The sequence below is a fragment of the Pseudophryne corroboree genome, chromosome 8 (assembly GCF_028390025.1).
Source record: "Pseudophryne corroboree isolate aPseCor3 chromosome 8, aPseCor3.hap2, whole genome shotgun sequence".
Lineage (NCBI taxonomy): Eukaryota > Metazoa > Chordata > Amphibia > Anura > Myobatrachidae > Pseudophryne > Pseudophryne corroboree.
Genome location: NC_086451.1, coordinates 44,278,054 through 44,349,905, shown reverse-complemented (window position 1 = coordinate 44,349,905; position 71,852 = coordinate 44,278,054). Strand labels below are relative to the sequence as shown.

The 71,852-nt window shown below is 52.3% G+C and overlaps 1 protein-coding gene across 1 annotated transcript; it reads left to right on the top strand.

Moving 5' to 3' along the window:
- The first annotated feature begins 29,139 nt into the window (after positions 1–29,139).
- Positions 29,140–60,768, top strand: LOC134948370 (U8 snoRNA-decapping enzyme-like). The gene is made up of 3 exons (XM_063936303.1): positions 29,140–29,424; positions 59,081–59,353; positions 59,713–60,768. Exons 1-3 carry the CDS (start codon positions 29,248–29,250, stop codon positions 59,899–59,901), a joined length of 639 nt encoding a protein of 212 aa, XP_063792373.1. The 5' UTR covers positions 29,140–29,247; the 3' UTR covers positions 59,902–60,768.
- The last annotated feature ends 11,084 nt before the right edge of the window (positions 60,769–71,852 follow it).

Here is a 71,852-nt window from a genome sequence, read left to right as displayed (position 1 = left end):
TGGCGCCGTGTGCTGAGGAGATAGGCCCCGCCCCTTTTCTGGCGGGCTCGTCTCCCGCTATTTAGAAAAATCAGGCAGGGGTTAAATATCTCCATATAGCCTCTAGGGGCTATATGTGAGGTATTTTTAGCCTTTATAGGTATTCATTTGCCTCCCAGGGCGCCCCCCTCCCAGCGCCCTGCACCCTCAGTGACTGCCGTGTGAAGTGTGCTGAGAGGAAAATGGCGCACAGCTGCAGTGCTGTGCGCTACCTTTAGAAGACTGCAGGAGTCTTCAGCCGCCGATTCTGGACCTCTTCTGACTTCAGCATCTGCAAGGGGGCCGGCGGCGCGGCTCCGGTGACCATCCAGGCTGTACCTGTGATCGTCCCTCTGGAGCTTGATGTCCAGTAGCCAAGAAGCCAATCCATCCTGCACGCAGGTGAGTTGACTCCTTCTCCCCTCAGTCCCTCGCTGCAGTGATCCTGTTGCCAGCAGGAATCACTAAAATAAAAAACCTAGCTAAACTTTTTCTAAGCAGCTCTTTAGGAGAGCCACCTAGATTGCACCCTTCTCGGCCGGGCACAAAAATCTAACTGGAGTCTGGAGGAGGGTCATAGGGGGAGGAGCCAGTGCACACCACCTGATCTGAAAAAGCTTTACTTTTTGTGCCCTGTCTCCTGCGGAGCCGCTATTCCCCATGGTCCTTTCAGGAACCCCAGCATCCACTAGGACGATAGAGAAATAGAATTATCGGTAAGTAAATTCTTATTTTCTCTATCGTCCTAGTGGATGCTGGGGTTCCTGAAAGGACCATGGGGATTATACCAAAGCTCCCAAACGGGCGGGAGAGTGCGGATGACTCTGCAGCACCGAATGAGAGAACTCCAGGTCCTCCTTAGCCAGGGTATCAAATTTGTAGGATTTTACAAACGTGTTTGCCCCTGACTAAATAGCCGCTCGGCAAAGTTGTAAAGCCGAGACCCCTCGGGCAGCCGCCCAAGATGAGGCCACCTTCCTTGTGGAATGGGCATTTACATATTTTGGCTGTGGCAGGCCTGCCACAGAATGTGCAAGCTGAATTGTATTACACATCCAACTAGCAAAAGTCTGCTTAAAAGCAAGAGCACCCAGTTTGTTGGGTGTATACAGGATAACAGCAAGTCAGTTTTCCTGACTCCAGCCGTCCTGGAACCTATATTTTCAGGGCCCTGACCACATCTAGCAACTTGGAGTCCTCCAAGTCCCTAGTAGGCGCAAGACACCACAATAAGCTGGTTCAGGTGAAACACTGACACCACCTTAGGGAGAGAACTGGGGACGAGTCCGCAGCTCTGCCCTGTCCGAATGGACAAACAGATATGGGCTTTTTTGAGAAAAAAACCACCAATTTGACACTCGCCTGGTCCAGGCCAGGTCCAAGAGCATGTTCACTTTTCATGTGAGATGCTTCAAATCCACAGATTTGACTGGTTTTAAACCAATGTGTTTTGAGGAATCCCAGAACTACGTTGAGATCCCACAGTGCCACTGGAGGCACAAAAGGGGGTTGTATATGCAATACTCCCTTGACAAACTTCTGGACTTCAGGAACTGAAGCCAATTCTTTCTGGAAGAAAAATCGACAGGGCCGAAATTTGAACCTTAATGGACCCCAATTTGAGGCCCATAGACACTCCTGTTTGCAAGAAATGCAGGAATCGACCGAGTTGAAATTTCTTCGTGGGGCCTTCCTGGCCTCACACCACGCAACATATTTTCGCCACATGTGGTGATAATGTTGTGCGGTCACCTCCTTTCTGGCTTTGACCAGGGTAGGAATGACCTCTTCCTGAATGCCTTTTCCCTTAGGATCCGGCGTTCCACCGCCATGCCGTCAAACGCAGCTGCGGTAAGTCTTGGAACAGACATGGTACTTGCTGAAACAAGTCCCTTCTTAGCTGCAGAGGCCATAAGTCCTCTGTGAGCATCTCTTGAAGTTCCGGGTACCAAGTCCTTCTTGGCCAATCCGGAGCCATGAGTATAGTTCTTACTCCTCTACGTCTTATAATTCTCAGTACCTTAGGTATGAAAAGCAGAGGATGGAACACATACACCGACTGGTACACCCACGGTGTTAACAGAACGTCCACAGCTATTGCCTGAGGGTCTCTTAACCTGGCGCAATACCTGTCCCGTTTTTTGTTCAGACGGGACGCCATCATGTCCACCTTTGGTAATTCCCAACGGTTTACAATTATGTGGAAAACTTCCCCATGAAGTTCCCACTCTGCCGGGTGGAGGTCGTGCCTACTGAGGAAGTCTGCTTCCCAGTTTCCATTCCCGGAATGAAACACTGCTGACAGTGCTATCACATGATTTTCCGCCCAGCGAAAAGTCCTTGCAGTTTTTGCCACTGCCCTCCTGCTTCTTGTGCCGCCCTGTCTATTTACGTGGGCGACTGCCGTGATGTTTTATCCCACTGGATCAATACCGGCTGACCTTGAAGCAGAGGTCTTGCTAAGCTTAGAGCATTATAAATTTACCCTTAGCTATATTTATGTGGAGAAAAATCTCCAGACTTGATCACACTCCCTGGAAATTTTTTCCTTGTGTGACTGCTCCCCAGCCTCTCGGGCTGGCCTCCGTGGTCACCAACATCCAAAACTGAATGCCGAATCTGCGGCCCTCTAGAAGATGAGCACTCTGTAACCACCACAGGAGAGACACCCTTGTCCTTGGATATAGGGTTATCCGCTGATGCATCTGAAGATGCGATCCGGACCATTTGTCCAGCAGATCCCACTGAAAAGTTCTTGCATGAAATCTGCCGACTGGAATTGCTTCGAAGGAAGTCACCATTTTTTTTACCATGGCCCTTTTGCAATGATGCACTGATTTTAGGAGGTTCCTGACTAGCTCGGATAACTCCCTGGCTTTCTCTTCCGGGAGAAACACCTTTTTCTGGACTGTGTCCAGAATCATCCCTAAGCACAGGAGACTTGTTGTCGGGATCAGCTGCGATTTTGGAATATTTAGAATCCACCCCTGCTGTTGTAACAGTATCCGAGATAGTGCTACTCCGACCTCCAACTGTTCCCTGGACTTTGCCCTTATCAGGAGATCGTCCAAGTAAGGGATAATTAAGACGCCTTTTCTTCGAAGAAGAACCATCATTTCGGCCATTACCTTGGTAAAGACCCGGGGTGCCGTAGACAATCCAAACGGCAGCGTCTGAAACTGATAGTGACAGTTCTGTACCACGAACCTGAGGTACCCTTAGTGATAAGGGCAAATTTGGGACATGGAGGTAAGCATCCCTGATGTCTCGGGACACCAGATAGTCCCCTTCTTCCCGGTTCGTTATCACTGCTCTGAGTGACTCCATCTTGATTTGAACCTTTGTAAGTGTTCAAGTTTTTTTAGATTTAGAATAGGTCTCACCTAGCCTTCTGGCTTCAGTACCACAATATAGTGTGGAATAATACCCCCTTTTCTTGTTGTAGGAGGGGTAATTTAATTATCACCTGCTGGGAATACAGCTCGTGAATTTTTTCCCATACTGCCTCCTTGTCGGAGGGAGACCTTGGTAAAGCAGACTTCAGGAGCCTGCGCAGGGGAAACGTCTCGACATTCCAAACTGTACCCCTGGGATACTACTTGTAGGATCCAGGGGTCCTGTACGGTCTCAGCGTCATGCTGAGAGCTTGTCAGAAGCGGTGGAACGCTTCTGTTCCTGGGAATGGGCTGCCTGCTGCAGTCTTCTTCCCTTTCCTCTATCCCTGGGCAGATATGACTCTTATAGGGACGAAAGGACTGAAGCTGAAAAGACGGTGTCTTTTTCTGCAGAGATGTGACTTAGGGTAAAAACGGTGGATTTTCCAGCAGTTGCCGTGGCCACCAGGTCCGATGGACCGACCCCAAATAACTCCTCTTCCTTTATACGGCAATACACCTTTGTGCCGTTTGGAATCTGCATCACCTGACCACTGTCGTGTCCATAAACATCTTCTGGCAGATATGGACATCGCACTTACTCTTGATGCCAGAGTGCAAATATCCCTCTGTGCATCTCGCATATATAGAAATACATCCTTTAAATGCTCTATAGTCAATAAAATACTGTCCCTGTCAAGGGTATCAATATTTTTAGTCAGGGAATCCGACCAAGCCACCCCAGCTCTGCACATCCAGGCTGAGGCGATCGCTGGTCGCAGTATAACACCAGTATGTGTGTATATACTTTTTATGATATTTTTCCAGCCTCCTGTCAGCTGGCTCCTTGAGGACGGCCCTATCTATAGACGGTACCGCCACTTGTTCTGATAAGCGTGTGAGCGCCTTATCCACCCTAAGGGGTGTTTCCCAACGCGCCCTAACTTCTGGCGGGAAAGGGTATACCGCCCATATTTTCTATCGGGGGGAACCCACGCATCATCACACACTTCATTTAATTTATCTGATTCAGGAAAAACTACGGTAGTTTTTTCACATCCCACATAATACCCTCTTTTGTGGTACTTGTAGTATCAGAAATATGTAACACCTCCTTCATTGCCCTTAACGTGTGGCCCTAATAAGGAATACGTTTGTTTATTCACCGTCGACACTGGATTCAGTGTCCCTGTCTGTGTCGACCGACTAAAGTAAACGGGCGTTTTAAAACCCCTGACGGTGTTTTTGAGATGTCTGGACCGGTACTAATTGTTTGTCGGCCGTCTCATGTCGTCAACCGACCTTGGCGCGTGTTGACATTATCACGTAATTCCCTAAATAAGCCATCCATTCCGGTGTCGACTCCCTAGAGAGTGACATCACCATTACAGGCAATTGCTCCGCCTCCTCACCAACATCGTCCTCATACATGTCGACACACACGTACCGACACACAGCACACACACAGGGAATGCTCTGATAGAGGACAGGACCCACTAGCCCTTTGGAGAGACAGAGGGAGAGTTTGCCAGTACACACCAAAAACGCTATAATTATATAGGGACAACCTTATATAAGTGTTTTCCCTTATAGCATCTTTTTTATATATTTCTAACGCCAAATTAGTGCCCCCCCTCTCTGTTTTAACCCTGTTTCTGTAGTGCAGTGCAGGGGAGAGCCTGGGAGCCTTCCCTCCAGCCTTTCTGTGAGGGAAAATGGCGCTGTGTGCTGAGGAGATAGGCCCCGCCCCTTTTTCGGCGGCCTCGTCTCCCGCTCTTAACGGATTCTGGCAGGGGTTAAATATCTCCATATAGCCCCCGGAGGCTATATGTGAGGTATTTTTAGCCAAAAAAGGTTTTCATTTGCCTCCCAGGGCGCCCCCCTCCCAGCGCCCTGCACCCTCAGTGACTGCCGTGTGAAGTGTGCTGAGAGGAAAATGGCGCACAGCTGCAGTGCTGTGCGCTACCTTAAGAAGACTGAGGAGTCTTCTGCCGCCGATTCTGGACCTCTTCTCGTTTCAGCATCTGCAAGGGGGCCGGCGGCGAGGCTCCGGTGACCATCCAGGCTGTACCTGTGATCGTCCCTCTGGAGCTAATGTCCAGTAGCCAAGAAGCCAATCCATCCTGCACGCAGGTGAGTTCACTTCTTCTCCCCTAAGTCCCTCGTTGCAGTGATCCTGTTGCCAGCAGGACTCACTGTAAAATAAAAAACCTAAGCTAAACTTTTCTAAGCAGCTCTTTAGGAGAGCCACCTAGATTGCACCCTTCTCGGCCGGGCACAAAAATCTAACTGAGGCTTGGAGGAGGGTCATAGGGGGAGGAGCCAGTGCACACCACCTGATCCTAAAGCTTTACTTTTTGTGCCCTGTCTCCTGCGGAGCCGCTATTCCCCATGGTCCTTTCAGGAACCCCAGCATCCACTAGGACGATAGAGAAATGTGGATTTTCCAGCAGTTGCCGTGGCTACCAGGTCTGATAGACCTACCCCAAATAACTCCTCCCCCTTATAAGGCAATACTTCCATGTGCCTTTTAGAATCCGCATCACCTGACCACTGCCGCGTCCATAAACCTCTTCTTGCAGAAATGGACAGCGCGCTAACTCTTGATGCCAGTCGGCAAATATCCCTCTGTGCATCACGCATATATAGAAATGCATCCTTCAAATGCTCTATAGTCAGTAATATACGGTCCCTATCTAGGGTATCAATATTTTCAGTCACGGAATCCGACCACGCCAGGCCCGCACTGCACATCCAGGCTGAGGCGATTGCTGGTCGCAGTATAACACCCGTGTGAGAGTATATACATTTTAGGATATTCTCCAGCTTTCTATCGGCAGGTTCCTTTAGGGCGGCCGTATCAGGAGAGGGTAGTGCTACCTGTTTAGACAAGCGTGTGAGCGCTTTATCCACCCTAGGGGGTGTTTCCCAACGTGCCCTATCCTCTGGCGGGAAAGGGTACGATGCCAATAACCTTTTAGGAATTATCAGTTTTTTATCGGGGGAAACCCACGCCTCATCACACACTTCATTTAATTCCTCGGATACAGGAAAAACTACAGGCAGTTTTTTCTCACCAAACATAATACCCTTTTTAGTGGTACTTGTATTATCAGATATATGCAATACATTTTTTATTGCTTCAATCATGTAACGTGTGGCCCTAGTGGAAGTCACGTTTGTCTCCTCATCATCGACACTGGAGTCAGTATCCGTGTCTGTGTCTGCCATTTGAGGTAACGGGCGTTTTAAAGCCCCTGATTGCGTTTGAGACCCCTGGACAGGCACAAGCTGAGTAGCCGGCTGTCTCATGTCGTCAACTGTCTGTCGTAAGGAGCTGACACTGTCACGCAATTCCTTCCACAAGCTCATCCACTCAGGTGTCGACTCCCTAGGGGGTGACAACTGTATAATAGGCAATTGCTCCGCCTCCATCTCATTTTCCTCCTCAAACATGTCGACACAATCGTACCGACACACCGCACACACACAGGGAATGCTCCGATAGAGGACAGGACCCCACTAGCCTTTTGGGGAGACAGAGGGAGAGTATGCCAGCACACACCAGAGCGCTATATATATATATACATACATACATATATATACACATATACACATATATATATACATACATACATACATACATACATATACACACACACACACACAGGAATACCACTATAAAATGTGCTTTTCCCTTTATAGCTGCTGTTCGTATAAAACTGCGCCAAATTAGTGCCCCCCTCTTTTTTTATCCTTTTCTGTAGTGCAGGACTGCAGGGGAGAGTCAGGGAGACATCCTTCCAGCGGAGCTGTGATGGAAAATGGCGCCCGTGTGCTGAGGAGATAGGCTCCACCCCCTTCTCGGCGGCCTTTTCTCCCGCTTTTTAGGTGAGTTTGGCAGGGGTTAAAATTCACCCATATAGCCCTGGGGGTTATATGTGGTGTATTTATGCCAGCCAAGGTGTTTTACATTGCTGCTCAGGGCGCCCCCCCCTAGAGCCCTGCACCCTCAGTGACCGGAGTGTGAAGTGTGCCTGAGTAACAATGGCGCACAGCTGCAGTGCTGTGCGCTACCTTGTTGAAGACGGAGGTCTTCTGCCGCCGATTTTTCCGGACCTTTTCTTGCTTCTGGCTCTGTAAGGGGGCCGGCGGCGCGGCTCCGGCTCCGAGGCTGGGCCTGTGTTCGGTCCCTCTGGAGTTAATGGTGTCCAGTAGCCTAAGAAGCCCAATCCACTCTGCACGCAGGTGAGTTCGCTTCTTCTCCCCTTAGTCCCTCGATGCAGTGAGCCTGTTGCCAGCAGGTCTCACTGAAAATAAAAAACCTAAAACTAAACTTTCACTAAGAAGCTCAGGAGAGCCCCTAGTGTGCACCCTTCTCGGCCGGGCACAAAAATCTAACTGAGGCTTGGGGGAGGGTCATAGGGGGAGGAGCCAGTGCACACCAGGTAGTCCTAAAGCTTTTACTTTTGTGCCCAGTCTCCTGCGGAGCCGCTATTCCCCATGGTCCTTACGGAGTTCCCAGCATCCACTAGGACGTCAGAGAAATAATAATAATAATAATAATAATAATAATAATAATAATAATAATAAATAATTATTACTACATCATGTCTTTCCAGGGTATACCTAGATGAAGCATAAGGGGCACATTAGTTATTAAATATTACTGGCTTTATACAAAAAAATAAAAATAAGATTTTACTCACCGGTAAATCTATTTCTCGTAGTGGATGCTGGGGACTCCGTAAGGACCATGGGGAATAGACGGCTCCGCAGGAGACTGGGCACATCTAAAGAAAGCTTTAGGACTATCTGGTGTGCACTGGCTCCTCCCCCTATGACCCTCCTCCAAGCCTCAGTTAGGACACTGTGCCCGGAAGAGCGGACACAATAAGGAAGGATTTTGAATCCCGGGTAAGACTCATACCAGCCACACCATATAACTCGTGATAGGAACCCCGGTTAACAGTATGATAACAATGGAACCTCTGAATAGATGGTTCGCAATAACAACCCGATTTTTGTAACAATAACTATTTACAAGTATTGCAGACAATCCGCACTTGGGATGGGCGCCCAGCATCCACTACGGACTACGAGAAATAGATTTACCGGTGAGTAAAATCTTATTTTCTCTGACGTCCTAGTGGATGCTGGGGACTCTGTAAGGACCATGGGGATTATACCAAAGCTCCCAAACGGGCGGGAGAGTGCGGATGACTCTGCAGCACCGAATGAGAGAACTCCAGGTCCTCCTCAGCCAGGGTATCAAATTTATAAAATTTTGCAAACGTGTTTGCCCCTGACCAAGTAGCAGCTCGGCCAAGTCGTAAAGCCGAGACCCCTCGGGCAGCCGCCCAAGATGAGCCTACCTTCCTCGTGGAATGGGCTTTTAGAGATTTAGGCTGCGGTAGTCCCACCACAGAATGCGCAAGCTGAATAGTGCTACAAATCCAGCACGCTATAGTCTGCTTAGAAGCAGGAGCACCCAGCTTGTTGGGTGCATCTAGAATAAACAGCGAGTCAGTTTTTCTGACTCCAGCCGTCCTGGAAATATAATTTTTCAGGGCCCCGACTACGTCCAGATAACTTGGAATCCTCCAGGTCCCTAGTAGCCGCAGGCACCAATAGGTTGGTACAAGTGAAAACCTGATACCACCTTTGGGAGAAAGTGAGGACGAGTCCTCAACTCTGTCCTATCCATATGGAAAGTCAGGTAAGGGCTTTTTTATGACAAAGCCGGCAATTCTGACACATGCCTGGCCGAAGCCAGAGCCAACACATGACCACTTTTTAGGTGAGATATTTCAATCCACGGTTTTAAGTGGCTCAAACCAATGTGATTCCAGGAACTCCAAAACCACATTGAGATCCCAAGGTGCCACTGGGGCACAAAGAAAGGGGCTGAATATGCAGCACTCCCTTACAACGTCTGAACTTCAGGCTGACATCCTTCCTGGCTTTGATCAGGATAAGAATGACTACCTCCGGAATGCCTTTTTCACTCAGGATCCGGTGTTCAACCGCCATGCCGTCAACGCAGCAGCGGTAAGTCTTTGAACAGACAGGGCCCCTGCTGCAGCAGATCCTGTCTGAGGGGCAGAGGCCATGGGTCCTCTGAGATCATCTCTTGAAGTTCCAGGTACAAAGCCCTTCTTGGCCAATCCGAAACAATGAGTATAGTTCTTACTCCTCTTTTTCTTATTATCCTCAGTACCTTGGGTATGAGAGGGAGAGGAGGGAACACATAAACCGACTGGTACACCCGCGGTGTCACTAGAGCGTCCACAGCGATCGCCTGAGGTTCCCTTGACCTGGCGCAATATCTTTTTTATTGAGGCGGGACGCCATCATGTCCACCTGTGGTCTTTCCCAACGGTTTACTAGCATTTGGAAGACTTCTGGATGAAGTCCCTATTCTCCCGGGTGGAGTCTGCTGCGGAAGTCTGCTTCCCAGTTGTTCACTCCCGTTTGAACACTGCTGCCAGTGCTATCACATGATTTTCCGCCCAACGGGGAATCCTTGTGGCTTCTGCCATTGCCCTCCTGCTTCTTGTGCCGCCCTGCCTGTTTACATGGGCGAGCGCCGTGATGTCTGATTGGAACAGTACGGCTGGTGAAGCAGGGGCCTTGTTTTGCTTAGGGCCTTGTAAATGGCTCTTATCTCCAGAAATTTTATGTTAAGTGAAAACTCCTGTTTTGGATCATAGTCCTTGGAATTTTATTCCCTGTGTGACTGCACCCCAGCCCCGAAGGCTGGCATCCGTGGTCACCAGGACCCAGTCCTGTATTCCGAATCTGCGGCCCTCTAGTAGATGAGCCCTCTGCAGCCACCACCGCAGCGACACCCTGGTTCTTGCCGACCGGGTTATCCGCTGCTGTATCTGGAGATGGTACCCGGACCATTTGTCCAACAGGTCCCACTGGAAAATCCTTGCGTGGAACTTTCCGAATGGAATTGCTTCGTACGAAGCTACCATTTTTTCCCAGGACTCGTGTGCATTGATGTACCGACACCTGTCCCGGTCTTAGGAGGTTTCTGACTAGAGATGACAACTCCTCGGCTTTTTCCATTGGAAGAAACACTTTTTTCTGGTCCGTTTCCAGAATCATTCCCAGGAACAGAAGACGTGTCGTCGGGACCAGCTGTGACTTTGGAATTGAGAATCCAGTCCTGCTGTTGCAGCACTTCCCGAGAAAGTGCTACCCCCTTACCAACTGTTCCTTGGACCTCGCCTTTATCAGGAGAACGTCCAAGTACGGGATAATTAAAACTCCCTTCTTGCGAAGGAGTATCATCATTTCGGTCATTACCCTGGTAAAGACCCTCGGTGCCGTGGATAATCCAAACGGCAGCGTCTGGAACTGATAGAGACAGTCCTGTACCACAACCTTGAGGTACTCCTGGTGAGGAGGGTAAATGGGGACATGCAGGTAAGTATCCTTGATGTCCAGAGAGACCCTGTAATCCCCCTCGTCCAGGTTCGCAATAATCGCCCTGAGCGATTCCATCTTGCACTTGAATCTTTTGTTATATGTGTTCAAGGATTTTTTATATTTAAGATGGGTCTCACCGAACCGTCCGGTTTCGGTACCACAAACATTGTGGAAAAGTAACCCTTTTCCTGTTGGAGGGGTACCTTGATAATCACTTGCTGTGAATACAGTTTTTTGGATTGCCACCAACACTGCCTCCCTGGCAGAGGGAGTTGCCGGTAAAGCAGATTTTAGTAAACGGCGGGGGGGGGGGGGACGTCTCGAATTCCAGCCTGTACCTCTGAGATACTGTTTGAAGAAATCAGGGATCCACCTGTGAGAGAGCCCACTGTGCGCTGAAATTTCTGAGACGAGCCCCCACCCTACCCGGGTCCGCCTGAGCAGCCCCAGCGTCATGCTGTGGACTTACCGGACGCAGGGGAGGACTTCTGCTCCCGGGAACTAGCTGTGTGCTGCAGCTTTTTCCCTCTACCTTTTCCTCTTGGCAGAAAAGATGAGCCTCTAGCTCTCTACTTTTCTGGGGCCGAAGGGACTGTACCTGATAATACAGTGCTTACTTTTGCTGTGGGGTAGCTTGTGGCAAAAGTTTTAATTTCCCAGCCGTAGCTGTGGAAACGAGGTCTGAAAGACCATCCCCAAACAGTTCCACCCCCTTCTAGGGCAAACTTCCATGTGCCGTTTTAAATCGGCATCGCCCGACCATTGCAGAGTCCATAACCCCCGTCTGGCGGCAATGGTTTTACATAGCGCTTATTAGTGATGCCAGTCGGCAAATATCCCTCTGTGCATCACGCATGTATAAGACAGCGTCTTTTATATGCTCTATTTTCAGCAAAATATTGTCCCTATCTATAGTATAAATATTATCCGACAGGGAATCTGACCACGCAGCTGCCGCACTGCACATCCATGCCGAGGCAATAGCAGGTCTCAATATAATGCCCGTGTGTGTGTGTATATAGCTTTTAGGGTAGTTCTCTGCTTTCTATCAGCAGGTCCTTCAGGGCGGCCGTATCCGTGATGGTAGTGCCACCTTTTTTAATAAGCGTGTAACCGCTTTATCTACCCTAGGGGTTATTTCCCAACGTGACCTATCCTCTGGCGGAAAAGGGTACGCTGCTTTAGAAATTATCAATTTCTTATCGGGGGAAGTCCACGCTTCCTCACACACCTCATATCAATTTCTCAGATGCAGGAAAACTACTGGTAGTTTTCTGTCACCAACATAATACCCTTTTTTGTGGTATCTGGGGTATTATCAGAAAATAAGATTTTACTCACCGGTAAATCTATTTCTCGTAGTCCGGAGTGGATGCTGGTAACTCCGAAAGGACCATGGGGAATAGCGGCTCCGCAGGAGACTGGGCACAACTAAAGAAAGCTTTTGGGTCACCTGATGTGCACTGGCTCCTCCCACTATGACCCTCCTCCAAGCCTCAGTTAGGACACTGTGTCCGGACGAGCTGACATAATAAGGAAGGATTTTGAATCCCGGGTAAGACTCATACCAGCCACACCAAATACACCGTATAACTCGTGATACTATACCCAGTTTAACAGTATGAAAAAACAACTGAGCCTCTCAACAGATGGCTCAACAATAACCCTTTAGTTAACAATAACTATGTACAAGTATTGCAGACAATACGCACTTGGGACGGGCGCCCAGCATCCACTACGAGAAATAGATTTACCGGTGAGTAAAATCTTATTTTCTCTGATGTCCTAGTGGATGCTGGGAACTCCGAAAGGACCATGGGGATTATACCAAAGCTCCCAAACGGGCGGGAGAGTGCGGATGACTCTGCAGCACCGAATGAGAGAACTCAAGGTCCTCCTCAGCCAGGGTATCAAATTTGTAGAATTTTGCAAACGTGTTTGCCCCTGACCAAGTAGCAGCTCGGCAAAGTTGTAAAGCCGAGACCCCTCGGGCAGCCGCCCAAGATGAGCCCACCTTCCTTGTGGAATGGGCTTTTACTGATTTAGGATGCGGCAGTCCAGCCGCAGAATGCGCCAGCTGAATTGTGCTACAAATCCAGCGAGCAATAGTCTGCTTAGAAGCAGGAGCACCCAGCTTGTTGGGTGCATACAGGATAAATAGCGAGTCAGTTTTCCTGACTCCAGCCGTCCTGGAAACATACATTTTCAAGGCCCTGACTACGTCCAGCAACTTGGAATCCTCCAAGTCCCTAGTAGCCGCAGGCACCACAATAGGTTGGTTCAAGTGAAAAGCTGATACCACCTTAGGGAGAAACTGGGGACGAGTCCTCAATTCCGCCCTATCCATATGGAAAATCAGTTAGGGCTTTTACATGACAAAGCTGCCAATTCTGACACGCCTGGCTGAAGCCAAGGCCAATAACATGACCACTTTCCACGTGAGATATTTTAGATCCACGGTTTTAAGTGGCTCAAACCAATGTAATTTTAAGAAACTCAACACCACGTTGAGATCCCAAGGTGCCACTGGAGGCACAAACGGGGGCTGAATATGCAGCACTCCTTTCACAAACGTCTGAACTTCAGGTAATGAAGCTAGTTCTTTCTGGAAGAAAATCGACAGAGCCGAGATCTGTACCTTAATGGAGCCTAATTTCAGGCCCATAGTCACTCCTGCTTGTAGGAAATGCAGAAATCGACCTAGTTGAAATTCCTCTGTTGGGGCCTTTTTGGCCTCACACCAAGCAACATATTTCCGCCATATGCGGTGATAATGCTTTGCAGTTACATCTTTCCTGGCTTTAATCAGCGTAGGAATGACCTCCTCCGGAATGCCCTTTTCCTTCAGGATCCGGCGTTCAACCGCCATGCCGTCAAACGCAGCCGCGGTAAGTCTTGGAACAGACAGGGCCCCTGCTGCAGCAGGTCCTGTCTGAGCGGCAGAGGCCATGGGTCCTCTGAGATCATCTCTTGAAGTTCCGGGTACCACGCTCGTCTTGGCCAATCCGGAACCACGAGTATTGTTCTTACTCCTCGTTTTCTTATTATTCTCAGTACCTTTGGTATGAGAGGCAGAGGAGGGAACACAAACTGACTGGTACACCCACGGTGTCACTAGAGCGTCCACAGCTATCGCCTGAGGGTCCCTTGACCTGGCGCAATATCTCTCTAGTTTTTTGTTTAGGCGGGACGCCATCATGTCCACCTGTGGACGTTCCCATCGATTTACAATCAGCGTGAAGACTTCTGGATGAAGTCCCCACTCTCCCGGGTGGAGGTCGTGCCTGCTGAGAAAGTCTGCTTCCCAGTTGTCCACTCCCGGAATGAACACTGCTGACAGTGCTAGTACGTGATTTTCCGCCCATCGGAGAATCCTTGTGGCTTCTGCCATTGCCATCCTGCTTCTTGTGCCGCCCTGTCGATTTACATGGGCGACTGCCGTGATGTTGTCGGACTGGATCAGTACCGGCTGGTGTAGAAGCAGGGATTTTGCCTGACTTAGGGCATTGTAAATGGCCCTTAGTTCCAGAATATTTATGTGTAGGGAAGTCTCCTGACTCGACCATAGTCCTTGGAAGTTTCTTCCCTGTGTGACTGCCCCCCAGCCTCGAAGGCTGGCATCCGTGGTCACCAGGACCCAGTCCTGTATGCAGAACCTGCGTCCCTCTAGAAGATGAGCACTCTGCAGCCACCACAGCAGAGACACCCTGGTTCTTGGAGACAGGGTTATTAGTCGATGCATCTGAAGATGCGATCCGGACCATTGGTCCAACAGGTCCCACTGAAAGATTCTGGCATGGAACCTGCCGAAAGGAATTGCTTCGTAAGAAGCCACCATCTTTCCCAGGACCCGAGTGCAGTGATGCACCGATACCTGTTTCGGTTTCAGGAGGTCTCTGACTAGAGATGACAGCTCCTTGGCTTTCTCCTCCGGGAGAAACTTTTTTCTGGACTGTATCCAGAATCATACCCAGGAACAGTAGACGTGTCGTCGGAACCAGCTGTGATTTTGGAATATTCAGAATCCAACCGTGCTGGTGTAGCACCTCCTGAGATAGTGCTACTCCCACCAACAACTGCTCCTTGGACCTCGCCTTTATTAGGAGATCGTCCAAGTACAGGATAATTAAAACTCCCTTTCTTCGAAGGAGTATCATCATTTCCACCATTACTTTTGTAAACACCCTCGGTGCCGTGGAGAATCCAAACGGCAGCGTCTGGAATTGGTAATGGCAATCCTGTACCACAAATCTGAGGTACTCCTGGTGATGATAGTAAATGGGGACATGCAGGTAAGCATCCTTGATGTCCAGGGATACCATGTAATCCCCCTCGTCCAGGCTTGCAATAACCGCCCTGAGCGATTCCATCTTGAACTTGAATTTTTTTATGTATGTGTTCAAGGATTTCAAATTTAAAATGGGTCTCACCAAACCGTCTGGTTTCGGTACCACAAAGTGTGGAATAGTAACCCCGTCCTTGTTGAAGTAGGGGCACCTTGACTATCACCTGCTGGGAATACAGCTTGTGAATTGCCTCTAGCACAGCCTCCCTGCCTGAGGGAGTTGTCGGCAAAGCAGATTTGAGGAAACGACGGGGGGGGGGGGGGGGGGGGAAGAGACGCCTCGAATTCCAGCTTGTACCCCTGAGATACTGCTTGAAGGATCCAGGGATCCACCTGTGAGCGAGCCCACTGATCGCTGACATTTTTGAGGCGGCCCCCCACCGTACCTGGCTACGCCTGTGGAGCCCCCGCGTCATGCGGTGGACTCAGAGGAAGCGGGGGAAGAATTTTGATTCTGGAAACTGGCTGACTGGTGCAGCTTTTTCCCCCTTCCCTCGTCTCTGTGTAGAAAGGAAGCGCCTTTGACCCGCTTGCTTTTCTGAAGCCGAAAGGACTGTACCTGATAATACAGTGCTTTTCTTAGGCTGTGAGGAAACATGAGGTAAAAAGTTTTCTTCCCAGCTGTTGCTGTGGATACGCGGTCCCAGAGACCATCCCCAAACAATTCCTCACCCTTATAAGGCTCTGTGTGCCTTTTAAAGTCAGCATCACCTGTCCAGTGTCGGGTCTCTCATACCCTCCTGACAGAATGGACATTGCATTAATTCTGGATGCCAGCCGGCAAAATATCCCTCTGTGCATCCCTCATATATAAGACAACGTCTTATGTTCGCAAAATAGTATCCCTGTTTGACAGGGTTACAGACCACGCTGCAGCAGCACTATCAGCAGGTCTCAGTCTAGTACCTGAGTGTGTAAATACAGACTTCAGGATAGCCTCCTGCTATTTATCAGCAGGTACCTTCAAAGTGGCCGTATCCTAAGACGGCAGTGCCACCTTTTTTGACAAACGTGTGAGCGCCTTATCCACCCTAGGTGATATCTCCCAGCGTAACTTATCCTCTGGCGGGAAAGGGTACGCCATCAGTAACTTTTTAGAAATTACCAGTTTCTTATCGGGGGAACCCACGCTTTTTCACACTTCATTCACTCATTTGATGGGGGAACAAAACACTGCCTGCTTTTTCTCCCCACACATAAAACCCTTTTATAGTGGTACTTGGGTTAATGTCAGAAATGTGTAACACATTTTTTATTGCCGGGATCATGTAACGGATGTTCCTAGTGGATTGTGTATATGTCTCAACCTCGTTGACACTGGAGTCAGACTCCGTGTCGACATCTGTGTCTGCCATCTGAGGGAGCGGGCGTTTGAGCCCCTGATGGCCTTTGAGACGCCTGGGCAGGCGCGGGCTGAGAAGCCGGCTGTCCTATAGCTGTTACGTCATCCAGCCTTTTATGTAAGGAGTTGACACTGTCGGTTAATACCTTCCACCTATCCATCCACTCTGGTGTCGGCCCACAGGGGGCGACATCCCATTTATCGGCATCTGCTCCGCCTCCACATAAGCCTCCTCATCAAACATGTCGACACAGCCGTACCGACACACCGCACACACACAGGGAATGCTCTGACTGAGGACAGGACCCCACAAAGCCCTTTGGGGAGACAGAGAGAGAGTATGCCAGCACACACCAGAGCGCTATATAATGTAGGGATTAACACTATAACTGAGTGAATTTTCCCCAATAGCTGCTTGCATAAACAATATTGCGCCTAAATTTAGTGCCCCCCCCCTCTCTTTTTAACCCTTTGAGCCTGAAAACTACAGGGGAGAGCCTGGGGAGCTGTCTTCCAGCTGCACTGTGAAGAGAAAATGGCACCAGTGTGCTGAGGGAGATAGCTCCGCCCCTCTGGGGCTATATATTGTGATTATTTTGCCAGCCAAGGTGTTTTTATTGCTGCTCAGGGCGCCCCCCCCCCCCAGCGCCCTGCACCCTCAGTGACCGGAGTGTGAAGTGTGCATGAGGAGCAATGGCGCACAGCTGCAGTGCTGTGCGCTACCTTGGTGAAGACGGATGTCTTCTGCCGACGATTTTCCGGACCATCTTCATGCTTCTGGCTCTGTAAGGGGGACGGCGGCGCAGCTCCGGGAACGAACACCAAGGACGGGTCCTGCGGTCGATCCCTCTGGAGCTAATGGTGTCCAGTAGCCTAAGAAGCCCAAGCTAGCTGCAAGCAGGTAGGTTCGCTTCTTCTCCCCTTAGTCCCTCGTTGCAGTGAGCCTGTTGCCAGCAGGTCTCACTGTAAAATAAAAAACCTAACATATACTTTCTTTCTAGGAGCTCAGGAGAGCCCCTAGTGTGCAACCAGCTCGGGCCGGGCACAGAAATCTAACTGAGGTCTGGAGGAGGGGCATAGAGGGAGGAGCCAGTGCACACCAGATAGTACCTAATCTTTCTTTTAGAGTGCCCAGTCTCCTGCGGAGCCCGTCTATTCCCCATGGTCCTTACGGAGTTCCCAGCATCCACTAGGACGTCAGAGAAACTACGGGTAGTTTTTTCTCCCCAAACATAATACCCTTTTTAGTGGTACCTGGGTTTATATCAGAAATTTGTAACACCTCTTTCATTGCTTCAATCATGCAACAAATGGCCTTAGTGGACATTAGACTAGACTCATCGTCGTCGACACTGGTGTCTGTATCCGTGTCGACATCCGCGTCTGCCATCTGAGGTAGCGGGCATTTTAGAGCCCCCGATGGCCTTTGAGACGCCTGGACAGGCACGAGCTGAGAAGCCGGCTGTCCCGCATTTGGCATGTCGTCAAATTTTTTGTGTAAGGAGTCGACAGGTGCACGCAATTCCTTCCATAAGTCCATCCACTCAAGTGTCTGCCCCGCAGGGGGTGACATCCCTTCTATAGGCATCTGCTCCGCTTCCACATCATTATCCTCAAACATGTCGACACAGCTGTACCGACACACCGCACACACACAGGGAATGCTCTAACAGAGGACAGGACCCACAAAAGCCCTTTGGGGAGACAGAGTGAGAGTATGCCAGCACACACCAGAGCGCTATATAATGCAGGGACTAACTGAATTATGTCCCCTATAGCTGCTGTTATATATACACTGCGCCTAAATTTAGTGCCCCCCCTCTCTTTTTTACCCTTTTCTGTAGTGTAGACTGCAGGGGAGAGCCAGGGAGCTTCCTTCCAGCGGAGCTGTGAGGGAGAAATGGCGCCAGTGTGCTGAAGGAGATAGCTCCGCCCCATTTTCGGACTATTCTCCCGCTTTTTTATGGATTCTGGCAGGGGTAATTATCACATATATAGCCTCTGGGGCTATATATTGTGGTATTTTTGCCAGCCAAGGTCTTTTTATTGCTGCTCAGGGCGCCCCCCCCTAGCGCCCTGCACCCTCAGTGACCGGAGTGTGAAGTGTGTATGAGGAGCAATGGCACACAGCTGCAGTGCTGTGCGCTACCTTGGTGAAGACTGAGGTCTTCTGCCGCCGATTTTCCGGACCTCTTCTTGCTTCTGGCTCTGTAAGGGGGACGGCGGCGCGGCTCCGGGACCGAACACCAAGGCCAGTTCCATGCGGTCGATCCCTCTGGAGCTAATGGTGTCCAGTAGCCTAAGAAGCCCAAGCTAGCTGCAAGCAGGTAGGTTCACTTCTTCTCCCCTTAGTCCCTCGCTGCAGTGAGCCTGTTGCCAGCAGGTCTCACTGTAAAATAAAAAACCTAATTATATACTTTCTTTCTAGAAGCTCAGGAGAGCCCCTAGTGTGCATCCAACCTCAGCCGGGCACAAAATTAACTGAGGCTTGGAGGAGGGTCATAGTGGGAGGAGCCAGTGCACATCAGGTGACCTAAAAGCTCTCTTTAGTTGTGGAGCCGCTATTCCCCATGGTCCTTTTGGAGTTCCCAGCATCCACTAGGACGTCAGAGAAATGTGTAATACATTTTTCATTGCCTCAATCATGTAACGGGTGGCCCTATTGGAAGGTACACTAGTCTCATCGTCGTCGACACTGGAGTCGGTATCCGTGTCAACATCTGTGTCTGCCATCTGAGGTAGCGGGCGTTTTAGAGCCCCTGACGACATGTGAGACGCTTGGACAGGCACAAGCAGAGCAGCCGGCTGTCCTATGTCGTCAAACCTTTTATGTAAGGAGTTGACACTGTCACGTAATTCCTTCCATAAGTCCATCCACACCGGTGTCGACCCCGCAGGGGGGTGACATCCCATTCACAGGCATTTGCTCCGCCTCCACATCATTATCCTCATCATACATGTCGACACAGCAGTACAGACACAGCACACACACAGGGAATGCTCTGACAGAGGACAGGAACCCCACAAAGCCCTTTGGGGAGACAGAGGGAGAGTATGCCAGCACACACCAGAGCGCTATATATCACAGGGATATCACCTATAGAGAGTGTTTTCCCTTATAGCTGCATGTATGTATATATATATATATATATATATATATATATATATATATATATATATATATATATATATATATACTGCGCCTAATTTGTGCCCCCCCTCTCTTTTTAACCCTTTTCTGTAGTGCAGGACTGCAGGGGAGAGCCATGGAGCGATCCCTCCAGCAGAGCTGTGAGGGAAAATGGCGCCAGTGTGCTGAGGGAGATGGCTCCGCCCCTTTTTCGGCGGGCTTTCTCCCGCTATTTTATCGTTTCTGGCAGGGGTTAATATACACCTATATAGCCGCTGGGGCTATATATGGTGTTAGTTTTGCCAGCCAAGGTGTTATTGCTGCTCAGGGCGCCCCCCCCCCCCCCCCAGCGCCCTGCACCCATCAGTGACCGCAGTGTGTGGTGTGCATGAGGAGCAATGGCGCACAGCTGCAGTGCTGTGCGCTACCTTGGAGAAGACAGAAGTCTTCAGCCGCCGATTTTCCGGACCACCTTCTTGTTTCTGGCTCTGTAAGGGGGACGGCGGCACGGCTCCGGGAACGGACGACGAGGTCGGGTCCTGTGTTCGATCCCTCTGGAGCTAATGGTGTCCAGTAGCCTAAGAAGCCCAAGCTACCACCACTTAGGTAGGTTCGCTTCTTCTCCCCTTAGTCCCTCGTTGCAGTGAGCCTGTTGCCAGCAGGTCTCACTGAAAATAAAAAACCTAAACTATACTTTCTTCTAGGAGCTCAGGAGAGCCCCTAGTGTGCATCCAGCTCAGCCGGGCACAGAAATCTAACTGAGGCTTGGAGGAGGGTCATAGGGGGAGGAGCCAGTGCACACCAGATAGTCCTAAAGCTTTCTTTAGATGTGCCCAGTCTCCTGCGGAGCCGTCTATTCCCCATGGTCCTTACGGAGTCCCCAGCATCCACTAGGACGTCAGAGAAATAAAATAAAAAAATAGGATTTTAGTACCTACCGGTAAATCCTTTTATCCTAGTCCGTAGAGGATGCTGGGGACTCCCAAAGGACCATGGGGTATAGACAGGATCCGCAGGAACTTGGGCACACTGAAAAGACTGACTGGGTGTGAACTGGCTCCTCCCTCTATGCCCTTCCTCCAGACCTCAGTTATAGGAACTGTGTCCAGGGGAGACGGACATTTTGAGAAAAGGATTTTTGTTTAAACCAAGGGCGAGAAAACCTACCAGCCCACACCACAAACATACCATACAACCGGAGTATCGGGAAACCAGATAACAGTATGAATTAACAAGCTGAATACAACTAATAAACAACCCGCGTGTAAACAAATTTAACCAGCAATAATACCACTGCAAGTAACAGTCCGCACTGGGACGGGCGCCCAGCATCCTCTACGGACTAGGAGAAAAGGATTTACCGGTAGGTACTAAAATACTATTTTCTTACGTCCTAGAGGATGCTGGGGACTCCAAAAGGACCATGGGGATTATACCAAAGCTCCAGAACGGGCGGGAGAGTGCGGACGACTCTGCAGCACCGATTGAGCAAACATGAGGTCCTCCTCAGCTAGGGTATCAAACACGTAAAACTTAGCAAAGGTGTTTGAACCCGACCAAGTAGCAGCTCGGCAAAGCTTAAGTGCCGAGACCCCTCGGGTAGCCGCACAAGATGAGCCCACTTTTCTGGTAGAATGGGCCTTTACTGACTTTGGCAACGGTAGCCCAGCCGAAGAATGAGCTTGCTGAATTGTACTACAAATCCAGTGTGCAATAGTCTGCTTAGAAGCAGGATTTCCAATCTTGTTGGAAGCATACAGGACAAAGAGAGCCTCAGTTTTCCTGGCAAGAGCCGTTCTGGCGACGTAAATCTTCAAAGCTCTTAAAACATCAAGAGACTTTGGAACTGCCACAGCATCCGTAGCCACAGGTACCACAATCGGTTGGTTAATGTGAAAGGAAGAAACCACCTGCGGCAGAAATTGTTGACGAGTCCTCAATTCTGCTCTATCCGAATGGAAGATCAAATATGGGCCCTTATTCAGAGTTGTTCGCTCGCTAGCTGCTTTTAGCAGCATTGCACACGCTAAGCCGCCGCCGCCTACTGGGAGTGTATCTTAGCATAGCAGAATTGCGAACGAAAGATTAGCAGAATTGCGAATAGAAAATTCTTAGCAGTTTCCGAGTAGCTCGAGACTTACTCCTACACTGCGATCAGTTCAGTCAGTTTCGTTCCTGGTTTGACGTCACAAACGCACCCAGCGTTCGCCCAGACACTCCCCCGTTTCTTCAGACACTCCTGCGTTTTTCCAAGAAACGCCAGCGTTTTTTCGCACACTCCCATAAAACGGCCAGTTTCCGCCCAGAAACACCCACTTCCTGCCAATCACACTACGATCAGCACAGCGATGAAAAAGCTTTGTTATGCCGTGAGTAAAATACCTAACTTTTGTGTAAAATAACTAAGCGCATGCGCTCCGCAAACATTGCGCATGCGCAGTTAGCGGATAATAGCAGTATAGCAAAAATCGGCAACGAGCGAACAACTCTGAATCACCCCTATGGACTCTTGTGAGATAAGGCCGCCAACTCTGACACTTGCCTGGCAGACGCCAGAGCCAAAAGCATGACTACCTTCCACGTGAGAAGCTAACTCAACCTTACGTAAAAGGTTCAAACCAGGGAGACATAAGAAACTGCAAGACAACTTCAAGATCCCACGGCGCCACAGGCGGTTCAAATGGAGGATGGATATGCAGCACTCCCTTCACAAAGGTCTGAACCTCTGGAAGGACGGACAATTCCCTTTGAAAGAAAATAGATAAAGCCGAAATCTGCACTTTGATGGAACCCAATGTCAGGCCTGCATGGACGCCTGCCTGCAAAAAATGGAGAAACCGACCCAAGTGAAATTCCTCCGCAGGAGCAGTTTTGGTCTCTCACCACGAAACATACTTTCTCCAAATACGGTGATAATGTTTCGCCGTAACCTCCTTCCTCGCCTTAAGGAGAGTGGGGATGACCTCCCCAGGAATACCCTTTCGAACTAAAATTTGACGTTCAACTTCCATGCCGTCAAATGCAGCTGCGGTAAGTCCGGAAATACGCATGGACCCTGCAGTAAGAGGTCCTCTCTTAGAGGGAGCGGCCAAGGATCTTCCACCAATAATTCCTGAAGATCCGGATACCAGGCCCTGCGCTGCCAATCTGGAACTACCAGAATCGCCCAAACCCCTTGTTCGTCGTATGATTTCCAGCACCTTTGGAATGAGAGGAAGTGGAAGGAACACATATACCGAGTGAAACACCCACGGAGTCACCAGGGCGTCCACTGCACTGGCTTGAGGGTCCCTTGATCTGGAACAATACCTCGGAAGCTTCTTGTTGAGGCGAGACGCCATCATGTCTATCAGAGGAATTCCCCAACGCTTCGTCACTTCTGCAAACACCTCTTGGTGAAGAGCCCACTCTCCCAGATGGAGATTGTGTCTGCTGAGGAAATCTGCTTCCCAGTGGTCCACTCCCGGGAGGAATACTGCTGACAGAGCGCTCACGTGCTGTTCCGCCCAGCGAAGGATTCTTGTGGCCTCCACCATAGCCGCCCTGCTTCTTGTTCCGCCTTGACGGTTTACATGCACCACCGCTGTTATGTTGTCTGACTGGATCAGGACAGGTCGACCCTGAAGAAGGCTCTTTGCTTGTAGCAGGCCGTTGTAAATGGCTCTTAACTCGAGGACATTTATGTGGAGACAAGATTCCTGGTTTGACCATTTCCCCTGGAAATTTCTTCCTTGGGTGACTGCGCCCCAGCCTCGGAGACTTGCATCTGTTGTCAGTAGGACCCAGTCCTGGATTCCGAATCAGCGCCCTCCTAGAAGGTGAGAGCTTTGTAGCCACCACAGGAGAGAAATCCTGGCTCTGGAGGATAGACTTATTTTCCGGTGCATGTGCAGGCGAGACCCGGACCATTTGCTCAGCAGATCCCACTGAAACACCCGGGAATGAAACCTGCCAAACGGAATGGCTTCGTACGTCGCAACCATTTTCCCCAGAACCTGAGTACACTGATGAATCGACACTTGTCGGCCTCAGAAGCTCCCTGACCATTGTCAGGTTCCAGAGCTGTCTCTTCCGGAAGAAACACTCTGTACCTCCGTATCTAGAATTATGCCCAGAAAGGGCAGCTGAGTGGTCGGAATCAACTGAGACTTTGGTAAATTTAGAACCCAACCGTGTTGTCGCAGAACCGACAGACAATTCCACATTTCTTAACAATTTTTCCTTGGACCTCGCCTTTATCAGGAGATCGTCCAAGTACGGGATAATTGTAACCCCTTGTTTGCGAAGGAGAACCATCATTTCCGCCATGACTTTTGGTGAAAATCCTCGGAGCCGTGGAAAGCCCAAACGGCAACGTCTGAAATTGGTAATGACAATCTTGTATCGCAAACTTGAGGAAAGCTTGATGTGGAGGATATATCGGGACGTGTAAATAGGCATACTTTATATCGACTGACGCCATAAAATCCCCTCCTTCTAGGCTGGAGATCACAGCTCGAAGTGATTCCATCTTGAACTTGAAAACTTTCAAGTAAGGATTGAGGGATTTTAGGTTCAGAATAGGTCTGACCGAACCGTCCGGCTTCGGTACAACAAAGAGGCTCGAGTAGAACCCCTCCCCCCGTTGGGACGGGGGAACGGGAACAATGACCCTCTGTTGACACAACTTTTGTATTGCTGCCTTCACGACCTCCCTGTCCGGAAGAGACATTGGCAAGGCCGAAATTAAAAAGCGGTGAGGGGGCATCTCCTGAAACTCCAGCCTGTATCCCTGAGACACTATTTCTAGGACCCAAGGATCCAGGCCTGAGTGAACCCAGACCTGACTGAAGATCCGCAGACGGCCCCCCACTGGTCCGGCCTCCCCCAGGGGAGCCCAAGCGTCATGCGGTGGACTTTGTAGAGGTGGGGGAGGACTTTTGGTCCTGAGCGCCTGATACTGCAGGCGACATTCTTCCCCATCCTCTACCCTTTGAAGCGAGAAAGGACGAGCCTTTTCCTCGCTTGCATTTATTTGGACGAAAGGACTGCATATGCTGATGGGGTGTCTTTTTCTGCTGTGTGGGAACATAAGGAAGAAAAGATGACTTACCCGCATTCGCGGTAGACACCAGGTCAGTCAAGCCGTCACCAAACAAGACACTACCTTTGAAGGGGAGAGCTTCCATAGCTTTCTTGGAGTCGGCATAAGCATTCCATTGATGGATCCACAGCACCCTTCTGGCCGAGACCACCATGGCATTGGCTCTTGATCCCAAGAGACCAACATCCCTCGCCACATCCTTCAGGTAATCTGCAGCATCCTTGATATAACCAAGAGTCAAAAGAACATTATCTTTATCAAGGGTATCCATATCAGAAGCTAAATTATCAGCCCATTTAGCAATAGCACTACTCACCCATACCGATGCCACAGCAGGTCTGAGCAATGCACCCGAATTAGCGAAAATGGCCTTCAGAGACGTCTCCTGCTTGCGATCCGCCGGATCTTTGAGAGCTGTCGTGTCAGGGGACGGAAGCGCCACCTTCTTAGACAAACGGGATAGAGCCTTGTTGACATTCGGAGAAGACTCCCATTTTTCCCTGTCATCAGAGGGGAAAGGATACGCCATGAAAATTCTCTTTGGAATCTGCCACCTCTTGAATGGCAACTCCCAAGCCTTTTCACAAAGAGTATTCATTTCATGGGGGGGGGGGGGGGGGGGGGGGAGAACTTCACCTCAGGTTTTTTCCCTTTAAACAAACAAATCCTTGTTTCCTGCACCGCCGGTTCGTCAGAGATATACGTAAAACATCTTTAATAGCCACAATCATGTACTGAATACTGTTAACTAGCCTAGGGTGTAAAGTAGCCTCAGTGAAGTCGACATCGGAATCAGAATCCGTGTCTACCATCTGGGTAAACGAACGCTTTTGCGACCCTGACGGGGCCTGCACTGAGACAAAGCATCCTCCATACTTGTGTCTGAGACTCCGATTTATCCAATCTCTTAGACAATGAGGCCACATTTGTATTAAGTGTACTTAACATCGTAAGCAAATCAGGTGTCGGCTGTGCCGACAGAGCCATCTCCAGACCCATATCTGCGCCCCCAGCAACCTCCTCCGGGGAGTAACACTCAGCTTCAGACATGCCGACACGTAGTACCGACACACCCACACTGCCTCAGCTAGGGGACATACTCACAAGGAAGCACGGATAGAGAAAACACAGAGTGAGTATGCCAGCTCACACCCCAGCACCCATATATCCCACCAACCGATATATGTGGAAAGCGCTGCTGTTAATTAGAATATATATGCACCAAATATCTGTGCCCCCCACCCCCTCCCTCGATTTGCTCCCTTTTACTTGAATTGGAGCTTGGAGGTCCCGGCCCAGCGTCTCATGCAGCGGCTGTGGATGAGAGAAAATGGCGCTGTGATCTGTGCGGCTATGCCCCGCCCCTTCCCGGCGCTCTTCAGTCCCGATAAAATTTAAACTTGAAATGCTGGCGGGGGTACGGAAAACGGTGCCTTCTGCCAGCCCTTAGAAGACCCAGTAACATGCTGCCCAGGACGCTCCCCCCCCCCCCCCCCCAGCGCCCTGCACCCGCAAGTGCCGTTGGTGAAGTGTGTGGGAGCATGGAGCGCAGCGCTACCGCTGCTACCTCGTTACTGAAGTCTTCTGCCGTCTGATCTTCACATACTCATCCGGCTTCTTTCTTCTGGCTTCTGTGAGGGGGGTGACGGCGCGGCTTCGGTGAGAGCATGGGGGGGGGGGGGGGGGGGTCCATTGACACACTCGGTGAGGGCATGGGGGGTCCATTAACCCACTCGGTGAGGGCGTGGGGGGGTCCATTAACCCACTCGGTGAGGGCATGGGGGGGTCATTAACCCACTCGGAGAGGGCATGAAGGGGGGGGTCATTAACCCACTCGGAGAGGGCATGAGGGGGGGGGGGTCATTAACCCACTCGGAGAGGGCATGAGGGGGGGGGGGGTCATTAACCCACTCGGAGAGGGCATGAGGGGGGGGGGGGGTAATTAACCCACTCGGAGAGGGCAGGGGGTAATTAACCCACTCGGAGAGGGCATGAGGGGGGGGGGGTCATTAACCCACTCGGAGAGGGCATGGGGGGGGGGGGTCATTAACCCACTCGGAGAGGGCATGAGGGGGGGCGGGGTAATTAGCCCACTCGGAGAGGGCATGAGGGGGGGGCGGGGTAATTAGCCCACTCGGAGAGGGCATGAGGGGGGGCGGGGTAATTAACACACTCGGAGAGGGCATGAGGGGGGGCGGGTCATTAACACACTCGGAGAGGGCATGAGGGGGGGCGGGTCATTAACACACTCGGAGAGGGCATGAGGGGGGCGGGTCATTAACACACTCGGAGAGGGCATGAGGGGGGGGGGTCATTAACACACTCGGAGAGGGCATGAGGGGGGGGGGGGGTCATTAACACACTCGGAGAGGGCATGAGGGGGGGGGGTCATTAACCCACTCGGAGAGGGCATGAAGGGGGGGGGGGGTCATTAACCCACTCGGAGAGGGCATGAAGGGGGGGGGGGGTCATTAACCCACTCGGAGAGGGCATGAAGGGGGGGGGGTCATTAACCCACTCGGAGAGGGCATGAAGGGGGGGGGGTCATTAACCCACTCAGAGAGGGCATGAAGGGGGGGGGGGGGGTCATTAACCCACTCAGAGAGGGCATGAAGGGGGGGGGGGGTCATTAACCCACTCAGAGAGGGCATGAGGGGGGGGGGGTCATTAACCCACTCAGAGAGGGCATGAGGGGGGGGGGGTCATTAACCCACTCAGAGAGGGCATGAGGGGGGGGGGGGGTCATTAACCCACTCGGAGAGGGCATGAGGGGGGGGGGGGTCATTAACCCACTCGGAGAGGGCATGAGGGGGGGGGGTCATTAACACACTCGGAGAGGGCATGAGGGGGGTTCATTAACACACTCGGAGAGGGCATGAGGGGGGTTCATTAACACACTCGGAGAGGGCATGAGGGGGGTTCATTAACACACTCGGAGAGGGCATGAGGGGGGTTCATTAACACACTCGGAGAGGGCATGAGGGGGGTTCATTAACACACTCGGAGAGGGCATGAGGGGGGTTCATTAACACACTCGGAGAGGGCATGAGGGGGGTTCATTAACACACTCGGAGAGGGCATGAGGGGGGTTCATTAACACACTCGGAGAGGGCATGAGGGGGGTTCATTAACACACTCGGAGAGGGCATGAGGGGGGTTCATTAACACACTCGGAGAGGGCATGAGGGGGGTTCATTAACACACTCGGAGAGGGCATGAGGGGGGTTCATTAACACACTCGGAGAGGGCATGAGGGGGGTCCATTAACACACTCGGAGAGGGCATGAGGGGGGTCCATTAACACACTCGGAGAGGGCATGAGGGGGGTCCATTAACACACTCGGAGAGGGCATGAGGGGGGTTCATTAACACACTCGGAGAGGGCATGAGGGGGGTTCATTAACACACTCGGAGAGGGCATGAGGGGGGTTCATTAACACACTCGGAGAGGGCATGAGGGGGGTTCATTAACACACTCGGAGAGGGCATGAGGGGGGTTCATTAACACACTCGGAGAGGGCATGAGGGGGGTTCATTAACACACTCGGAGAGGGCATGAGGGGGGTTCATTAACACACTCGGAGAGGGCATGAGGGGGGTTCATTAACACACTCGGAGAGGGCATGAGGGGGGTTCATTAACACACTCGGAGAGGGCATGAGGGGGGTTCATTAACACACTCGGAGAGGGCATGAGGGGGGTTCATTAACACACTCGGAGAGGGCATGAGGGGGGTTCATTAACACACTCGGAGAGGGCATGAGGGGGGTTCATTAACACACTCGGAGAGGGCATGGGAGGGGGAGGGTACATTAACCCACTCGGTGAGGGCATGAGGAGTTGGGGGGGGGGGGGGGGGTAATTAACACACGCAGTGCAGGCATGGGGGGTGTCATTAACCCATTCAGTTCAGGCATGGGGAGAAGCTTTAACCCACTCACAGGGCACATTGAGCAGCTCCCATCCATAACACCCGGCCACGATAAGCTAACCCTGGGATAGGTCCGATTGCCAGCCGCCAGTCAAACAAAAAAAAGCATTAAATGAATCTTACTCTCCAGCAGCCTGACGGCAACAAGGTGCTAATCAAGTCCTGTCCTGGGATCCCGCTTACATAAACCAGCGCCGGAGCGCTTCAATACCGCGGCCGCACTGTCCCTCCATTCTGTCACACTGACTGCAGTGCACTGATATTTAAAGTTCCCAGTACCACGCGTACGCGCGCGCGAAGCTTCTTTCGACTCCGCCCCCAGCACCGCCCACTGCCTGACGTGCACTAGGTCCTTTCAGCGAAGACATCCTAGACGCTACCATGCAGTTACACACAGTTGCTGTACGCAGCCTGGCCTGTAGAGGGGTCTGTGTGCATTACAGAGAGGCACCACAGAGCGGTCCCCATGTTACAGCGTGTGACGCGGTATCCGCCTTCTCATTGGCTGCGTCGGCCATGTGACGCCGCGTCTGCAAGTCACCGCGTATGCGCGTGTGTGATTGTCAGTGGAGAGCGCCGGTGTAATGGCTCAGGCGGGGCAATCGAATCGTCCGCAGTCAGAGGATCGGCCGCGTCCCCGCAATGTGTCCCGGGATGAGGCCCTGTATCTGGAGGGCTACAGGCACGCCTGCCATGTCATGCTGTACGCGCCCACTACCGCCAAGCTGTTCGAGCGGGTCCCTATTAGATATGTTGTGCTGGTGAGACTGGGGAGGATGGGAGATGCTCTATTTATCTATCTATCTCTCTAGATAGGAGGGGCTGGCAAGGGGGGGGGGGGGGCACATTAGGCAGGAGGGGCTGGTAACGCTGGGGGGAGGGAGGGAGGAGGCACATGAAAATGGAGGGGCTGGTAACGCTGGGAGGGAGGAGGCACATGAGACAGGAGGGGTTGGTAACGCTGGGGGGGGGGGGAGGAGGCACATGAGACAGGGGTTGGTAACGCTGGGGGGGTGGGAGCACATGAGACAAGAGGGGCTGGTAACGCTGGGGGGGGCACATGAGGCAGGAGGGGCTGGTAACGCTGGGGGGGGGGGCAGGAGGGGCTGGTAACGCTGGGGGGGGGGGGGGCACATGAGACAAGAGGGGCTGGTAACGCTGGGGGGGCACATGAGGCAGGAGGGGCTGGTAACGCTGGGGGGGGGGGCTGGTAACGCTGGGGGGGGGGGGCAGGAGGGGCTGGTAACGCTGGGGGGGGGGGCACATGAGACAGGAGGGGCTGGTAACGCTGGGGGGGGCACATGAGGCAGGAGGGGCTGGTAACGCTGGGGGGGGGGCACATGAGGCAGGAGGGGTTGGTAACGCTGGGGGGGGGGCATATGAGGCAGGAGGGGCTGGTAACGCTGGGGGGGGCGCAGGAGACAGGAGGGGCTGGTAACGCTGAGGTGGGGACATGAGACAGGAGGTGCTGGTAACGCTGGGGGGGGGGGCACATGAGGCAGGAGGGGTTGGTAACGCTGGGGGGGGGGCACATGAGGCAGGAGGGGTTGGTAACGCTGGGGGGGGGCACATGAGGCAGGAGGGGTTGGTAACGCTGGGGGGGGGCACATGAGGCAGGAGGGGCTGGTAACGCTGGGGGGGGGCACAGGAGACAGGAGGGGCTGCTAACGCTGAGGTGGGGACATGAGACAGGAGGGGTTGGTAACGCTGGGGGGGGCACATGAGGCAGGAGGGGCTGGTAACGCTGGGGGGGGGCACATGAGGCAGGAGGGGTTGGTAACGCGGGGGGGGCACATGAGGCAGGAGGGGCTGGTAACGCTGGGGGGGAGTGAGTAGCACATGAAACAGGAGGGGCTGGTAACGCTGGGGGGGGGGAGGAGGCACATGAGACAGGAGGGGCTGGTAACGCTGGGGGGGAGTGAGGAGGCACATGAAACAGGAGGGGCTGGTAACGCTGGGGGGGGGGGGGGGGAGGCACATGAGACAGGAGGGGCTGGTAACGCTGGGGGGGGGGGAGGCACATGAGACAGGAGGGGCTGGTAACGCTGGGGGAGGAGGCACATGAGGCAGGAGGGGTTGGTAACGCGGGGGGGGCACATGAGGCAGGAGGGGCTGGTAACGCTGGGGAGGGCACATGAGACAGGAGGGGTTGGTAACTCTGGGGGGGAACATGAGGCAGGAGGGGCTGGTAACGCTGGGGGGGAGTGAGGAGGCACATGAAACAGGAGGGGCTGGTAACGCTGGGGGGGGGGGGGAGGCACATGAGACAGGAGGGGCTGGTAACGCTGGGGGGGGGGAGGCACATGAGGCAGGAGGGGTTGGTAACGCGAGGGGGGGGGCACATGAGACAGGAGTGGCTGGTAACGCTGGGGGGGGCACATTAGGCAGGAGGGGCTGGTAACGCTGGGGGGGGAGGGAGGAGGCACATGAAACAGGAGGGGCTGGTAACGCTGGGAGGGAGGAGGCACATGAGACAGGAGGGGTTGGTAACGCTGGGGGGGGGGGGGGGAGGCACATGAGACGGGTTGGTAACGCTGGGCGGGTGAGGAGGCACATGAGACAGGGGTTGGTAACGCTGGGGGGGTGGGAGCACATGAGACAGGAGGGGCTGGTAACGCTGGGGGGGGCACATGAGGCAGGAGGGGCTGGTAACGCTGGGGGCACATGAGGCAGGAGGGGCTGGTAACGCTGGGGGGGGGGCACATGAGACAGGAGGGGCTGGTAACGCTGGGGGGGGCACATGAGGCAGGAGGGGCTGGTAACGCTGGGGGGGGCACATGAGGCAGGAGGGGTTGGTAACGCTGGGGGGGGCATATGAGGCAGGAGGGGCTGGTAACGCTGGGGGGGGCACATGAGACGAGGTGCTGGTAACGCTGGGGAGGGCACATGAGACAGGAGGGGTTGGTAACGCTGGGGGGGGGGCACATGAGGCAGGAGGGGCTGGTAACGCTGGGGGGGGGCACATGAGGCAGGAGGGGTTGCTAACGCGGGGGGGGGGGCACATGAGGCAGGAGGGGCTGGTAACGCTGGGGTGGAGTGAGTAGCACATGAAACAGGAGGGGCTGGTAACGCTGGGGGGGGGGGAGGAGGCACATGAGACAGGAGGGGCTGGTAACGCTGGGGGGGAGTGAGGAGGCACATGAAACAGGAAGGGCTGGTAACGCTGGGGGGGGGAGGCACATAAGACAGGAGGGGCTGGTAACGCTGGTGGGGGGAGGAGGCACATGAGGCAGGAGGGGTTGGTAACGTGGGGGGGGGCACATGAGGCAGGAGGGGCTGGTAACGCTGGGGAGGGCACATGAGACAGGAGGGGTTGGTAACGCTGGGGGGGCACATGAGGCAGGAGGGGTTGGTAACGCGGGGGGGGGGGAACATGAGGCAGGAGGGGCTGGTAACGCTGGGGGGGAGTGAGGAGGCACATGAAACAGGAGGGGCTGGTAACGCTGGGGGGGGGGGGGGGGGGAGGCACATGAGACAGGAGGGGCTGGTAACGCTGGGGGAGGGGGAGGAGGCACATGAGACAGGAGGGGCTGGTAACGCTGGGGGGGGGGAGGCACATGAGGCAGGAGGGGCTGGTAACGCTGGGGAGGGCACATGAGACAGGAGGGGTTGGATACGCTGGGGGGGGCACATGAGGCAGGAGGGGCTGGTAACGCGAGGGGGGGCACATGAGGCAGGAGGGGCTGGTAACGCGAGGGGGGGCACATGAGGCAGGAGGGGCTGGTAACGCTGGGGGGGGGGCACATGAGGCAGGAGGGGTTGGTAACGCGGGGGGGGCACATGAGGCAGGAGGGGCTGGTAACGCTGGGGGGGGGGGTCATGTGACGGGGGGCTGGTAAAGCTGGGGGGGGAGTCATGTGACAGGAGGGGCTGGTAAAGCTGGGGGTCATGTGACAGGAGGGGCTGGTAAAGCTGGGGGGGGGGTCATGTGACAGGAGGGGCTGGTAAAGCTGGGGGTCATGTGACAGGAGGGGCTGGTAAAGCTGGGGGGGTCATGTGACAGGAGGGGCTGGTAAAGCTGGGGGGGTTATGTGACATGAGGGCTGGTAACGCTGGGGGGGTCATGTGACAGGAGGGGCTGGTAACGCTGGGGCCACATGAGGCAGGAGGGGCTGGTAACACTGGCGAGGGCACATGTGACAGGAGGAGCTGGTAACGATGGGGGTGGGCACATGTGACAGGAGGGGCTGGTAACGCTTGGGGGGCACGTGACAGGAGGGTCTGCTAACGCTGAGGGGGGGGGGACATGAGACAGGAGGGGCTGGTAACGCTGAGGGGGGGCATGAGACAGGTGGGGCTGGTAACGCTGGGGGGTGTGGGCACATGAGACAGGAGGGGCTGGTAACGCTGGGGGGGGGGGCACATGAGGCAGGAGGGTCTGGTAACGCTGGGGGGGGCACATGAGGCAGGAGGGGCTGGTAACGCTGGGGGGGGGGCACATGAGACAGGAGGGGCTGGTAACGCTGGGGGGGGCACATGAGGCAGGAGGGGCTGGTAACGCTGGGGGGGGCACATGAGGCAGGAGGGGTTGGCAACGCTGGGGGGGGGGGCATATGAGGCAGGAGGGGCTGGTAACGCTGGGGGGGGCACAGGAGACAGGAGGGGCTGGCAACGCTGAGGTGGGGACATGAGACAGGAGGTGCTGGTAACGCTGGGGAGGGCACATGAGGCAGGAGGGGCTGGTAACGCTGGGGGGGGGGCACATGAGGCAGGAGGGGTTGGTAACGCTGGGGGGGGGCACATGAGGCAGGAGGGGCTGGTAACGCTGGGGGGGCACAGGAGACAGGAGGGGCTGCTAACGCTGAGGTGGGGACATGAGACAGGAGGTGCTGGTAACGCTGGGGAGGGCACACGAGACAGGAGGGGTTGGTAACGCTGGGGGGGGGGCACATGAGGCAGGAGGGGCTGGTAACGCTGGGGGGGGGCACATGAGGCTGGAGGGGTTGGTAACGCGGGGGGGGGGCACATGAGGCAGGAGGGGCTGGTAACGCTGGGGGGGGGGAGGAGGCACTTGAGACAGGAGGGGCTGGTATCGCTGGGGGGGAGTGAGGAGGCACATGAAACAGGAGGGGCTGGTAACGCTGGGGGGGGGGGGGGAGGCACTTGAGACAGGAGGGGCTGGTAACGCTGGGGGGGAGTGAGGAGGCACATGAAACAGGAGGGGCTGGTAACGCTGGGGGGGGAGGCACATGAGACAGGAGGGGCTGGTAACGCTGGGGGGGGAGGCACATGAGACAGGAGGGGCTGGTAACGCTGGGGGGGGAGGCACATGAGACAGGAGGGGCTGGTAACGCTGGGGGGGGGGGAGGCACATGAGGCAGGAGGGGTTGGTAACGCGGGGGGGGGGCACATGAGGCAGGAGGTGCTAGTAACGCTGGGGAGGGCACATGAGACAGGAGGGGTTGGTAACGCTGGGGGGGCACATGAGGCAGGAGGGGTTGGTAACGCGGGGGGGGGAACATGAGGCAGGAGGGGCTGGTAACGCTGGGGGGGAGTGAGGAGGCACATGAAACAGGAGGGGCTGGTAACGCTGGGGGGGGAGGAGGCACATGAGACAGGAGGGGCTGGTAACGCTGGGGGGGGGGGGGAGGCACATGAGACAGGAGGGGCTGGTAACGCTGGGGGGGGGGAGGCACATGAGGCAGGAGGGGCTGGTAACGCTGGGGAGGGCACATGAGACAGGAGGGGTTGGTAACGCTGGGGGGGGCACATGAGGCAGGAGGGGCTGGTAACGCGAGGGGGGGCACATGAGGCAGGAGGGGCTGGTAACGCTGGGGGGGGGGCACATGAGGCAGGAGGGGTTGGTAACGTGGGGGGGGCACATGAGGCAGGAGGGGCTGGTAACGCTGGGGGGGGGTCATGTGACAGGAGGGGCTGGTAAAGCTGGGGGGGTCATGTGACAGGAGGGGCTGGTAAAGCTGGGGGGGAGTCATGTGACAGGAGGGGCTGGTAAAGCTGGGGGTCATGTGACAGGAGGGGCTGGTAAAGCTGGGGGGGTCATGTGACAGGAGGGGCTGGTAAAGCTGGGGGGGTTATGTGACATGAGGGCTGGTAACGCTGGGGGGGTCATGTGACAGGAGGGGCTGGTAACGCTGGGGCCACATGAGGCAGGAGGGGCTGGTAACACTGGCGAGGGCACATGTGACAGGAGGAGCTGGTAACGATGGGGGTGGGCACATGTGACAGGAGGGGCTGGTAACGCTGGGGGGGCACGTGACAGGAGGGTCTGCTAACGCTGAGGGGGGGGGGACATGAGACAGGAGGGGCTGGTAACGCTGAGGGGGGGCATGAAACAGGTGGGGCTGGTAACGCTGGGGGGGGGTGGGCACATGAGACAGGAGGGGCTGGTAACGCTGGGGGGGGGGCACATGAGGCAGGAGGGGCTGGTAACGCTGGGGGGGGGACATGAGGCAGGAGGGGCTGGTAACGCTGAAGGGGGCACATGAGGCAGGAGGGGCTGGTAACGCTGGGGGGGGGACATGAGGCAGGAGGGGCTGGTAACGCTGAAGGGGGCACATGAGGCAGGAGGGGCTGGTAACGCTGGGGGGGGGGAGGCACATGAGGCAGGAGGGGCTGGTAACGCTGGGGAGGGCACATGAGACAGGAGGGGTTGGATACGCTGGGGGGGGCACATGAGGCAGGAGGGGCTGGTAACGCGAGGGGGGGCACATGAGGCAGGAGGGGCTGGTAACGCGAGGGGGGGCACATGAGGCAGGAGGGGCTGGTAACGCTGGGGGGGGGCACATGAGGCAGGAGGGGTTGGTAACGCGGGGGGGGCACATGAGGCAGGAGGGGCTGGTAACGCTGGGGGGGGGGTCATGTGACGGGGGGCTGGTAAAGCTGGGGGGGGAGTCATGTGACAGGAGGGGCTGGTAAAGCTGGGGGTCATGTGACAGGAGGGGCTGGTAAAGCTGGGGGGGGGGTCATGTGACAGGAGGGGCTGGTAAAGCTGGGGGTCATGTGACAGGAGGGGCTGGTAAAGCTGGGGGGGTCATGTGACAGGAGGGGCTGGTAAAGCTGGGGGGGTTATGTGACATGAGGGCTGGTAACGCTGGGGGGGTCATGTGACAGGAGGGGCTGGTAACGCTGGGGCCACATGAGGCAGGAGGGGCTGGTAACACTGGCGAGGGCACATGTGACAGGAGGAGCTGGTAACGATGGGGGTGGGCACATGTGACAGGAGGGGCTGGTAACGCTTGGGGGGCACGTGACAGGAGGGTCTGCTAACGCTGAGGGGGGGGGACATGAGACAGGAGGGGCTGGTAACGCTGAGGGGGGGCATGAGACAGGTGGGGCTGGTAACGCTGGGGGGTGTGGGCACATGAGACAGGAGGGGCTGGTAACGCTGGGGGGGGGGGCACATGAGGCAGGAGGGTCTGGTAACGCTGGGGGGGGCACATGAGGCAGGAGGGGCTGGTAACGCTGGGGGGGGGGCACATGAGACAGGAGGGGCTGGTAACGCTGGGGGGGGCACATGAGGCAGGAGGGGCTGGTAACGCTGGGGGGGGCACATGAGGCAGGAGGGGTTGGCAACGCTGGGGGGGGGGGCATATGAGGCAGGAGGGGCTGGTAACGCTGGGGGGGGCACAGGAGACAGGAGGGGCTGGCAACGCTGAGGTGGGGACATGAGACAGGAGGTGCTGGTAACGCTGGGGAGGGCACATGAGGCAGGAGGGGCTGGTAACGCTGGGGGGGGGGCACATGAGGCAGGAGGGGTTGGTAACGCTGGGGGGGGGCACATGAGGCAGGAGGGGCTGGTAACGCTGGGGGGGCACAGGAGACAGGAGGGGCTGCTAACGCTGAGGTGGGGACATGAGACAGGAGGTGCTGGTAACGCTGGGGAGGGCACACGAGACAGGAGGGGTTGGTAACGCTGGGGGGGGGGCACATGAGGCAGGAGGGGCTGGTAACGCTGGGGGGGGGCACATGAGGCTGGAGGGGTTGGTAACGCGGGGGGGGGGCACATGAGGCAGGAGGGGCTGGTAACGCTGGGGGGGGGGAGGAGGCACTTGAGACAGGAGGGGCTGGTATCGCTGGGGGGGAGTGAGGAGGCACATGAAACAGGAGGGGCTGGTAACGCTGGGGGGGGGGGGGGAGGCACTTGAGACAGGAGGGGCTGGTAACGCTGGGGGGGAGTGAGGAGGCACATGAAACAGGAGGGGCTGGTAACGCTGGGGGGGGAGGCACATGAGACAGGAGGGGCTGGTAACGCTGGGGGGGGAGGCACATGAGACAGGAGGGGCTGGTAACGCTGGGGGGGGAGGCACATGAGACAGGAGGGGCTGGTAACGCTGGGGGGGGGGGAGGCACATGAGGCAGGAGGGGTTGGTAACGCGGGGGGGGGGGCACATGAGGCAGGAGGTGCTAGTAACGCTGGGGAGGGCACATGAGACAGGAGGGGTTGGTAACGCTGGGGGGGCACATGAGGCAGGAGGGGTTGGTAACGCGGGGGGGGGGAACATGAGGCAGGAGGGGCTGGTAACGCTGGGGGGGAGTGAGGAGGCACATGAAACAGGAGGGGCTGGTAACGCTGGGGGGGGAGGAGGCACATGAGACAGGAGGGGCTGGTAACGCTGGGGGGGGGGGGGGAGGCACATGAGACAGGAGGGGCTGGTAACGCTGGGGGGGGGGAGGCACATGAGGCAGGAGGGGCTGGTAACGCTGGGGAGGGCACATGAGACAGGAGGGGTTGGTAACGCTGGGGGGGGCACATGAGGCAGGAGGGGCTGGTAACGCGAGGGGGGGCACATGAGGCAGGAGGGGCTGGTAACGCTGGGGGGGGGGCACATGAGGCAGGAGGGGTTGGTAACGTGGGGGGGGGCACATGAGGCAGGAGGGGCTGGTAACGCTGGGGGGGGGTCATGTGACAGGAGGGGCTGGTAAAGCTGGGGGGGTCATGTGACAGGAGGGGCTGGTAAAGCTGGGGGGGAGTCATGTGACAGGAGGGGCTGGTAAAGCTGGGGGTCATGTGACAGGAGGGGCTGGTAAAGCTGGGGGGGTCATGTGACAGGAGGGGCTGGTAAAGCTGGGGGGGTTATGTGACATGAGGGCTGGTAACGCTGGGGGGGTCATGTGACAGGAGGGGCTGGTAACGCTGGGGCCACATGAGGCAGGAGGGGCTGGTAACACTGGCGAGGGCACATGTGACAGGAGGAGCTGGTAACGATGGGGGTGGGCACATGTGACAGGAGGGGCTGGTAACGCTGGGGGGGCACGTGACAGGAGGGTCTGCTAACGCTGAGGGGGGGGGGACATGAGACAGGAGGGGCTGGTAACGCTGAGGGGGGGCATGAAACAGGTGGGGCTGGTAACGCTGGGGGGGGGTGGGCACATGAGACAGGAGGGGCTGGTAACGCTGGGGGGGGGGCACATGAGGCAGGAGGGGCTGGTAACGCTGGGGGGGGGACATGAGGCAGGAGGGGCTGGTAACGCTGAAGGGGGCACATGAGGCAGGAGGGGCTGGTAACGCTGGGGGGGGGGCCATGAGGCAGGAGGGGCTGGTAACGCTGGGGGGGGGCACATGAGGCAGGAGGGGTTGGTAACGCTGGGGGGGGGGGGGGCACATGAGGCAGGAGGGGCTGGTAACGCTGGGGAGGGCACATGAGACAGGAGGGGTTGGTAACGCTGGGGGGGGGCACATGAGGCAGGAGGGGCTGGTAACGCGAGGGGGGGCACATGAGGCAGGAGGGGCTGGTAACGCTGGGGGGGGGCACATGGGGCAGGAGGGGTTGGTAACGCGGGGGGGGGGGGCACATGAGGCAGGAGGGGCTGGTAACGCTGGGGGGGGTCATGTGACAGGAGGGGCTGGTAAAGCTGGGGGGGTCATGTGACAGGAGGGGCTGGTAAAGCTGGGGGGGGGAGTCATGTGACAGGAGGGGCTGGTAAAGCTGGGGGGGGGGAGTCATGTGACAGGAGGGGCTGGTAAAGCTGGGGGTCATGTGACAGGAGGGGCTGGTAAAGCTGGGGGGGGGGTCATGTGACAGGAGGGGCTGGTAAAGCTGGGGGTCATGTGACAGGAGCGGCTGGTAAAGCTGGGGGGGTCATGTGACAGGAGGGGCTGGTAAAGCTGGGGGGGTTATGTGACATGAGGGCTGGTAACGCTGGGTGGGACATGTGACAGGAGGGGCTTGTAACGCTGGGGCCACATGAGGCAGGAGGGGCTGGTAACACTGGCGAGGGCACATGTGACAGGTGGAGCTGGTAACGATGGGGGGGCACGTGACAGGAGGGTCTGCTAACGCTGAGGGGGGGGGACATGAGACAGGAGGGGCTGGTAACGCTGGGGGGGCACGTGACAGGAGGGTCTGCTAACGCTGAGGGGGGGGGGACATGAGACAGGAGGGGCTGGTAACGCTGAGGGGGGGCATGAGACAGGTGGGGCTGGTAACGCTGGGGGGTGTGGGCACATGAGACAGGAGGGGCTGGTAACGCCGGGGGGGGGGCACATGAGGCAGGAGGGGCTGGTAACGCTGGGGGGGGGGACATGAGGCAGGAGGGGCTGGTAACGCTGAAGGGGGCACATGAGGCAGGAGGGGCTGGTAACGCTGGGGGGGGCCCATGAGGCAGGAGGGGCTGGTAACGCTGGGGGTGTGGCTCATGAGGCAGGAGGGGTTGGTAACGCTGGGGGGGGGGGGCACATGAGGCAGGAGGGGTTGGTAACGCTGAAGGGGGCACATGAGGCAGGAGGGGCTGGTAACGCTGGGGGGGGGCACATGAGGCAGGAGGGGTTGGTAACGCTGAAGGGGGCACATGAGGCTGGAGGGGCTGGTAACGCTGGGGGGGGGCACATGAGACAGGAGGGGCTGGTAACGCTGGGGAGGAGGCACATGAGGCAGGAGGGGCTGCTAACGCGGGGGGGGGGGGGGGCACATGAGGCAGGAGGGGTTGGTAACGCTGTGGGGGGGGGCACATGAGGCAGGAGGGGCTGGTAACGCTGTGGGGGGGCACATGAGGCAGGAGGAGCTGGTAACGCGGGGGGGCACATGAGGCAGGTGGGGCTGGTAACGCTGGGGGGGGGGCACATGAGGCAGGTGGGGCTGGTAACGCTGGGGAGGGGACATGAGGCAGTAGGGGCTGGTAACGCTGGGGGGGCACATGAGGCATGAGGGGCTGGTAACGCTGGGGGGGGGGCACATGAGGCAGGAGGGGCTGGTAACGCTGAAGGGGGCACATGAGGCAGGAGGGGACGGTAACGCTGGGGAGGGGACATGAAGCAGGAGGGGCTGGTAACGCTGGGGAGGGGACATGAAGCAGGAGGGGCTGGTAACGCTGGGGGGGGGGCACATGAGGCAGGAGGGGCTGGTAACGCTGGGGTGGGGGCACATGAGGCAGGAGGGGCTGGTAACATGTGGGGTGGGGGGGGGGCACATGAGACAGGAGGTGCTGGTAACGCTGGGGGGGGCACATGAGGCAGGAGGGGCTGGTAACACTGGAGATGAGAGGCATGCGGTGTTTGATTATGAGCACTTTCCTATATAGATATAGACATATATGTATATTATGCTGGAGAGACTGTTGAACTTCACAGCTGCTGTTCTGGTGGCACTGCATATCACTGGGGGAAGAAGATGTAAAACCGCTTCCATGGTATAGTAGCCTAATTCCATATTTGGGAAACTGTTTCTCTGTGGAATTTGGCATTGAGGGGGAAATATATGAAATCTTAGAGACTTAAATAAGATTTTACTTACCGGTAAATTTATTTCTCGTAGTCCGTAGTGGATGCTGGGGACTCCGTAAGGACCATGGGGAATAGACGGGCTCCGCAGGAAACATGGGCACTTTAAGAAAGAATTTAGATTCTGGTGTGCTCTGGCTCCTCCCTCTATGTCCCTCCTCCAGACCTCAGTTAAGGAAACTGTGCCCGGAAGAGCTGACAATACAAGGAAAGGATTTTGGAATCCAGGGTAAGACTCATACCAGCCACACCAATCACACCGTACAACTTGTGATAAACTTACCCAGTTAACAGTATGAATAACAACAGAGCATCAGATAACCCTGATGCAACCATAACATAACCCTTATTTAAGCAATAACTATGTACAAGTATTGCAGAAGAAGTCCGCACTTGGGACGGGCGCCCAGCATCCACTACGGACTACGAGAAATAGATTTACTGGTAAGTAAAATCTTATTTTCTCTAACGTCCTAGTGGATGCTGGGGACTCCGTAAGGACCATGGGGATTATACCAAAGCTCCCAAATGGGCGGGAGAGTGCGGATGACTCTGCAGCACCGAATGAGCAAACACAAGGTCCTCCTCAGCCAGGGTATCAAACTTGTAGAATTTTGCAAAAGTGTTTGAACCTGACCAAGTAACCGCTCGGCAAAGCTGTAATGCCGAGACCCCTCGGGCAGCCGCCCAAGAAGAGCCCACCTTCCTTGTGGAGTGGGCTTTTACTGATTTTGGAAGCGGCAATCCAGCCACAGAATGAGCCTGCTGAATCGTGTTACAGATCCAGCGAGCAATAGTTTGCTTTGAAGCAGGAGCACCCAGCTTGTTGGATGCATACAGGATAAACAGCGACTCAGTTTTCCTGACTCCAGCCGTTCTGGCTACATAAACCTTCAAAGCCCTGACTACATCCAGTAACTCGGAATCCTCCAAGTCACGAGTAGCCACAGGCACCACAATAGGTTGGTTCATATGAAAAGATGACACCACATTTTGCAGAAATTGCGGACGAGTCCGCAATCCTGCCCTGTCCATATGGAAAACCAAATAGGGGCTTTTATGTGACAAAGCCGCCAATTCTGACACACGCCTAGCTGAAGCCAAGGCTAATAGCATGACCACCGTCCACATGAGATATTTTAACACCACGGTTTTAAGTGGCTCAAACCAGTGTGATTTCAGGAAACTCAACACCACGTAAATATCCCAAGGTGCCACTGGAGGCACAAACGGGGGCTGAATATGCAGCCCTCCCTTTACAGACGTCTGAACTTCAGGTAGAGAAGCTAGATCTCTTTGAAAGAAAATGGATAGGGCCGAAATCTGGATCTTAATGGACCCCAATTTTAGGCCCCACTGGAATTCCTCTGTAGGGGCATTCCTGGCCTCACACCAAGCAACATATTTTCGCCGTATACGGTGATAATGTTTAGCCGTCACGTCCTACCTAGCCTTTATTAGCGTAGGAATAACCTCATCCGGAATCCCTTTTCCTACTAGGATCCGGCGTTCAACCACCATGCCGTCAAACGCAGCCGCTGTAAGTCTTGGAACAGACAAGGTCCCTGCTGCAACAGATCCTGCCTTAAAGGCAGAGGCCATGGGTCCTCTGTGAGCATTTCTTGCAGCTCTGGATACCAAGTCCTTCTTGGCCAATCCGGAACAATGAGTATTGTTCTCACTCCTCATTTTCTTATGATTCTCAGCACCTTGGGTATGAGAGGAAGAGGAGGAAACACATAAACCGACTGGAACATCCACGGTGTCACCAGTGCGTCTACAGCTATCGCCTGAGGGTCTCTTGACCTGACGCAATACCTCTGTAGCTTTTTGTTGAGTCCGGATGCCATCATATCCACCTGTGGCAGTTCCCACCGACCTACAATCTGCGCGAAGACTTCTTGATGAAGTCCCCACTCTCCCGGGTGGAGGTCGTGCCTGCTGAGGAAGTCTGCTTCCCAGTTGTCCACTCCCGGAATGAACACTGTTGACAGTACTCGTACGTGATTCTCCGCCCATCGAAGAATTCTGGTGGCTTCCGCCATCGCCACCCTGCTCCTTGTGCCGCCTTGGCGGTTTACATGAGCCACTGCGGTGATGTTGTCTGATTGAATCAGCACCGATTGGTTGTGAAGCAGGGTCTCCGCTTGACTTAGGGCGTTGTATATAGCCCTTAGTTCCAGAATATTGATGTGAAGGCAAGTCTCCTGACTTGACCACAGCCCTTGGAAACTTCTTCCCTGAGTGACTGCCCCCCACCCTCGGAGGCTTGCATCCGTGGTCACCAGGACCCAGTCCTGAATGCCGAACCTGCGGCCCTCGAGAAGGTGAGTACTCTGCAACCACCACAGAAGAGACACCCTGTCCCTGGGGGATAGGGAGATCAGCCGAGGCATCTGTAGATGCGATCCGGACCACTTGTCCAACAGATCCCATTGAAAAGGTCCTCGCATGGAAACTGCCGAACGGAATGGCATCGTATGACGCCACCATCTTTCCCAGGACTCGCGTGCATTGATGCACCGACACCTGTTTTGGTTTTAAGAGGCCTCTGACCAGAGTCACGAGCTCCTGAGCCTTCTCCGCCGGGAGAAAAACCTTCTTCTGGTCTGTGTCCAGAATCATGCCCAGGAAGGGCAGACGCGTCGTAGGAATCAGCTGCGACTTTGGAATATTCAGAATCCAGCCGTGCTGTTGCAACACTTCCCGAGAGGGTGCTACGCTGATCAGCAACTGCTCTCTAGACCTCGCCTTTATGAGGAGATCGTCCAAGTATTGGATAATTGTGACTCCTTGCTTTCGCAGAAGCACCATCATTTCTGCCATTACCTTGGTAAATATTCTCGGTGCCGTGGAGAGACCAAACGGCAACGTCTGGAATGGGTAATGACAATCCTGTACCACAAATCTGAGGTACGCCTGATGAGGTGGATAAATGGGGACATAAAGGTATGCATCCTTTATGTCCAGAGACACCATAAAATCCCCCCTTCCAGGCTTGCGATGACCGCTCTGAGCAATTCCATCTTGAACTTGAACCTTTTCAGGTATATGTTCAGGGATTTTAAATTCAATATGGGTCTGACCGAACCGTCCGGTTTCGGTACTACAACCATGGTCGAATAATAACCCTTTCCTTGTTGAAGGAGGGGAACCTTGACCACCACCTGCTGAAGATACAATTTGTGAATTGCAGTTAACACTGTTTCCCTCTCGTGGGGGGAAGCTGGCAGGGCCGTCGGTGAGGAGGCATCTTCTCAAAGTCCAGCTTGCATCCCTGAAACACAATATCTATTGCCCAGGGATCTAACAGGGAGTGAACCCACTTGTGGCTGAACTTACGCAGGCGTGCCCCCACCGGGCCTAGCTCCGGCTGTGGAGCCCCAGCGACATGCGGTTGATTTTTGTAGAGGCCGGGGAGGATTTCTGTTCCTGGGACCTAGCTGTGTTGTGCAGCTTCTTTCCTCTGCCCCCGCCTCTGGCAAGAAAGGACGCACCTCGGACTTTCTTGTTTCTGAGTTCTAAAGGCTGCATTTGATTTTGTCGTGCTTTCCTAGGCTGTGCAGGAATATAAGGCAACATATCAGAATTACCAGCTATAGCTGTGGAGACCAGGTCCGAGAACCCTTCTCCACACAATCCTCAGCCTTCCATATGCCTCTTAAGTCTGCATCATCTGTCCATTGCATATTCTGTCAGGTTTTAAGACTCTGTGATAGTGTAGGACCTGCATGAAGGTGGGGTACCTTGAAAATCGGTATGCAGGCTTCTGTGCATTGGCCAATCCACCAACTAAACCCCCATCATTTATTTATTGAATTGTTGAGGATAAGTGAGTTTACTTTGGTGAGTGCTGGGTTCTTTGTTTGTATTTATTAGAGCGATGTGGTCATGGGCTACATGCACCCCGCCCTGTGAGTGGTAAGTACAGCTGTGTACCCCGCTTTTGTGGTGGAGAGTGCTGTGTTACATGCACCCCACCCTGTGAGTGGTAAGTGCATAGCTGTGCCCCACTTCTGATGTGGCGAGTGCTGTGGTTTTTTCTCTGTGTGTGTGTGTGTGTGTGTGTGTGTGTGTGTGTATATATATATATATATATATATCTATATATCTTAAGACAGCCTCTTTTATATATCGTAAGGATACTGCCTGAGAATTCTTTGTGGGAAACTGCAGTCTCTTGTCTGGAGATTCCCGCTCTTTTTCCTCATGAGAGGAGGGAAATTTACCTCAGCTTTCTTCCCCTTAAACATGTGTACCCTTGTGTCAGGGACAGATGAGTCATCAGTGATATGCAAAACATCTTTTATTACAATAATCATATATTGAATACTTTTCTGCCAATTTGGCTGTAACTTTGCATTATCGTAGTCGACACTGGAGTCAATCTCCATGTCGACATCAGTGTTTATTATTTTGGATAGTGAGCATTGAGAGACACTGAAGGTCTCTGCGACAGAGGGACAGACATGTGTAGATTTCCTGTCTGTTCTCTAATCTTTTGTGCAATAAATTCACCTTAGCACTTAATTACACATATCCAACAGGTGTCGGCGTTGTCGACGGAGACACCCTCACACACACATTTGCTCTATCTCCTCCTTAGGGGAGCCTTTTACCTCAGACATGTCGACACACACGTACCGACACACCACACACACAGGGGATGCTCTATTTCTCTGACGTCCTAGTGGATGCTGGGAACTCCGTAAGGACCATGGGGAATAGCGGCTCCGCAGGAGACTGGGCACAACTAAAGAAAGCTTTAGGACTACCTGGTGTGCACTGGCTCCTCCCACTATGACCCTCCTCCAGACCTCAGTTAGAATCTTGTGCCTGGCTGAGCTGGATGCACACTAGGGGCTCTCCTGAGCTCCTAGAGAGAAAGTATATTTTAGGTTTTTTATTTTACAGTGAGATCTGCTGGCAACAGACTCACTGCAGCGAGGGACTAAGGGGAGAAGAAGCGAACCTACCTAACTGGTAGCTTGGGCTTCTTAGGCTACTGGACACCATTGGCTCCAGAGGGATCGACCGCATGGAACCGGCCATTGATGTTCGGTCCCGGAGCCGCGCCGCCGGCCCCCTTACAGAGCCAGAAGCAAGAAGTGTTCCGGAAAATCGGCGGCAGAAGACGTCAGTCTTCACCAAGGTAGCGCACAGCACTGCAGCTGTGCGCCATTGCTCCTCATGCACACCTCACACTCCGGTCACTGATGGGTGCAGGGCGCTGGGGGGGGGGGGGCCTGAGCAGCAATATAAACACCTTGCCTTGCAAAATCATCACAATATATAGCCCCAGAGGCTATATATGTGATAAATACCCCTGCCAGAATCCATAAAAAAGCGGGAGAAAAGTCAGCGAAAAAGGGGCGGAGCTATCTCCCTCAGCACACTGGCGCCATTTTCTCTTCACAGTGCAGCTGGAAGACAGCTCCCCAGGCTCTCCCCTGTAGTTTTCAGGCTCAAAGGGTTAAAAAGAGAGGGGGGGCACTAAATTTAGGCGCAATATTGTTTATGCAAGCAGCTATTGGGGAAAATTCACTCAGTTATAGTGTTAATCCCTACATTATATAGCGCTCTGGTGTGTGCTGGCATACTCTCTCTCTGTCTCCCCAAAGGGCTTTGTGGGGTCCTGTCCTCAGTCAGAGCATTCCCTGTGTGTGTGCGGTGTGTCGGTACGGCTGTGTCGACATGTTTGATGAGGAGGCTTATGTGGAGGCGGAGCAGATGCCGATAAATGTGATGTCGCCCCCTGTGGGGCCGACACCAGAGTGGATAGATAGGTGGAAGGTATTAACCGACAGTGTCAACTCCTTACATAAAAGGCTGGATGACGTAACAGCTGTGGGACAGCCCGCACCTGCCCAGGCGTCTCAAAGGCCATCAGGGGCTCAAAAACGCCCGCTCCCTCAGATGGCAGACACAGATGTCGCCACGGAGTCTGACTCCAGTGTCGACAAGGTTGAGACATATACACAATCCACTAGGAACATCCGTTGTATGATCCCGGCCATAAAAAAATGTGTTACACATTTCTGACATTAACCCAAGTACCACTATAAAAGGGTTTTATGTTTGGGGAGAAAAAGCAGGCAGTGTTTTGTTCCCCCATCTGATGAGTGAATGAAGTGTGTGAAAAAGCGTGGGTTCCCCCGATAAGAAACTGGTAATTTCTAAAAAGTTACAGATGGCGTACCCTTTCCCGCCAGAGGATAGGTTACGCTGGGAGATATCCCCTAGGGTGGATAAGGCGCTCACACGTTTGTCAAAAAAGGTGGCACTGCCGTCTTAGGATACGGCCACTTTGAAGGTACCTGTTGAAAAAAAGCAGGAGGCTATCCTGAAGTCTGTATTTACACACTCAGGTACTAGACTGAGACCTGCAATTGCCTCAGCATGGATAGTGCTGCTGCAGCGTGGTCTGTGACCCTGTCAGACAGGGATACTATTTTGCTAACATAAGAGCATATTAAAGACGTCGTCTTATATATGAGGGATGCACAGAGGGATATTTTGCCGGCTGGCATCCAGAATTAATGCAATGTCCATTCTGCCAGGAGGGTATTAGAGACCCGGCACTGGACAGGTGATGCTGACTTTAAAAGGCACATAGAGATTCTGCCTTATAAGGGTGAGGAATTGTTTGGGGATGGTCTCTGGGGCCTCGTATCCACAGCAACAGCTGGGAAGAAAATTTTTTACCTCAGGTTTCCTCACAGCCTAAGGGGCCCTACACACTCGGCGATGCGCCGCCGAGGTGCCCGACGGCCGACGAGCAACCCGGCGGCGGGGGGGCAGTCACCCGGCTCCATAGACGTGCAGGCAAATATGGACGATCTCGTCCATATTGGCAACATGCACAGCCGACATGTCACCAGCGATGAACGAGCGCGGGGCCGCGCATCGTTCATCGCTGGTGACTCCACACTGCACGATATGAACGTTATCTCGTTCATTAATGAACGAGATCGTTCATATCGTGCAGTGATATCGGCATGTGTGTAGGGCCTATAAGAAAGCACTGTATTATCAGGTACAGTCCTTTCGGCTTCAGAAAAGCAAGCGGGTCAAAGGCGCTTCCTTTCTGCACAGAGACAAGGGAAGAGGGAAAAAGCTGCACCAGTCAGCCAGTTCCCAGGATCAAAATTCTTCCCCCGCTTCCTCTGAGTCCACCGCATGACGCGGGGGCTCCACAGGTGTAGCCAGGTGCGGTGGGGGCGCGTCTCGAGAACTTCAGCGTCCAGTGGGCTCGCTCACAGGTGGATCCCTGGGTTCTGCATGTAGTATCACAGGGATACAAGCTGGAGTTCGAGGCGACTCCCTCTCGCCGTTACCTCAAATCAGCAAGCTGTACTTCCAGCAGGTGAAAATCAAGGTACCCCTCCTTCAACAAGGCCGGGGTTACTATTCCACAATGTTGTGGTACTGAAACCAGACGGTTCGGTGTAACCCATTCTAACATTGAAATCCTTGAACACTTATATACGAAGGTTCAAGTTAAAAATGAAATCGCTCAGGGCGGTTATTGCAAGCCTGGACGAGGGAGATTACATGGTATCTCGGGGCATCAAGGATGCTTACCTGCATGTCCCCATTTACCATCCTCACCAGGAGTACCTCAGTTTTGTGGTACAGGTTTGTCATTACCAATTCCAGACGTTGCCGTTCGGTCTGTCCACGGCACCGAGAGTATTTACCAAGGTAATGGCCGAAATGATGATACTCCTTCGAAAAAAGGGAGTTTTTAATTATCCCGTACTTGTACGATCTCCTGATAAAGGCGAGGTTCAAGGAGCAGTTATTGGTCGGGGTAGCAAAGTGCTACAACATCACAGCTGGTTCCTACGACACGTCTACTGTTCCTGGGGATGGTTCTGGACACAGACCAGAAAACAGTGTTTCTCCCGGAGGAGAAAGCCGAGGAGCTGTCATCTCTAGTCAGAGGCCTCCTGAAACCAAAACAGGTGTCGGTGCATCACTGCACGCGAGTCCTGGGAAAAATGGTAGCTTCCTACGAAGCAATGCCATTCGGCAGGTTCCATGAAAGAGCTTTTCAGTGGGACCTGTTGGACAAGTGGTCCGGATCGCATCTTCAGATGCATCGGCTGATAACCCTGTCTCCAAGGACCAGGGTATCTCTGCCGTGGGGACTGCAGGGTGCTCATCTTCGAGAGGGCCGCAGATTCGGCATACAGGACTGGGTTCTGGTGACCACGGATGCCAGCCTTCGAGGCTGGGGGACAGTCACACAGGGAAAACACTTCCAGGGACTATGGTCAAATCAGGAGATTTCCCTACACATAAACATTCTGGAACTGAGGGCCATTTACAATGCCCTAAGTCAAGCAAGACCCCTGCTTCGAAACCAGCCGGTACTGATTCAGTCAGACAACATCACGGCAATCGCCCATGTAAACCAACAGGGCGGCACAAGAAGCAGGATGGCGATGGCAGAAGCCACAAGGATTCTCCGATGGGCGGAAAATCATGTGTTAGCACTGTCAGCAGTGTTCATTCCCGGAGTGGACAACTGGGAAGCAGATTTTCTCAGCAGACACGACCTCCACCCGGGAGAGTGGGGACTTCATCCAGAAGTCTTCCAAATGATTGTACACCATTGGGAAAGGCCACAGGTGGACATGATGGCGTCCCGCCTCAACAAAAAGCTAAAAAGATATTGCGCCAGGTCAAGGGACCTTCAGGCGATAGCTGTGGACGCTCTGGTAACACCGTGGGTGTACCAGTCGGTGTATTTGTTCCCTCCTCTGCCTCTCATACCCAAGGTACTGAGAATAATAAGAAGGAGAGGAGTAAGAACTATACTCGTGGTTCCGGATTGGCCAAGAAGAGCTTGGTACCCAGAACTTCAAGAAATGATCTCAGAGGACCCATGGCCTCTGCCGCTCAGACAGGACCTGCTGCAGCAGGGGCCCTGTCTGTTCCAAGACTTACCGCGGCTGCGTTTGACGGCATGGCGGTTGAACACCGGATCCTAAAGGAAAAAGGCATTCCGGAGGAAGTCATTCCTACGCTGATTAAGGCTAGGAAAGATGTGACCGCAAAACATTATCACCGCATATGGCGAAAATATGTTGCTTGGTGTGAGGCCAGGAAGGCCCCAACAGAAGAATTTCAACTGGGTCGATTTCTGCACTTCCTACAGTCAGGAGCGACTATGGGCCTAAAATTGTCTTCCATTAAGGTCCAGATTTCGGCTCTGTACATTTTCTTCCAAAAAGAACTGGCTTCACTGCCTGAAGTTCAGACTTTTGTTAAGGGAGTGCTGCATATTCAGCCTCTTTTTGTGTCTCCAGTGGCACCTTGGGATCTCAACGTGGTGTTGAGTTTCCTAAAGTCACATTGGTTCGAGCCACTTAAGACCGCGGATCTAAAATATCTCACGAGGAAAGTGGTCATGCTTTTGGCCTTGGCTTCGGCCAGGCGTGTGTCAAAATTGGCGGCTTTGTCATGTAAAAGCCCTTATCTGATTTTCCATATGGATAGGGCAGAATTGAGGACTCATCCCCAGTTTCTCCCTAAGGTGGTATCAGCGTTCCACTTGAGCCAACCTATTGTAGTGCCTGCGGCTACTAGGGACTTGGAGGATTCCAAGTTACTGGACGTAGTCAGGGCCTTGAAAATTTAAGGTTTCCAGGACGGCTGGAGTCAGGAAAACTGACTCGCTATTTATCCTGTATGCACCCAACAAGCTGGGTGCTCCTGCTTCAAAGCAGACGATTGCTCGCTGGATTTGTAGCACAATTCAGCTTGCGCATTCTGCGGCTGGACTGCCGCATCCTAAATCTGTAGAAGCCCATTCCACGAGGAAGGTGGGCTCTTCTTGGGCGGCTGCCCGAGGGGTCTCGGCTTAACAACTTTGCCGAGCTGCTACTTGGTCAGGGTCAAACACGTTTGCAAAATTCTTAAAAATTTGATACCCTGGCTGAGGAGGACCTTGAGTTCTCTCATTCGGTGCTGCAGAGTCATCCGCACTCTCCCGCCCGTTTGGGAGCTTTGGTATAATCCCCATGGTCCTTACGGAGTTCCCAGCATCCACTAGGACGTCAGAGAAAATAAGATTTTACTCACCGGTAAATCTATTTCTCGTAGTCCGTAGTGGATGCTGGGCGCCCATCCCAAGTGCGGATTGTCTGCAATACTTGTATATAGTTATTGCCTAACTAAAGGGTTATTGTTATGAGCCATCTGTTGAGAGGCTCAGTTATGTTTCATACTGTTAACTGGGTATAGTATCACGAGTTATACGGTGTGATTGGTGTGGCTGGTATGAGTCTTACCCGGGATTCAAAATCCTTCCTTATTGTGTCCGCTCTTCCGGGCACAGTATCCTAACTGAGGTCTGGAGGAGGGTCATAGTGGGAGGAGCTAGTGCACACCAGGTAGTCCTAAAGCTTTCTTTAGTTGTGCCCAGTCTCCTGCGGAGCCGCTATTCCCCATGGTCCTTACGGAGTTCCCAGCATCCACTACGGACTACGAGAAATAGATTTACCGGTGAGTAAAATCTTATTTTGAAGACAGTTCCCCCACAAGGCCCTTTGGAGAGACAGAGAGAGAGTATGCCAGCACACACCCCAGCGTTATATGACCCAGGAATCACACAGTAAATAGTGTTAACCCAGTAGCTGCTGTATATATTGTTTTTACGCCAAATTTATGTGCCCCCCCTCTCTTTTCACCCTCTTCTATCGTGCTTCTGCAGGCGAGAGCCTGGGGAGCTTCCTTTCAGCGGAGCTGTGGAGAGAAAATGGCGCTGGTGAGTGCTGAGGAAGAAGCCCCGCCCCCTCAGTGGCGGGCTTCTGTCCCACGATTTTGTGTAAAATAATGGCGGGGGCTCATGCATATATACAGTGCCCAACTGTATATATGCTGCTTTTGCCAAGAGGTACCTAATTGCTGCCCAGGGCGTCTGCGCCCTGCACCCTACAGTGACCGGAGTGTGTGGGTTTAATGTGGGAGCAATGGCACACAGCTGCAGTGCTGTGCGCTACCTCATATGAAGACTGGAGTCTTCTGCCGCCGCTTTTGACGTCTTCTTGCTTCTCTCGCCGGCTTCTGTCTTCTGGCTCTGCGAGGGGGACGACGGCGCGGCTCCGGGAACGGACGACCAAGGGTGAGTTCCTGTGTTCGATCCCTCTGGAGCTAATGGTGTCCAGTAGCCTAAGAAGCACGACCTATCCGCAGTTAGTAAGTTTGCTTCTCTCCCCTCAGTCCCACGTAGCAGAGAGTCTGTTGCCAGCAGATCTCTCTGAAAATAAAAAATCCTAACAAAATACTTTCTTATTAGCAAGCTCAGGAGAGCTCACTAAACAGCACCCAGCTCGTCCGGGCACAGTCTCAAACTGAGGTCTGGAGGAGGGACATAGAGGGAGGAGCCAGTGCACACCAGTATTCCTAATTCTTTCTTAAAGTGCCCTGTCTCTTGCGGAGCCCGTCTATTCCCCATGGTCCTTACGGAGTCCCCAGCATCCACTAGGACGTTAGAGAAAAGTGGAGCAGTTGCCCGTAACAACCAATCCACTTCTTACTCATTGTACAGGCTGTGCTAGATAAATGGTTATTATGAGCAACTTCTCTGCTTTATCTCCAAGAATTGATCAATCTCCCCGTAGGTGTTCTGTGCGCTTTTCCATCAACACGACGGGTGTATAAAGTGCTGCATAATCTTCATTGTTTCAGAGCTAGGAATTGTGTGATGGGTAAATTAGCTCTATAAGGGTAAGCCGTAACAATGTCAGCAGACCCGCAGCGCTCTTTATGTGCTCATCGGAGAAGCAGGTTTTGTCTTCAGGTAAGTAGGAGCACTGTATAGAAGCCGTCGGTGTTCTGTAAAACCCACTGGGTGGGAACGGACACATTTGAGGCCTTGTGAAGGGAGAAAAAGCCTGTGCAAAGGGAAATCTTCATTCTGCGATTCAACGCAGCACCCAGTCCATACAGGCACTCCTTTCATACGGGAACCGAAATTACCGGGTGAAGCAGTTCTACCCGGTAATTTCGTGTGAAAGGGTCAACCTGGGTTGAAATTCCCGGGACTTCGATCCTGGATTTTACCCGGATCGGAGACACGGGAATTATGACACGGGTTGACCCTTTCACACAGACAAAATACCCATATTGATCTGCAAATTACCGGGTAGAAATTCTCAACCCAGTAATTTGCTTGTCTATGCGAAAGGGGGGGTCAGACAGGTACCGGCAAAACGACCCAACATTGAAATGCCGGTAATTGCCGGGACTTCCAGACTTTTCTGTCTGAAAGTGGTATAATGGGGGTTTTTCAGGTTGCATCGACCACCGTCTGGTTATCCCTCACTGCCGGGATCCCGGCGTCTGTCTCCTGACCGCCGGGATCTCGCACTGATCCCATTGATGCTACTGTGGAGGGTAAAATATGAATGGTTGATATAGTAACTAAGGTTGAAAAAAGACAATTGTCCATCGAGTTCAACCTATTTGTAGTCTCCTATGCAGTCTTATTATAGGACTAGTTATTTTTATGTTAGGACTAGTTATATTAACTATAATGCATGCCTACGCACCATAACCCTGAATATCTTTATCCAATAGGAATTTATCTAACCCATTCTTAAAGGTGTTGACTGAGTCCGCAGTTACTACTCTCTCAGGCAGGGAATTCCAAACACGTATTGTCCTTACTATGAAAAAACCTTTTAGCCTCAATGTGCAGAAACTCCTCTCCTCTAACCTAAGCGAGTGACCACTCTGTGCTGATCTTATAGAAAACAGGTCCCTCCCAAGCTCTGTGTATTGACCCCCTATATATTTGTAGATGTTGATCATGTCCCCTCTTAGTCTCCTCTTTTCCAAAGTAAACATGCCTAGCCCTGCAAGCCTTTCCTCGTATGCAACCTATGCTGTTAAGGTTTATGCACTCTGATTTTAAAGAAGCATAGCACAGACACACACTTTCCTGGCTCTTCCAATTGTTGATCATCCATTTGGCATAGGGATCAGTAAGACTCGGTTACTGCAAAGGGCTCTTGTAGAGACACAGTGGACACAACATTAATTACAGGGTGCTTCCCGACAGATAAAATCATGAAGAATATAATTTCTCTTACGTCCTAGAGGATGCTGGGGACTCCGTAAGGACCATGGGGATAGACGGGCTCCGCAGGAGACATGGGCACTAAGAAAGAACTTTAGGTATGGGTGTGCACTGGCTCCTCCCTCTATGCCCCTCCTCCAGACCTCAGTTGATTACTGTGCCCAGAGGAGACTGGGTGCATTGCAGGGAGCTCTCCTGAGTTTCCTGATAAGAAAGTATTTTGTTAGGTTTTTTATTTTCAGGGAGCTCTGCTGGCAACAGACTCCCTGCAGCGAGGGACTGAGGGGAGAGAAACAGACCTACTTTAATGTCAGGCTCTGTTTCTTAGGCTACTGGACACCATTAGCTCCAGAGGGAGTCGGAACACAGGTCTCACCCTGGAGTTCGTCCCGGAGCCGCGCCGCCGTCCTCCTCGCAGAGCCGGAAGATAGAAGCCGCGTGAGTATGAGAAGAAAGAAGACTTCAAAGGCGGCAGAAGACTTCAGATCTTCACTGAGGTAACGCACAGCAGTAAAGCTGTGTGCCATTGCTCCCACACAGCGCACACACAGCAGTCACTGTAAGGGTGCAGGGCGCGGGGGGGGGGGGGTGCCCTGGACAGCAATAAGGACCTCAAAACTGGATAAAAACATATATACAGGCTGGGCACTGTATATAAAAGAGATCCCCCGCCATATTTTGTATATTTCAGCGGGACAGAAGCCCGCCGCTGAGGGGGCGGAGCTTGTTCCTCAGCACTCACCAGCGCCATTTTCTCCACAGCACACCGCTGAGAGGAAGCTCCCCGGACTCTCCCCTGCTTACCACAGTGAAAGAGGGTTTGAAAGAAGGGGGGGGGGGGCACATAATTTGGCGCAAATAGATGAATACAGCTCTATCAGGGTAAACATACTGTGTTTTTTCCTGGGTCATTGGCGCTGGGTGTTTGCTGGCATACTCTCTCTCTGTCTCTCCAAAGGGCCTTGTGGGGGAACTGTCTTCAGATAAGAGGATTCCCTGAGTGTGTGGTGTGTCGGTACGCGTGTGTCGGCATGTCTGAGGTTGAAGGCTCTCCTTGGGAGGAGGTGGTGCAAATGAGTGTGGCGTCTCCGCCGACACCTGGCTGGTTGGATATGTGGAATGTTTTAAGTGCTAATGTGATTTTATTGCACAAGCTGAATCCAGGGAACATGCAGGGAGTCGCAGGGACCTTCGGGGTCTCAAAAGCGCCCACTATCCCAAATAATAGACACTAATGCCGACACGGATGCTGACTCCAGTGTCGACTACGATGATGTAAAGTTACAGCCAAAGTTGGCTAAAAGTATTCAATATAGGATTATTGCAATAAAAGATGTTTTGCATATCACAGAGGAACCCCCTGTCCCTGACACGAGGGTACACATGTATAAGGGAAAGAAAGCTGAGGTAACCTTTCCCCCTTCTCATGAGCTTAATGAGTTACTGAAAAGGCTTGGGAATCTCCAGACAAGAAACTGCAGATTCCCAAAAGGATTCTTATGGCGCATCCTTTACCGTCTAAGGACAGAATACGGTGGGGATCCTCCCCATGGGTGGACAAAGCATTGACACGCTTATCCAAAAAGGTAGCGCTGCCATCCCACAAGCAGGAGGCTACCTTGAAGTTCATTTACACCTACTCTGGTACCTTACTGAGACCGGCGATAGCGTCGGCATGGGTTTGTAGCGCTGTAGCAGCGTGGACTGATACCTTATCGGCAGATTTGGATACCCTGGATAGGGATACCATTTTGTTAACCCTGGGTCATGTTAAACATGCTGTCTTATATATGAGGGATGCTCAAAGAGACATTGGCCTACTGGGTTCTAGAGTCAACGCTATGTCCATTTCTGCAAAATGGACCCGTCAATGGACAGGTGATGCCGACTCAAAAAGGGCATATGGAGGTTTTACCTTATAGAGGTGAGGAATTGTTTGGGGACGGTCTCTCTGACCTGGTCTCCACAGCTACGGGGCAGGTAAATCAAATTTTTTGCCTTATATTCCCTCACAGCCTAAGAAAGCGCCACATTATCAAATGCAGTCCTTTCGGTCAAATAAAAACAAGAGAGCACAAGGATTGTCCTTTCTTGCCAGAGGTAAGGGCAGAGGGAAAAAGCTGCCAACCACAGCTAGTTCCCAGGAGCTGAAGTCCTCCCCGGCCTCTACAAAATCCACCGCATGACGCTGGGGCTCCACTGAGGGAGTCCGCCCCAGTGGGGGCATGTCTTCGACTTTTCAGCCACATCTGGGTTCACTCACGGGTGGATCCCTGGGCAATAAAAATTGTTTCCCAGGGTTACAAGCTGGAATTCGAAGAGGTGCCTCCTCGCCGGTTTTTCAAATCGGCCCTACCAGCTTCTCCCCCAGAGAGGGAGATAGTTTTAAATGCAATTAAAAAATTGTGTCGTCAACAGGTGGTGGTCAAAGTTCCCCTGTTTCAACAAGGGTGGGGGTATTACTCAAACCTATTTGTAGTCCCGAAACCGGACGGTTCGGTCAGACCCATTTTAAATTTAAAATCCTTGAACCTATACTTGAAAAGGTCCAAGTTCAAGATGGAATTGCTCAGAGCGGTCATCGCCAGCCTAGAACGGGGGGATTTTATGGTATCCCTGGACATAAAGGATGCTTACCTTCATGTTCCCATATATCCACCTCATCAGGCGTACTTGAGATTTGCAGGATTGTCATTACCAATTTCAGACGTTGCCGTTTGGGCTTTCCACGGCCCCGAGGATTTTCACCAAGGTAATGGCGGAAATGATGGTGCTCCTGCGCAAGCAGGGTGTCACAATTATCCCATACTTGGACGATCTCCTGATAAAAGCGAGATCACGAGAGCAGTTGTTGAACAGCGTGTCACTTTCACTGAAGGTGTTACAGAAACACGGCTGGATTCTCGATATCCCGAAGTCACAGTTAGTTCCTACGACTCGTTTGACTTTCTTAGGCATGATTCTGGATACGGACCAGAAAAGGGTTTATCTTCCGATAAAAAAAGCCCAGGAAGTCATGACTCTGGTCAGGGACCTATTAAAGCCAAAACAGGTGTCGGTGCATCATTGCACTCGAGTCCTGGGAAAGATGGTGGCATCTTACAAGGCCATTCCTTTCGGCAGGTTCCATGCGAGGACTTTCCAATGGGACCTACTGGACAAGTGGTCCGGGTCACATCTACAGATTCATCGGTTGATCACCCTGTCCTCCATGGCCAGGGTATCTCTCCTGTGGTGGTTGCAGAGTGCTCCTCCTTCTGGAGGGTCGCAGATTCGGCATTCGGGACTGGGTTCTAGTGACCACGGACGCGAGCCTCCGAGGTTGGGGAGCAGTCACACAAGGAAGAAGCTTCCAAGGTCTTTGGTCAAGGCAAGAAACTTGTCTTCACATCAACGCCCTGGAACTGAGGGCCATATACAACGCCCTTCGTCAAGCGGAGACTTTGCTTCGCGACCTACCGGTTCTGATCCAGTCAGACAACATCACCGCAGTAGCTCATGTAAACCGCCAAGGCGGCACAAGGAGCAGAATGGCAATGGCGGAAGCCACCAGGATTCTTCGCTGGGCAGAAAATCTTGTGGGCACACTGTCAGCAGTGCTCATTCCGGGAGTGGACAACTGGGAAGCAGACTTCCTCAGCAGACACGATCTACATCCAGGAGAGTGGGGGACTTCATCAGGAAATCTTCGCACAGATTGCAAGTCAGTGGGGCCTGCCCCAGATAGACATGATGGCGTCCCGCCTAAACAAAAAACTACAGCGGTATTGCGCCAGGTCAAGAGACCCTCAGGCGGTGGCAGTGGACGCCCTAGTGACACCGTGATGTTCCAGTCGGTCTATGTGTTTCCTCCTCTTCCTATCATCCAAGGTGTTGAGCATAATAAGGAAAAGAGGAGTACAGACAATTCTCATTGTTCCAGATGGCCGCGAAGGGCCTCGTATCCGGATCTGCAGGAAATGCTCACAGAAGATCCGTGGCCTCTTCCTCTAAGACAGGACCTGTTACAACAGGGGCCCTGTCTGTTCCAAGACTTACCGTGGCTGCGTTTGACGGCATGGCGGTTGAACGCCGAATCCTAGCGAAAAAGGGCATTCCGGATGAGGTCATTCCTACTCTGATAAAGGCTAGGAAGGACGTGACAGCTAAACATTACCACCGTATATGGTGGAAGTATGTTTCTATGCTCCTACGGAAGAATTCCATCTGGGCCGTTTCCTTCAGCTCCTACAAACTGGAGTGAATTTGGGCCTAAAATTAGGCTCCATTAAGGTTCAGATTTCGGCCCTATCCATTTTCTTTCAGAAGGAATTAGCTTCTCTCCCAGAAGTACAGACGTTTGTGAAGGGAGTGCTGCATATTCAGCCTCCTTTTGTACCTCCGGTGGCGCCTTGGGACCTTAACGTTGTGTTAAATTTCCTTAAGTCGCACTGGTTTGAACCACTTAAAACAGTGGAATTAAAATATCTCACTTGGAAAGTGGTCATGTTGTTAGCCTTGGCTTCGGCTAGGCGAGTGTCTGAATTGGCGGCTTTGTCTCATAAAAGCCCCTATCTGGTTTTTCCATATGGATAGAGCGGAATTGTGGACCCGTCCTCAATTCTTGCCTAAGGTGGTTTCATCTTTTCATATGAACCAACCTATTGTGGTGCCTGTGGCTACACGTGATTTGGAGGATTCTGAGTCCCTTGATGTGGTCAGGGCTTTGAAAATTTACGTAGCCAGAACGGCTAGAGTTAGAAAAACAGAAGCACTGTTTGTCTTGTATGCAGCCAACAAGGTTGGCGCTCCTGCTTCAAGGCAGACTATTGCTCGCTGGATCTGTAACACGATTCAGCAGGCTCATTCAACGGCTGGATTGCCGTTACCAAAATCAGTTAAGGCCCATTCCACTAGGAAGGTGGGCTCTTCTTGGGCGGCTGCCCGAGGGGTCTCGGCATTACAATTGTGCCGAGCTGCTACTTGGTCGGGTTCAAACACATTTGCAAAGTTCTACAAGTTTGATACCCTGGCTGAGGAGGACCTCATGTTTGCTCAGTCGGTGCTGCAGAGTCATCCGCGCTCTCCCGCCCGTTTGGGAGCTTTGGTATAATCCCCATGGTCCTTACGGAGTCCCCAGCATCCTCTAGGACGTAAGAGAAAATAAGATTTTAAACCTACCAGTAAATCTTTTTCTCCTAGTCCGTAGAGGATGCTGGGCGCCCGTCCCAAGTGCGGACTACTTCTGCAAGACTTGTATATAGTTTTGCTTACATCAGGGTTATGTTACAGTTTTTCATCAGTCTCTGACTGATGCTGTGTTGTTTCATACTGTATATCCCAAGTTATACGGTGTGAATGGTGTGGCTGGTATGAATCTTGCCCTTGGATTAACAAAAATCCTTTCCTCGTACTGTCCGTCTCCTCTGGGCACAGTTTCTCTAACTGAGGTCTGGAGGAGGGGCATAGAGGGAGGAGCCAGTGCACACCCATACCTAAAGTTCTTTCTTAGTGCCCATGTCTCCTGCGGAGCCCGTCTATCCCCATGGTCCTTACGGAGTCCCCAGCATCCTCTGCGGACTAGGAGAAAAAGATTTACCGGTAGGTTTAAAATCTTATTTTTCTTTTCTCAGTAATTTTACTTTGCATAATTCTTCTTTATTTATAGATGATGATGCGGTTTGATGGGCGTTTTGGTTTCCCTGGAGGGTTTGTGGATACTAAAGACAGTTCCTTGGAAGAAGGCCTGAACCGGGAATTACGGGAAGAGCTGGGCTCTACTTTTAACACCTTGGAAGTGACAGAGAAGGATTATAGAAGTTCCCAGGCCCGAGAGTTCCCACAGAAGGGCGTCACACACTTCTACACAAAGGAATTAACATTGGAGGATATAAACGCAATTGAAAAAGAGGCTGCATCTGCAAAAGACCATGGGTTGGAGGTGCGTTACATTTAAAAGCATAAATTTGTCACTATTGAATAGAGAGAGAGATATTTGTAGTCTCATAGGTAACAGCTATGTCTCTTAATAGTTCTAAGATGTGTCTTTGTGATACTAAGGTTATGGTTATAGTCCACAAGTTTATAGAACAGTATTAATGAGTACACTTAATTTTTTAATATGTTGTAAAACTGGGCAAAAGGTACATGTAACCAGGTGTGCTTTATATTCAAGGATTGGTCTTGTGATTTAATATTTTTGTTTTCAAACCCGTCGGCAAGACCCACTTCTTAGATAAATACAATGCTTCGTTCTCCTTGCTCCCTCCTATTCACATTTAGGTTTCACTTCTCCTATAGGTGATGGGTGTAGTCCGCGTGCCGCTGTACACATTACGCGATGGAATCGGAGGTCTTCCAGCCTTTCTGTCCAATAACTTCATTGGGAACTCAAAAAGCCAGCTCCTTTACGGGTTGCGCACCCTGCGCCTCCTACGGGAGGACCAGATTCAAGACGCTATGTGGGCCAGCCAGGGTAATCAGTACTGAGAATCCTAGAACAAGTCTCGACCTAAACTGTTAAGATAACACGGTGTGGCGCAATTTATAGTGTAATCGTATTCGCTGAATTATGTCACATAGCTGATTCTTCCATTCAATTTTTTGGGGGTTTGTGTGTTATCATTGTTGTAACCAGTTTATGAGCTTTATTAAGATGCTTGTGTATAAATATATTTTGGTGTATTTCCAGTACTAGTGCGTATAGCTCCAGAATGTTCCCAAAAGCAGTCATGCCAGGTTTATTTTTTCGCTTACAGTTTTAAAGGTTTTCAATTTGTTTTGGTAACTGTGTATATGAACGCAACGCTTTCCCGGAGGCCTGCGAGGAACTGGGCGATCTTCATATCAGGGTCCAGAAGTTTTGGCCTTTTGCCTAACAAAGTGATGATCACGCTGATTAATAGACAATATATCAACGTGACAGGTATTTTCAGCGCTGTTAAACTTCAATTAATTCACGCAAACTGGAAAGTATATCCTATGGAGACAGCTTTTTTTTGGGGTGGTCTTAACTTTGCTGGCGGTTGAGCTCCCGTTGACCAGCATACCGGCGCCGGATTCCCGACAGCCAGCATACCGACAGTTCTTCTCCCTCTTGGGGGTCCACGACCCCCCCTGGAGGGAGAATAGATAGCGTAGCGCGCCACTGTGCCCGCAAGGGGCTTATTTGCGCTCACCCAGCTGTCGGTATGCCGGCGGTCGGGATTCCGGCGTCGGTATGCTGGTCGCCAGGAGCCCGACCGTCAGCATAACATACTACACCCAGCTTTTTTTTCCCCCCAATTAATTGTGTAACATACAATGATGCTGTGTAAATTGGTGTTATTAAAAATATATTTTCAATGAAAACATGAATGTTTTTGCAGTTCTGTGTTTGTTAGCATAATAGAGAATAAATAAAAGGGCGCAGCTATTTACAAAGCACTAATGAGAAGAATGTTGTGATTTTTGCAACTATTGCTGCACTTCCCGTCTGGTCCGTGTGTGTTGTGTTGTAGCAAGATTATAGGCATTCCCAGTCTCCACAATCTGGCATTCCGGATGGCAAGAAGACCTGGACTTTCTCCACAGGTTCTGTTCATAGCTTAACCCTTGCTGATCAGGTCCTATTTACTCCTAAAACTAGGCATACACTATATAATTATCTGGCAGACCATCTGTCCATGGAATGAAAATCTGGTAATGTATGTGGACAAATGAGAGTTGACCATTTGCTACCAAACACTGGAAATGGGTCAAAAACGGTCATTCAGACAAGTTGGTTAAATCCGTGACCAAGAAGTCCGGGTGGGTTTGGTTTCTAAGTTAACCGAACCGCAGATCGCTATTCACAAGGTTCAGTTTCCTACCTGGTGTACATGGTGGATTCCCCCCCCCCCCCCCTCCCACACCCCCTCCAATTCTTCGTCTGCCACCTTGCCATTAATGCATCGGTTCCAGTGGAAAGATTGTAAGGGATTGGGATGGAGGTTTTTTTTTATTATTATTAATGAAAACACTTTAAAATATGTGTGCAGGCTTCCCCATCCCCAACTGAGTACGACGCATTCCTTATTTGTGTAAATCGGGTCTGCCCTGCAGTGTAAATCCCTCTTAAAAGTTGAATCAGTTTACGCACAATCAACTTTAAACGTTCACCCCTGTTAGAGCACACGCAGGTTGGACACTTCCAGGAGGCTGTATTTGAGACTTTGGAGGCCATTGTACGTTGTGTCTACATGCACACATAACGCCCTTACTGTACTTGGCCGTGTCTGCATACGTGCCACAGTTGTATGCACACCCACTAACCGTGACTGTAGGCTCATTCTAGACCTTATCATTGCCCCTTATTCGGACACTCAATTTGTCAACATTTGTCCCTCATATTTGTAACCAGATCACTTTCCATATCGTCTGTTTCAGAGGGATGTGTCTGAACTTCTCTTCCCTTTGAACTATAGAAGGCTTTTACTAGGTTGGGTCTCTGATGCTGCTTAAGGCCCGTACACACTGGTCGATATATCGGCCGTTCTCCTGAACGGCCGATATATCGCGGGACCGTCGGCCAGTGTGTACGGCCGATACGTCTGTGAACTCCGTCGTTCACAGACATATCGCGTCGGCCGCACAGCACAGCCGACGGCCAATATATCTACCGATATATTGGCGCGTCGCTGTACCGCCCGTACACATGCGGCGGCCGGCGGTGATTGACAGCTGAACTGGGCGGGCGTGTGTACACGCCCGCCCAGTTCATGACGCCAGTCCCCGACGGATCGAGCAGTGTGTATGCTGAACACACTGCTCGATCCGTCCATAGATATATCTGCAGATCAATTGATCTGCAGATATATCTGTTAGTGTGTACCCACCTTTAGAAAGCTGGGATAGCCTTTAGGGCTTTAAATCCCAATCATTCCTTCCAAAGGGCTGTTTGACTATAGAGGTGACGTGGGACCTTCGGCCCTCCAGCTGTTGTTAAACTACCCATCCCAGCATGCCCTGCAACACTTTTAGCATGGCCAAATAGCAAAACTGTAGCAAGGCATGCTGGTATGTGTAGTTCAACAACAGCTAGAGGGCTGATGGCTACCCATCCCTGGACTATAGCAATGCCTCTGATGTCTGAGAATGCAGGCTTGGATCTCCTATAGGGCCAAATAAGTGTGTCCTGTAGGTTGGGGTAATTGACTGACATAGAGGCTAGAGCGGATGAGGTGTAAGTGATATGACAAATGTTAGTTAGATAATTTTAGGATTGTCATTAAGATGGCTTTAATTTTCTCTAACGTCCTAGTGGATGCTAGGAACTCCGTAAGGACCATGGGGAATAGCGGGCTCCGAAGGAGGCTGGGCACTCTAGAAAGATTTATGACTACCTGGTGTGCACTGGCTCCTCCCACTATGACCCTCCTCCAAGCCTCAGTTAGATTTCGTGCCCGGCCGAGGTTGGATGCACACTAGGGGCTCTCCTGAGCCCTTAGAAAGAAAGTATAGTTTTAGGTTTTTTATTTTCAGTGAGACCTGCTGGCAACAGGCTCACTGCAGCGAGGGACTAAGGGGAGAAGAAGCGAACTCGCCTGCTTGCAGCCGGATTGGGCTTCTTAGGCTACTGGACACCATTAGCTCCAGAGGGATCGACCGCAGGCCCAGTCCTTGGTGTTCGGTCCCGGAGCCGCGCCGCCGTCCCCCTTACAGAGCCAGAAGCAAGAAGAGGTCCGGAAAAACGGCGGCAGAAGACATCAGTCTTCACCAAGGTAGCGCACAGCACTGCAGCTGTGCGCCATTGCTCCTCATGCACACTTCACACTCCGGTCACTGAGGGTGCAGGGCGTTTGGGGGGGGGGCGCCCTGAGCAGCAATAAAAACACCTTGGCTGGCAAAAATACCACAATATATAGCCCCAGAGGCTATATATGTGGTAAATACCCCTGCCAGAATCCAGAAAAAAGCGGGAGAATAGGCCGCGGAAAAGGGGCGGAGCTATCTCCCTCAGACACACTGGCGCCATTTCTCCTTCACAGATCCGCTGGAAGGAAGCTCCCTGGCTCTCCCCTGCAGTCTACACTACAGAACAGGGTAAAAACAGAGAGGGGGGGGCACTAAATTTGGGCGCAATATATAATATAAAAAGCAGCTATAGGGGACATAACTCAGTTAGTCCCTGCATTATATAGCGCTCTGGTGTGTGCTGGCATACTCTCACTCTGTCCCCCCAAAGGGCTTTTGTGGGTCCTGTCCTCATTCGGAGCATTCCTTGTGTGTGTGCGGTGTGTCGGTACGGCTGTGTCGACATGTTTGATGAGGATAATGATGTGGAGGCGGAGCAGATGCCTTTAGAAGGGATGTCACCCCCTGCGGGGCAGACACCTGAATGGATGGGCTTATGGAAAGTAATGAGTGCACGTATAGACTCCTTTTATATAAGAAAATCGACGACATGCCAAATGTGGGACAGCCGACTTCTCAGCTCGTGCCTGCCCAGGCGTCGCATGGGTCGTCAGGGGCTCTAAAACGCCCGCTACCTCAAGCAGACCCAGATGTCGACACTGATACTGACACCAGTGTCGACGACGATGAGTCAAACCTGATGCCCACTAAGGCCATTCACTGCATGATTGAGGCAATGAAAGAGGTGTTACACATTTCTGATATAACTACAGGTACCACTAAAAAGGGTATTATGTTTGGAGAGAAAAAACTACCCGTAGTTTTTCCCCCATCAGATGAATTAAATGAAGTGTGTGAAGAAGCGTGGGCTTTCCCTGATAAAAAATTGGTAATTCCTAAGAAGGTATTAATGGCGTTCCCTTTCCCGCCAGAGGATAGGTCACGTTGGGAAACACCCCCTAGAGTGGATAAAGCGCTCACACGTTTGTCTAAAAAGGTGGCACTACCGTCTCCGGATACGGCCGCCCTCAAGGAACCTGCTGATAGAAAGCAGGAGGCGATCCTGAAGTCTGTATATACACACTCAGGCATTATACTTAGGCCAGCTATTGCGTCACCTTGGATGTGCAGTGCTGCCGCTGCGTGGTCAGATAAACTGTCAGAAAATATTGACACATTAGACAGAGACACGATCCTGTTAACCATAGACCATATAAAAGACTCAGTCTTATATATGAGAGATGCACAGAGGGAAATCTGCCGACTGGCATCTAAAGTAAGTGCATTGTCCATTTCTGCTAGGAGAGGCTTATGGACTCGCCAGTGGACAGGAGATGCAGATTCAAAAAAGCACATGGAAGTGTTACCATATAAGGGTGAGGAATTATTTGGGGATGGTCTTTCGGACCTAGTTTCTGGGAAGTCAGCATTTTTACCCCATGTCCCCTCACAGCCTAAGAAGGCGCCGTTTTATCAGGTTCAGTCCTTTCGGACCCAGAAAAACAGGCGTGGAAAAGGCGGGTCTTTTCTGTCCAGAGGCAGAGGTAGGGGAAAAAGGCTGCAACAAACAGCAGGTTCCCAGGAGCAAAAGTCCTCCCCCGCTTCTTCTTCCAAGTCCGCCGCATGACGGTGGGGCTCCACAGGCGGAGCCAGGTACGGTGGGGGGTCGCCTCAAAAATTTCAGCGATCAGTGGGTTCGCTCACAGGTGGATCCCTGGATCCTGCAAATAGTATCTCAGGGGTACAAGCTGGAATTCGAGGCGTCCCCACCCCACCGTTTCCTAAAATCTGCCTTGCCGATTGCTCCCTCAGACAGGGAGGCGGTGCTAGCGGCAATTCACAAGCTGTATTCCCAGCAGGTGATAATCAAGGTACCCCTACTTCAACAAGGCCGGGGTTATTATTCCACACTATTTGTGGTACCGAAACCGGACGGTTCGGTGAGACCCATTCTAAATTTGAAATCCTTGAACACGTACATAAAGAAATTCCAATTCAAGATGGAATCGCTCAGGGCGGTTATTGCGAGCCTGGACGAGGGGGATTACATGGTATCCCTGGACATCAAGGATGCTTACTTGCATGTCCCCATTTACCATCCTCACCAGGAGTACCTCAGATTTGTGGTACAGGATTGCCATTACCAATTCCAGACGCTGCCGTTTGGACTGTCCACGGCACTGAGAGTATTTACCAAGGTTATGGCGGAAATGATGATACTCCTTCGAAGAAAGGGAGTTTTAATTATCCCGTACTTGGACGATCTCCTAATAAAAGCGAGGTCCAAGGAACAGTTGTTGGTGGGAGTAGCACTATCTCAGGAAGTGCTGCACCAGCACGGCTGGATTCTGAATATCCCAAAGTCACAGCTGGTTCCGACGACACGGCTACTGTTCCTGGGTATGATTCTGGATACAGTCCAGAGAAAAGTGTTTCTCCCGGAGGAGAAAGCCAGGGAGTTGTCATCTCTAGTCAGAGACCTCCTGAAACCAAAACAGGTATCAGTGCATCACTGCACGCGGGTCCTGGGAAAGATGGTGGCTTCTTACGAAGCAATTCCCTTCGGCAGGTTCCATGCCAGAATCTTTCAGTGGGACCTGTTGGACCAGTGGTCCGGATCGCATCTTCAGATGCATCGCTTAATAACCCTGTCTCCAAGAACCAGGGTGTCGCTACTGTGGTGGCTGCAGAGTGCCCATCTTCTAGAGGGCCGCAGGTTCGGCATACAGGACTGGGTCCTGGTGACCACGGATGCCAGCCTTCGAGGCTGGGGGGCAGTCACACAGGGAAGAAACTTCCAAGGACTATGGTCGAGTCAGGAGACTTCCCTTCACATAAATATTCTGGAACTAAGGGCCATCTACAATGCCCTAAGTCAAGCAAAATCCCTGCTCCTACACCAGCCGGTGCTGATCCAGTCAGACAACATCACGGCAGTCGCCCATGTAAATCGACAGGGCGGCACAAGAAGCAGGATGGGGATGGCAGAAGCCACAAGAATTCTCCGATGGGCGGAGACTCATGTACTAGCACTGTCAGCAGTGTTCATTCCGGGAGTGGACAACTGGGAAGCAGACTTCCTCAGCAGACACGACCTCCACCCGGGAGAGTGGGGACTTCATCCAGAAGTCTTCCAGATGCTGGTAAACCGTTGGGAAAAACCACAGGTGGACATGATGGCGTCCCGCCTCAACAAAAAGTTAGAAAGATATTGCGCCAGGTCAAGGGACCCTCAGGCGATAGCTGTGGACGCTCTAGTGACACCGTGGGTGTACCAGTCGGTTTATGTGTTCCCTCCTCTGCCTCTCATACCAAAGGTATTGAGAATAATAAGAAAGCGAGGAGTAAACACAATTCTCGTGGTTCCGGATTGGCCAAGACGAGCGTGGTACCCGGAACTTCAAGAGATGCTCTCAGAGGACCCGTGGCCTCTACCGCTCAGACAGGACCTGCTACAGCAGGGGCCCTGTCTGTTTCAAGACTTACCGCGGCTGCGTTTGACGGCATGGCGGTTGAACACCGGATCCTGAAGGAAAAGGGTATTCCGGATGAAGTCATTCCTACGCTTATTAATGCCAGGAAAGATGTTACGGCAACGCATTATCACCGTATATGGCGAAAATATGTTGCATGGTGCGAGGCTCTGTCGATTTTCTTTCAAAAAGAACTAGCTTCAGTACCTGAAGTTCAGACTTTTGTAAAAGGAGTGCTGCATATTCAGCCCCCGTTTGTGCCTCCAGTGGCACCTTGGGATCTCAACGTGATGTTGATTTTCTTAAAATCGCATTGGTTTGAGCCACTTAAAACCGTGGATCTGAAATATCTCACGTGGAAAGTGGTCATGTTATTAGCCTTGGCTTCAGCCAGGCGAGTGTCAGAATTGGCGGCTTTATCATGTAAAAGCCCTTATCTGATTTTCCATATGGATAGGGCAGAGTTGAGGACTCGTCCCCAATTTCTCCCTAAGGTGGTGTCAGCGTTTCACCTGAACCAGCCTATTGTGGTGCCGGCGGCTACTAGTGAATTGGAGGACTCCAAGTTGCTAGACGTTGTCAGGGCCCTGAAAATATATGTTTCCAGGACGGCTGGAGTCAGAAAATCTGACTCGCTGTTTATCCTGTATGCACCCAACAAGCTGGGTGCTCCTGCTTCTAAGCAGTCTATTGCTCGCTGGATTTGTAGTACAATTCAGCTTGCACATTCTGTGGCAGGCATACCACAGCCAAAATCTGTAAAGGCCCATTCCACAAGGAAGGTGGGCTCATCTTGGGCGGCTGCCCGAGGGGTCTCGGCTTTACAACTTTGCCGAGCAGCTACTTGGTCAGGGGCAAATACGGTTGCAAAATTCTACAAATTTGATACCCTGGCTGAGGAGGACCTGGAGTTCTCTCATTCGGTGCTACAGAGTCATCCGCACTCTCCCGCCCGTTTGGGAGCTTTGGTATAATCCCCATGGTCCTTACGGAGTTCCCAGCATCCACTAGGACGTTAGAGAAAATAAGAATTTACTCACCGGTAATTCTATTTCTCGTAGTCCGTAGTGGATGCTGGGCGCCCATCCCAAGTGTGGATTGTCTGCAATACTTGTAAATAGTTATTGTTAACTAAAGGGTTATTGTTGAGCCATCTGTTGAGAGGCTCAGTTGTTGTCATACTGTCAAACTGGATATAGTATCACGAGTTGTACAGTGTGATTGGTGTGGCTGGTAAGAGTCTTACCCGGGATTCTAAATCCTTCCTTATTATGTCTGCTCGTCCGGGCACGGTGTCCTAACTGAGGCTTGGAGGAGGGTCATAGTGGGAGGAGCCAGTGCACACCAGGTAGTCATAAATCTTTCTAGAGTGCCCAGCCTCCTTCGGAGCCCGCTATTCCCCATGGTCCTTACGGAGTTCCCAGCATCCACTACGGACTACGAGAAATAGAATTACCGGTGAGTAAATTCTTATTTTAACTGCAGTGTTATCTTACAGGCCATAAGGGGTGGACTGAAAGCTTGGTAGCCCAATATACTATACTTCACACCTGTTTCCAGAGTAAGAAGGAGAACATGCAATACTGTATCTGCTATTACTGGCTGGATAATGAGGAGCTGCGTAGTTTGTCTGTACATTTCTGCCCAATAGAACCAGCACCCCCAATATTTGTGCCGCCACTATCCGTGGCTATGTATGCCATTTTACTGTCCTATGGATGGACACCCCCAATCGTTTTGCGAAGCTGGTTATGATGCTAGAACTGGAATATCAGTATACCTACAGAACATTGCAAAAACAAGTCGTGATGTTTTCATCAGCGGTCAGTAAAATCAAACACTGCAGGCTCTGGGTCTTAGTCTAGTCATCCTGCACGGCGCTAAACCCGGGCAACCTTACATTCCGCCCATTGTGTCTGAGCCGAGAGTGTTGGTAAGCGTTCTTAGCGATTTTCAAACATGGTCTGTTGTTTGTTTCAACGGCCTAATCACTGAGAGACATTTCTACCATTAAGTCATCCTTATGAAACTCTCTGCAGAAGATAAATGACTCACAGGATGTGCTTTTCACTCTTTTAAATTCTCCAGAATGGGACGCAGGAGAGAACAGCGGTGGATCAGTTGCAATAACTGGAACGCCTTTCTCCACCGTTCCGGCAGAAGAGAATCTGGAGTGATGGGGTGCATGCTCCTGAGATGCTCCCATGCAACAGAATTGGCGGGGCCACTTCTCCAGGAGCTCGCATCTCCTACCGGCTGTTGCTAGGTGGCAAGCCTCCCGTAGAACAAACTTATTAGACACCTACTTAAATTTTCTTGGAATATGCAAAGAACTTAATGCGAGCCAAAAATTCTGTTTACAGCAAAACTGTAAACACCTGCCAGGTCTCCGATCATCGCAACGAAAACATGTTCTCATTTCTGAAAGGCAGTAATTAGGGTGTGGTATGTTAGATAGACTAGACTTAGGTTGACCGTGTCTACGTCGACCACTGTTGGTCGACAGGGACTCTAGGTCAACATGTACTAGGTCGACATGAAAAATGGTCATCATGAGTGGTTTTTTCTTTGTGTCGTTTTCTTCTTAGAGTGACCGGGATCAATTAGTGCACCGTGTCCCCTCGCATGGCAAGGTGCCTCGCTGTGCTCTGCACAGGTTACCGTTCCCAATTGTAGTCCACGTGGATCGTAAAGTATGAAAAAGTAAAAAAAAATTAAAAACCTTTGTCACGTCGACCTAGACATTGTTGACCTGCATTAACTTTAGTTAAAAGTAGGACCCCCCATCACCACCAAACTGGTACAATCAGTAATATCAATGATGCCACTGTTTACAAATGACCTATCCAGTTCTACAATCAGCTGAATAGAGAAATTGCAGAATGGGAACACCTTAAACACTGGATCGCTCTGTTGGCCAATTAGCTATAACCTTATGAAACTACATATATTGGTGTCAAAGTCCTGTTGGCATACATCCATACCAAGCTGCAGTCAGGTGTTCTTCATTACTTATAAAGTAATACTGATAACAAAATAACCACGCAGCAGGATCGGCTATGATTAAATGCCCATGTTTTCTCAGCTGGTAACCTACATAAGCCAGTGTTTCCCAACCTCTGTGCTTGAGGCACACTAGTACCGCTGTTATACTGAAATGACGGGTCGTACCGGGGAGCCTTACACGGGTGCGACCCGTCAAGAGACCCCATTCAGACAGCGGCCCGACCCAGCATATTAAGTTGGTGATGTCACTGCCGACATGTGCGGAGGCGGTACTTGGAGATGAAGTGATCTGCAGGCAGAGAGGGGGGGTGCTTCCCCCCCCTCCCCCGATATCCCCCCAGCACACTAAAAATTATCTGCTAAACATGTCCTTGCAAATGCATGCGACCAATTCTCTGAAATTCTACTACCAGATAGGTTCAGGTATGGTTACAGATAATTTTTTAGTGTGCTGGGAGGATACCAGGGGGAAGCAACCCCCCATTCTCTGTCTGCTGTTTGTTTGTGACCCCTCCCCTTTTTTTTAGCACCTGATATATAATTCTCTCCAGGAACGACTGAGCAGCTACCATTGTTCGTTTGCAAGGTGATCTCCAAGCGCCTAAACCGCTTAGACTGCACCGCAACCTGGGTCCTTCCCAGGACCAACCCTGCAAGATACTGTAGCTTGGTTGGATTTCTGGGTAACTTGACCCAGATGGCCACTCCCAGGTTATCACCACATAATCCAGGTTTTTAGTGGCGGTTTAAAAGGGGTATTATAGTGTGTATCCATCTTAAGGGCCCTACACACTTGCCGATAACGATAATCGATATGAACGATATAGTTAAAAAATGAACGATGAATCGTTCATATCGGTCAGTGTGTATGCCTCAGCGATGAACGATGCGCGCCCCCCCCCTTGAAAACATGCGCTGTTAGGCTTCCTTGACGACAGAGTTTGCCAAGCACTGCTTGTGGTATATAAATAAAGTAGCAGATGTCATCACTACTGGCGGTGTGAATTTTTCAAGACCTGTCTGGTTCTTTGCTGCAGTTGATGGTTGTTTCCAGCAGAGGGCGCCATAGGTGGGTTAGAGAGCAAATCATGAGAAAACTTGAGGGTTTGGTTCACTTAAATATTTGTGAAGTTCTGCTAATCACTGTTCCCCTTATGGTGCATACACATGGTGAGATTTTGGCTATCTTTGATTTTGACTATGCGATATTGGCTATGTGTGATTTTGAATAAGTGCCAATTTTGACTATACTTTAGTACTAGATAGTCAAGATTGACTGCTCCCTTGCGATACCGAACCCACGGGAGTGCGCATTGGTATCGCAAGGTGGCTAACGCCTTCCGATTTTCACTAGCTTTCCTTGCGATTTTGACTATATAGTCAAAATCGCAAGGATAAATCTCACCGTGTGTACACACCATTAGGCTGTGTGTTCTTGATATGATAGTAAAATAAATGTAACTTACTGGGAAAGGTCCTGCAGATTTTGGATGGAACTGAGCAGAGTGGAATTCACAGTAATTTAACCATGGGTGTGTTTTTATTCGAGATGAGTGGGTTCGGATTTAACGCCAGAATTAACGGCAGTTCGGTTTTATCCGGATTTTTCCTATTGGCTATCCAAAACACGTGACATCCGTGAGCCAATAAGATGCTGTTTTGAGAACAGAGTAAAACCGAACCCGCTCATCTCTAGTTTTTATACGTCTTAACAGCATATATAAAATAGAGAAAAGTAGATTAAGGCATATTTAAAAAAAAAAAAAAAATGTAAAGGTACATGCAAATATTAAATACCATTGTTATCTGTATGTGTATAAATATACCCGTTTGCACATTGTGAGGGGTATAAAGATTGGGTAAGTCACATTTGTTTTGTTATGCTTGTATCCTGAAGACAATCTCAATAGATTGAAACGTTGATACTTACTCTGTTCACGACTCGTTTTTCCTGAGTGCCGCATCCTACACCATGGGGTAAATTTACTAAGATGGGAGTTCTATTTAAGATAGGATGTTGCCCATAGGAACCAATCAGATTCCAGGTATTATCTTCTAGAAGGTGCTAGATAAATGAGAAGTAGAATC

What these genes read in the sequence shown, in the direction of transcription:
- LOC134948370 (XM_063936303.1), top strand. Translation starts at nt 29,248, where the DNA reads ATGGCTCAGGCGGGGCAATCGAATCGTCCGCAGTCAGAGGATCGGCCG. An exon ending in CTATTAGATATGTTGTGCTG is followed by an intron (nt 29,425 to 59,080) that starts GTGAGACTGGGG and finishes CTTTATTTATAG; the next exon opens with ATGATGATGCGGTTTGATGG. An exon ending in CAAAAGACCATGGGTTGGAG is followed by an intron (nt 59,354 to 59,712) that starts GTGCGTTACATT and finishes CTTCTCCTATAG; the next exon opens with GTGATGGGTGTAGTCCGCGT.